At 50.3% G+C, this 72,089-nt stretch overlaps 1 pseudogene; it reads right to left on the reverse strand.

Moving 5' to 3' along the window:
* Positions 1 to 2,673: 2,673 nt before the first annotated feature.
* Positions 2,674 to 45,425, reverse strand: LOC116937720 (ephrin type-A receptor 5-like; annotated as a pseudogene).
* Positions 45,426 to 72,089: the final 26,664 nt, after the last annotated feature.

Below are 72,089 nucleotides of genomic sequence, written 5' to 3' on the forward strand. Positions count from 1 at the left end.
ATGTGGGTGGTGGTGATGTGGGTGGTGGTGATGGTTGATGTGGGTGGTGGTGATGATGGTTGATGTGGGTGGTGGTGGTGGTGGTGGTGATGGTTGATGTGGGTGGTGGTGATGATGGTTGATGTGGGTTGTGGTGATGATGGTTGATGTGGGTGGTGGTGTTGATGGTTGATGTGGGTGGTGGTGATGATGGTTGATGTGGGTTGTGGTGATGATGGTTGATGTGGGTGGTGGTGATGGTGGTTGATGTGGGTGGTGGTGATGATGGTTAATGTGGGTGGTGGTGATGATGGTTCATGTGGGTAGTGGTGATGATGGTTGATGTGGGTGGTGGTGATGGTTGATGTGGGTGGTGGTGATGATGGTTCATGTGGGTGGTGGTGATGATGGTTGATGTTGGTGGTGGTGGTGATGATGGTTCATGTGGGTGGTGGTGATGATGGTTGATGTGGGTGGTGGTGATGATGGTTGATGTGGGTGGTGGTGATGGTGTGATTGATGTGGGTGGTTGTGATGTGGGTGGTGGTGATGATGGTTGATGTGGGTCGTGGTGATGGTGGTTGATGTGGGTGGTGGTGATGATGGTTGATGTGGGTGGTGGTGATGATGGTTCATGTGGGTGGTGGTGATGATGGTTGATGTGGGTCGTGGTGATGGTGTGGTTGATGTGGGTGGTGGTGATGATGGTTGATGTGGGCGGTGGTGATGATGGTTCATGTGGGTGGTGGTGATGATGGTTGATGTGGGTCGTGGTGATGGTGTGGTTGATGTGGGTGGTTGTGATGTGGGTTGTGGTGATGATGGTTGATGTGGGTGGTTGTGATGTGGGTTGTGGTGATGTGGGTGGTGGTGATGATGGTTGATGTGGGTGGTTGTGATGTGTGTGGTGGTGATGATGGTTGATGTGGGTCGTGGTGATGATGGTTGATGTGGGTGGTTGTGATGTGGGTGGTGGTGATGGTGTGGTTGATGTGGGTGGTGGTGGTGATGGTTGATGTGGGTGGTGGTGGTGATGGTTGATGTGGGTGGTGATGATGATGGTTGATGTGGGTGGTGGTGATGTTGGTGGTGGTGGTGATGGTTGATGTGGGTGGTGGTGGTGATGGTTCATGTGGGTGGTGATGATGATGGTTGATGTGGGGGTTGGTGGTGACGGTTGATGTGGGTGTATAGATGTTGTGTGTGTAGTGTATAGTGTAGTGTATGTGTTGATAGCTATGTATATAGATGTTGTGTGTGTAGTGTAGTGTATGTGTTGATAGCTATGTATATAGATGTGTGTAGTTTATTATGTAGTGTATAGTGTAGTGTATGTGTTGATAGCTATGTATATAGATGGTGTGTATAGTTTATAGTGTAGTGTATGTGTTGATAGCTATGTATATAGATGTTGTGTGTAGTTTATAGTGTAGTGTATAATGTAGTTTATGTGTTGATAGCTATGTATATAGATGTTCTGTGTAGTTTATAGTGTAGTGTATAATGTAGTGTATGTGTTGATAGCTAAATAGAAGCATTGTTTCACTCTGTCCCATGTGTGTGTCTCTCTCTGTGTCTCTGTGCTGGCTCTCTCTGCTTGGATGTCAGTATATGTGTCTGTGATCTGTACTCTATCACTCTTAACCTATAATTTAGCAATCTTTGAAATAACTTAATCAGCCAGACCATGCGTTAATTGTGTTTTGACCGACCCTCTGTGCTGCATTATATTGTTTCCAAAATTTTACTAAATCTTGTTTCAATTTGATGTGCTTCTCCATCTCTCTGTGTTTCCTCTCTCCCTTAAATTTAGCTCTTTTATACCTGATGATGATTGCTTGCTTTGCAATCGAAACGTCGTATGCTATTATGTAATTTTATTTCATTATTATTTCTTATTTCTACGTGACTTTACCGAAAAAAACAAAGAGTATTTTCAACCGCAAGTCCAAAAGTTAAAGTTTCAACCGCAAGTTCAAAAAATTCAAGTTTCAACCGCAAGTTCAAAAGTTCAAGTTTCAACCGCAAGTTCAAAAGTTCAAGTTTCAACCGCAAGTCCAAAATTTCAAGTTTCAACCTCACGTTCAAAAAGTTCAAGTTTCAACCGCAAGTTCAAAAGTTCAAGTTTCAACCGCAAGTTCAAAAGTTCAAGTTTCAACCGCAAGTTCAAAAGTTCAAGTTTCAACCGCAAGTTCAAAAGTTCAAGTTTCAACCGCAAGTTCAAAAGTTCAAGTTTCAACCGCAAGTTCAAAAGTTCAAGTTTCAACCGCAAGTTCAAAAGTTCATGTTTCAACCGCAAGTTCAAAAGTTCAAGTTTCAACCGCAAGTTCAAAAGTTCAAGTTTCAACCGCAAGTTCAAAAGTTCATGTTTCAACCGCAAGTTCAAAAGTTCAAGTTTCAACCGCAAGTTCAAAAGTTCAAGTTTCAACCGCAAGTTCAAAAGTTCAAGTTTCAACCGCAAGTTCAAAAGTTCAAGTTTCAACCGCAAGTTCAAAAGTTTAAGTTTCAACCGCAAGTTCAAAAGTTCAAGTTTCAACCGCAATTTGAAAGGCACCACGGGCGTGAGGTGGCGGCTCTCCCTGCTGGTGGAGATGGCATGGTGGGCAGCTCTGCCAGTCGCCCCCCCACCCACCCAGTCAGTTGACCTCCCCACCACAATCCGAATTGTCTTGCAACCTCCTGCCGCGTGAGCTTCTGCCATTCCACTTTGGCTCCTCGCTCGTTCGTTCCGCCACAGGTTGCCATTGCGACGTCGCTCCGTGACATTGCCACTAGGCGGGGCTTCCCATGAAAGTGATAAAACTGTCTCATCTACCGGCGGCGGGCGCTTATAGACAATACGACTTTTTTTTTGAAACACGACAAAACAATTTGCGGGAAAAGTTAATTTTTTTATTAGAAAAGTAATTTGTCATCTCGAGCTGCTTTGTGGGGCGATGTCCCAACTCCCCCTTAGTGGATGAACCAACGCAGCAGCCCCCAGGTAGTGATTACATAAAGAGCCTCAACTCAGCGCACAACTCAAACGCCTGGAGACGTGGCAGCAGCAGCAGTCGAATCACGGCCGCACGCAGCAGCAGCAGCAGCAGTAACGGCGTCATCCAGCAGCGGAGAGAGGAGCTGACCAGGGATTGTGTAAGTCGTCGGCCCTGCCTCCACTATAGTCTGTGTGGTTAGTAAAGAACAGGAAGAGACGATGTGATGCAGCCACGACCGTCAATTACTCCTACAGGCCGGCAGGTGTCACCCTGTCATTACACAAGTTAAGGGATCAAAAAGGAGGCACGCGAACAACAAACGAGCACGGGGAAGACGCAGGTCGTCACGAGCGGGGGAAAAACAATAGAAAGTGTTAAAACCGACGGGGGAGCGCCGTGAGAAAAACCCAACGGGACACGAGAGGCAAACGCTGAGACCCCGAGTGGAGGACGCGCCAGCGAACACGACTACAACCGAGTGGGAGGAGACGGCGGCGGAATCGGCGTTGGCGTTGGCGGTGAGAAGGCGTCGCCGTGAATGGAGGCCACCGCCGCCGGAGACGACAAGCTGGGCAGGGGGAGAGAAGGGAGTGGAAAGTGACGAGGGTGGAACACCGACCACCGCGCAGACCCTCATTGGGACCGTGAGAAGGCCAAAGTGGTCGCGACGTTTGTGCCGCTCGCTTTCGTTTCCTGTTTTTGTTTTACCGGGAAGCGGTGCGCGTCATCATCACGTCGCCCCAGTGCTAGCGATGCTTACTACACAATGCACCAGGTACTCGTTTGAGGCCGAGTCGACCTAGTGGAGGCCCAGGACCAGTTCAGATAATCGTCATTGGTGTTGGCCGTGAGCGGGAATCAAATCCGGTGTCGCCGGGTTTGTAGGGCGGCGTGCTGACCACTACACCACCGCTCCCCACACGCACACACACACATACACACATACGCACACATATACACACACACACATACACACACATACAAACATACACACATACATACACACATACATACACACATACACACACACATACACACATACACACACATATACACACACATACACACATACAAACATACATACACTCATACACACACACATACACACATACACACACATACACACATACAAACACACACAAATACACGCATACACACACATACACACATACACACACATACATACACACATACACACACACATACATACACACATACACACACACATACACACATACACACACACATAGACACACACATACACACATACACACATACATACATACACACACACATACACACACATACACACATACAAACATACATACACACATACAAACATACATACACACATACACACACACATACACACATGCACACACACATACACACACACGAACACACATACGTACACACATACACACATACATACATACACACATACATACATACACACATACACACACACATACATACACACACATACAACAACAACCGCCATTCGCCACTAAGTGGCGGTGACGTCACCACGACGCTTGTGCCAGGCTATGTGCACCGTGAGGCCACGTGAAGTGTCGAACGCCCGCTGGCAGGAGGTCACGGGGCAGACCCAGGTGCCACGAGTCGACTGACTGAGATGACTGGCTGATGCACCACCTGTGCCCCCTACTGTGCCAACCTGCTGTGCTTTAGCCACCCGGCGCTCCGCTCGTTGTTCTGAGCGTCGCTCCTCCGCCCTCCGTTGTTGATGGAGGGCGACTGCCTCCAAATGCCCAGTAGCATCCTTCACGAGCCTCCTCCACAGAGGCCGATCTTGACACCGCTGGTACCAGTCATCGGCAAGTCCACTCAGGTCCACGTCTTCCTGTACCACATCACTCCATCTCTTCTCTAGCCCGTGCCGTGCCCGCTTAGCCCCCTCAATCCGGCCAAACAAAAGCTGTTTCGGCATGCGGTGGCTGGGCATGCGGGCTACATGACCCAGCCATCGCAGCCTTGCCTGCCGGAGGAGCTCACCGATGGGACCCTGCCCAGATCTTTCAAGGATTTGTGAGCTCCTCACACAATCCAGTCTGGTTAAACCCAGGATGGATCGTAGGCAGGCCAGCCTAAATGTTTCTAACCGGCGAAGATGTTCTATTAGGGGGGTCCACGTTTCGCAAGCGTAGAGAAGGGAGGGAATGACCGTGGCCGAGAAGACCTGAAGCTTAGTGCGGAGCGACAGACCAGGTAGCTTCCACACAGCGTTACGCAACCGATGAAAAGATATTGCCGCTCGACTGATTCGGAGTGAGACCTCTGCTGTTAAACTGGAGCCAGTCATAAGCACACTGCCCAGGTATGGGAAACTCTCCACTCTCTCCACAACTGCCCCATCACCGATTGGGAGTTGTGGGGGTGGAGTGTCCGATGGTACAAAATACCCAGGCAGGTGCTTAGTTTTGGTGGGGCTGATGGTAAGGCCCCACCTCTTAGTGGCACGCTCCAGTCTCAGCAGCAGCGTCTCCAACTCCTCCTCTGACTGAGCAGCTATTACCAAATCATCAGCATACATAACGTGGTTGAGCAATAGGGAGCCATCCCTTGACCGCACCCGGGCATCGATTAGCCTCCCATTATATCTGTACCATATGGAGATTCCCCCGGTACAGCTATTGAAGGCTTCACGAACTACGTGGTCAAAATAGATGTTAAATAATGTGGGAGCCAGAGGACATCCCTGTCGCACCCCAAGGTGTACAGGGAATGGCTCTGACTCCCGGCCACGTAGTTTTACCCGGGCCCGCTCACCATCATGAAGGTCCTTAATGATCGTGAGCAGAGGGTCAGGTACTCCAAAAGCACGAAGAACGACCCAGAGCCCAGGCCTACTGATGGTATCATAGGCCTTGACCAGGTCAATAAAGCAGAGATGTAGGTCTTGTTGGAATTCCCTACACCTCTGCTGTAGCAGACGGACAGAAAATATGGCATCTGTGCAGGACCGCCCTTTCCTGAAACCACATTGGGGCTCCGCAAGCCTCTCCTCAGCGTGCCTGGCAAGGCGATGCTGAATAATCCTTGCCAGGACCTTTCCCGGCACACTGAGGAGTGAGATGCCCCTGTAGTTGTTACAGTCTGTGCGGTCCCCCTTCTTAAAAAGGGGGACCACCAGGGCATCCTTCCAATCCTGCGGAACCCGTCCAGTGGTCCAGACTGTTGTTATGATGTCATATAGGGCAGTCTGTGCACAAACGCCACCCTCCCTCAGCATGATGTTTTCCTGGCTGAGGGATTTCCCCTCCTCCAGGACCTCACAGAAATGCTCAGCAAATCTGCAAACCGGTTCCTGGGGGTCGGAGATTGGATCACCGTTTTTTCCCCTAATGATGGTAATAGGTGTGGCGCTGCAGGTTACTTTTTTGATGGAGTTAAATAGAGATTTGTGATCACGGGCCACTGAGGCAGACTCCATCTCCTCAGCAACCCGCGACCACCACCCATCCTTGCAGCGCCTCACGGCTCTCCGAACCTCCGAGCGAAGGCTGCGGTAAGCCTCCTCATTCTCTGACGTGGGATTCTGTAGCCGATGACAGTGGGCCTGTCGCTTTTTCTCAACCATCCTGAACACCTCCTCTGTCAGCCAGGGTCTCTGGGGAGGTCTGGACCATGTACCCAAAGCAGCCATTGCAGCTGCATGAGTCACAGTCCTAAACCTCGCCCATTTACCCTCGACATCAGGAGGAGTCGGGGACGATGCCAATCCCAGCCGCAAGCGATGATGAAATTCTCGCTTGCAACTTTCATCAGATAACTGAGACCAGGCCACTTTATGTTGGAATGGGGTCCTGGGTGTACACCCACCACCGGAGTGGAAGAATGGCAGGCGCATCTTACAGATGACTAGTCGATGGTCAGAGGGCAGATCAGCTCCACGGTAGGTCCTGGTGTCAAGGACATGGGCTCGCATTCGCTGGTCCGTCACTATGTAGTCCAGCAGATGTTCTTGCTTGGACCCGGCATGCATCCATAATGTTGTGTGGATGCGCCGATGCCGGAACAGCGTGTTGGTAATTACAAGCCCATGGGCTGCACAAAAATCTGGCAGCCTCCTACCGTTGTTATTGAGCTGATCTGGCCCATGCCCTCCAATCACTCCAGACCAGGTGCCAGTATCATGACCAACTCGGGCATTGAAGTCACCCAACATGATGACTCTATCCCGAGGGGCCACTTTAGCCAGCACCTGTGACAGAAGGTCATAGAAGGCATCTGACTCATCGGCTTTGCCTGCATCCCTCCACGGATGTTCATCTTCGGTGGGGGCATAAGTAACCACGACCACCATTCCTCGCCTCCGGTTCATGGGAAGGCGAGCCCAAAGTAGCCTGGGGCTTACAGCTTCCCACACCTCACCGCCACGCTCCACCGCCCCCTTCATTATTTTGTTCAAAAGAAGACCCACATCCTGTTGTTTGGCAGTCTGCTGCCCCGAGTAGAGGACTGTCCACCCCTCATGGTGGCAGGAGCCAGAGCCGGTCCACCGGACCTCCTGAATGCCGCATAGATCCAGGCGGTACCGGTCCAGCTCCCGACAGAGGAGTGGCAGCCTCTCCTCTGCAGTGAGCGTTCGAACATTCCACGTGGCCACCCGTAGTGGCTTTTCGTTGTTTCTGGAGTAGCCCCGAGGGTAGGTATTCAATCTCCTGGCTCCGCCAAATGGGGTTTTGGCCAGGAGATGTCATAGACGCCTGTCCTCCGGCACAAGCTTATTAATTAAAAATTTCATTCATGATTTAGTCGTAATTAATTGAAGGTGGAGGGGTTACCAGCCCCTGGCACCCGTCCAGATCCCCCATTTGGTCGCTGTGGTGGTCACAAACACCATGAAGGGAAAGGCCAATTTAAATTGTCCCTCCTCCCACGGCACCGCCCACGACAGCGTTGCAGTCCGGCACCACGAGGAGGTAGGGGGTTGTTTTCTTGCTCCCCACACACACACACAGACACACGCACACACAGACAAACTCACACACACACAGACGCACACACACAGACGCACCTGGCCGTGTCGTGCAGCGCGTCAGTGACGGCGGTAACGAGGCGGCTGAACGAGGGCCGCCAGGAGCTCTCCTCCTGCCAGCAGCTCAGCATGAGGTGGCGGAGAAGCATGGGGCAGTCCATGGGGCACGGCAGACGCCAGCCGCCCTCTACTGCCTCCATCACCTGGGGGGTACGAGACCCATAGACTACTCACACAGAGACCCATACAGTACTACTCACACAGAGACCCATAGAGTACTACTCACACAGAGACCAATAGAGTACTACTCACACAGAGACCCATAGAGTACTCACACAGAGACCCATAGAGTACTACTCACACAGAGACCCATAGAGTACTACTCACACAGAGACCCATAGAGTACTACTCACACAGAGACCCATAGAGTACTACTCACACAGAGACCCATAGAGTACTCACACAGAGACCCATAGACTACTCACACAGAGACCCATAGAGTACTCACACAGAGACCCATAGACTACCCACACAGAGACCCATAGACTACTCACAGAGACCCATAGAGTACTACTCACACAGAGACCCGTAGACTACTCGCACAGAGACCCATAGAGTACTACTCACACAGAGACCCATAGACTACTCACACAGAGACCCATAGACTACACGCACAGAGACCCATAGACTACAGACAGAGACCCATAGAGTACTCACACAGAGACCCATAGAGTACTACTCACACAGAGACCCATAGACTACTCACAGAGAGACCCATAGAGTACTACTCACACAGAGACCCATAGAGTACTACTCACACAGAGACCCATAGAGTACTACTCACACAGAGACCCATAGAGTACTCACACAGAGACCCATAGACTACTACTCACACAGAGACCCATAGACTACTCACACAGAGACCCATAGACTACACACAGAGACCCATAGAGTACTCACACAGAGACCCATAGACTACTCACACAGAGACCCATAGACTACTCGCACAGAGACCCATAGAGTACTACTCACACAGAGACCCATAGACTACTCACACAGAGACCCATAGACTACTCACACAGAGACCCATAGACGACTCACACAGAGACCCATAGACTACTCACAGAGAGACCCATAGACTGCTCACACAGAGACCCACAGACTACACACAGAGACCCATAGAGTACTCACGCAGAGACCCATAGACTACACACAGAGACCCATAGAGTACTCACGCAGAGACCCATAGACTACTCACACAGAGACCCATAGACTACTCACACAGAGACCCATAGAGTACTCACACAAAGACCCATAGACTACTCACACAGAGACCCATAGACTACTCACACAGAGACCCATAGACTACTCACACAGAGACCCATAGACGACTCACACAGAGACCCATAGACTACTCACACAGAGACCCATAGACTACTCACACAGAGACCCATAAACTACTCACAGAGACCCACAGACTACTCGCATAGAGACCCATGGACTACTCGCACAGAGACCCATAGACTCACCACACAGAGACCCATAGACAACTCACACAGAGACCCATAGACTCATCACACAGAGACCCACAGCCGCACACAGAGATCACAGACTACTCACACAGAGACCGCAGACACACACACAGAGACCCATAGACTACTCACACAGAGACCCATAGACGACTCACACAGAGACCCATAGACTACTCACACAGAGACCCATAGACTACTCACACAGAGACCCATAGACTACTCACACAGAGACCCACAAACTACTCACAGAGACCCACAGACTACTCGCATAGAGACCCATGGACTACTCGCACAGAGACCCATAGACTCACCACACAGAGACCCATAGACTACTCACACAGAGACCCATAGACTCATCACACAGAGACCCACAGCCGCACACAGAGATCACAGACTACTCACACAGAGACCGCAGACACACACACAGAGACCCATAGACTACTCACACAGAGACCCATAGACTACTCACACAGAGACCCACAGCCGCACACAGAGACCACAGACTACTCACACAGAGACCCATGGACTACTCACACAGAGACCCACAGCCGCACACAGAGACCACAGACACACACACAGAGACCACAGACTACTCACACAGAGACCCATAGAGTACTCACACAGAGACCCATAGAGTACTCACACAGAGACCCATAGACTACTCACACAGAGACCCATAGACTACTCACAAAGAGACCCACAGCCGCACACAGAGACCACAGACACACACACAGAGACCACACACTACTCACACAGAGACCCATAGAGTACTCACACAGAGACCCATAGACTACTCACACAGAGACCCATAGAGTACTCACACAGAGACCCACAGCCGCACACAGAGACCACACACACACACACACAGGGGTGCCGGTGCTGAACTCACGTCCCGGTTGCTCATGTCCCAGTACGGCCGTTCGCCGTACGACGTCACCTCCCACACGACGATGCCGTAGCTCCACACGTCGCTCGCCGACGTGAACCTGAGCTGTGCGATGGCCTCCGGGGCGGTCCAGCGGATCGGGATCTTCCCCCCCTGGTGGGGAACATTCACAACGGGACCTCGCCCTCGGGTCCGGCACGCGGGGCTCTCGCGGCCCGACGTCGTCAGCACGCGGTGAAGGGTTTGCCGGGTCAAAGCCGGCGTCGCGAGTTCGCGCCGCCTCAACGCGCCGAGCGGCGCGCCGGACCGCCACCTCGCGAGCGACGGACGCCCCGACGGTGGCGTTGTCCTCGTGCCGTTCGCCCCTCGGCGTCGTTCCCCGGTGTGACGTCGGCGAGACGAGACCATCAAGAAACCCGTCTCCGGTGTGGACCCGTGAATCCCAAAGACAACGGCACCGTACGCTGCACGTTCGCACTTTCACCGCGCATGTGTGCGTGTGTGTGTGTGCGCGTGTGTGTGTGTGCGTGTGTGTGTGCATGTGTGCGTGTGTGTGTGCGTGCGTGTGTGTGCGTGTGCGCGTGTGCGCGTGTGTGTGTGTGCGTGTGTGTGTGCGTGTGTGTGCGTGCGTGTGTGTGTGTGCGCGTGTGTGTGTGCGCGTGTGTGTGTGCGCGTGTGCGTGTGTGTGTGCGTGTGTGCATGTGTGTGTGTGTGTGCGTGTGTGTGTGCGTGTGTGTGTGTGAGGTTAATGCATTTCGCTCGACGCACGGCGGCGGCAAGTACTTTCGGCGAAAAACGGAAGCCCCTTAGGGAGCGGTAACGCCGAGCCGACACACGCCGGGCCGGTGCGGCTTTGCCTTCTCCTCGACTCCGGCCGAACGTCGGCCGAACGTCGGCCGAACGTCGGCCGAACGTCGGCCGTTGACGACGCCGGCGGTTCTTTTTTCCTGCCCCGCCTTACCCGGGAGGTGTACGCTCCCTCGGGGTCGGCGTCCAGTAGAAGCGTCCGCGAGAGGCCAAAGTCGGACACCTTGCACGTCAGCTCGCCACTCACGAGCACGTTGCGGGCGGCCAGGTCGCGGTGCACATAGCCCCTGCGGGACAGGTACTCCATGCCCGATGCGACGTCACGCAGCATCCCGAGCAGCTGGGTCACCACAAGGTGCCCCTTCTTCATCTACGCCGTGCCCGGTCAGAGTGGGGAGGGAGGGAGGAAGGGAGGGAGGAGAGAGGAGGGAGGAGAGGAGGAGAGGGGGGAGAGGGGGGAGGAGAGGGGGGAGAAGGAAGAGGAAGGGAGGGAGAAGAGGAGGCGATGAGGAGCCGCCTGGGTGACGTTGTGCTGCTTGTGCGGCCGTCTGGAATGCTCTTCCGGGAGCTGCTATGTGCGTTTAAGTCATCGTTGTCTATACTAATTTGTTTAGAACTCTCGCTTGTTGTGTTTAGTTTGTCCCCCCCCCCGCGCCAGTTGGCTACGTAAGGTACAAAGGAAGTTTGACGCAGACGCGTGCAGTTGTCACCACAAGCGGAGCCCCGGTTAGTAGGAACTACGGCACACACACACACAACAACGCCACCGTGTGCTCTCCATTTGTGGACAGTTACACACACAACCGCTGAGGAGTGTGAGACTGCAACACACCGATGATCGCATCATTTGGCATTGCCACTTCTTACCCTGAGGAATAAATCCAAGGAATGGTTTTCCATGAATTCGGTGATGATCATGACAGGTTTACCTTCGTCGAGAGGACAAGAAAACCAAACGTTAGCAATCCACGCACAGCATTCACGACTTATACCGTAACATCATCACATGGTTACATACACACCTTGTATCTCTGCCAAAATGCGTCGCTGTGGGTTCATACACAGAGACTCCTCTACTTACGAATGTTCCTCTTACGAACTCTCAGAGGTACGAACAAACCTGTTCGTACGTCCGGTTGCCCGTTCTGAACCGAGAGTCAGAGGTTCAACCTCTGCGCAATAGATGGTGGTGGCATCTACATCTGCAGAACGTGAAGAACCAGTGACATCTACATCTGCAGAACGTGAAGAACCAGTGGCATCTACATCTGCAGAACGTGAAGAACCAGTGGCATCTACATCTGCAGAACACAAAGAACCAGTGGCATCTACATCTGCAGAACGTGAAGAACCAGTGGCATCTACATCTGCAGAACGTGAAGAACCAGTGGCTTCTACATCTGCAGAATGTGAAGAACCAGTGGCATCTACATTTGCAGAACGTGAAGAACCAGTGGCATCTACATCTGCAGAACGTGAAGAACCAGTGGCATCTACATCTGCAGAACGTGAAGAACCAGTGGCATCTACATCTGCAGAACGTGAAGAACCAGTGGCATCTACATCTGCAGAACGTGAAGAACCAGTGGCATCTACATCTGCAGAACGTGAAGAACCAGTGGCATCTACATCTGCAGAAAGTGAAGAACCAGTGGCATCTACATCTGCAGAACGTGAAGAACCAGTGGCATCTACATCTGCAGAACGTGAAGAACCAGTGGCATCTACATCTGCAGAACGTGAAGAACCAGTGGCATCTACATCTGCAGAATGTGAAGAACCAGTGGCATCTACATCTGCAGAACGTGAAGAACCAGTGGCATCTATATCTGCAGAACGTGAAGAACCAGTTGCATCTACATCTGCAGAACGTGAAGAACCAATTGCATATACATCTGCAGAACGTGAAGAACCAGTGGCATCTACATCTGCAGAACGTGAAGAAACAGTGGCATCTACATCTGCAGAATGTGAAGAACCAGTGGCATCTACAGCTGCAGAATATGAAGAACCAGTGGCATCTACATCTACAGAACGTGAAGAACCAGTGGTATCTACATCTGCAGAACGTGAAGAACCAGTGGCATCTACATCTGCAGCACGTGAGGAACCAGTGGCATCTACATCTGTAGAACGTAAAGAACCAGTGGCATGTAGTGTATAGTCGTGTATAGTGTAGTGTATAGTGTAATGTGCAGTGTGTATAGTGTAGTATACAAGTACACCACACCGGTGTGTTGGAGAGCAAATCCACAACATTTCCAATCTGAGTACAATCACCAGTGATTACAACAACGGGCATAATCAGCTGGACAGCCAGCTACATAACAGACTTGCCAGTTTTAAACTTGGTTCGAAGCTTTCGTGACTGCAGGAATTAATCTTTGTATTTTTTCGGTAAAGTCACGTATAAATAAGAAATAATAAAATAACATAATAGCGTACGACGTTTCGGTTGTATACATCTGGGGTTATGTATTTCCCCTCTCTCCTAAATTTTGCTCTTCTGTACCTGATGATGGCTGCTTGCGTTGCAACCGAAACGTCGTACGCAATTATGTTATTTTATTAGTTCTTATTTATACGTGACTTTACCGGAAAAAAAACGAACAAAGATTAATTGCCAGTTTTAGTTTGTTTAAAATGCGTGTGGCATCGATTGGACGTTCTCGAAGCTCACTCTTGGTGACGACGCCCTCCAGGCGGACGATGTTGTCATGCTCGAACTGGCCCATGACGCTCGCCTCGCACAGGAAGTCCTGCTGCTGCTGCTGCTGCTTGCTGGATCCACCCTTCAGCGTCTTGATGGCCACGCGCACTGTCGCCGCCCCTCCGCTGCTGCCCTGGCGCTTCAGGTATCCGACGTGCACCTTCCCAAACTCTCCTGCGGGCCGAGGGGTCGATGACAGTGAGCAGCACGTAGAGCAGGTGTGAGGACCCCCCCCCCCCCCGTCCAGCTGCTAAGTAAGGTTCGTCACGTGAATAAAACGTGCCGATTGGTTGCTGGTTGTGCACTGGCCGGTCGCTGCGTGGTGCATGCATTGGGGAGTGTGAACCCACGGCAATCGACGGGGTGCTTCAAAACAACGTTAACACTTTTCGATTTGAAGCTTTCGTGACTGCGAGGATTCATCTTCTTTGGTTCTTTCGGTAAAGTCACCACCACGTAGAATGAGAATAAAATAATAAATTGAAAAAATAAAATAACGCAATCAAATTCTCACGACGTTTCGGCCACAACACAAGCGGCCTTCATCAGGTGAAGGGGACGAGACTGTCTGGAGGACAGCGCTGGAGCAAGACAGTCTCGTCCCCTTCACCTGACGAAGGCCGCTTGTGTTGTGGCCGAAACGTCGTGAGAATATTATTGTGTTATTTTATTTTATCAATTTATTATTTTATTCTCATTCTACGTGACTTTACCGAAAGAACCAAAGAAAATGTTAACACTTATATTGGACTATTGGTTTTTCATGGAAAGAGAACGGATAATAATAATACTACGCTGTAACATGATAACAAATCCATAATGGAGATTTTTTTCTCTGGTTAGTGCACGTAAATGTATAAATGTATGGTTAAACTCGCCACCACCCGACACAGCCAACTAGTAAGGCTTGTCACGTATGGATGATCTGGGTTCGCGAAAGCCTACGTGTTAAACATAACAAATGTAACGTTAATAGCTTCCAAAAGTCAAAGAGTTTGTCCCACTCGTTCGCCGTCGTTGTCACCGTGCGCCTGGAACCTTCTCCAGGCGGTCTCCAGAGCCCCGGAGGCACAAACATTTCTTGCGGCATCGTTGCAAATTCTCAGCAGTGTCAACATTTGAAGTGGGCACCCTATGAGTAAGTTTTAGTTAACGGGTACCACGGTACAGACGTGCCCGCCCCCGTCCCCCCCCCCCCCCCCCCCGTTCACCTGCTCCGATGACGCGTCCAAGTTTGATTCGTGAGGCGTCGATTTCCGTCGCGAACTCGCGGAGAGCATCGCTGGGCTCGTCGTAGTCGTGTGGGTCAATGTACAGCCTGAAGCCCGGCATCTTCACTGTGGGTGGCAACGGCGAAATTAACCGTGCATAGGGTGTGTGTGTGTGTGAGAGTGTATGAGGGGTGGTGTTTGAGGGGTGGTGTGTGTGGGGTGGTGTGTGTGTGAGTGTCCGGCAAAACAACCCCCTACCTCCTCGCGGTGCCGGACGGGAAACTCTGTCGTGGACAGTGCTGTGGGGGGAGGGCCAATTCCGATTGGCCCCTCCTCTCATGGCGTCTGTGACCACCACAGTGGCTAAACGGGGGCTCTGGACGGGTACGAGGGGCCGGTAACCCCTCCACCTTCAACATTTTTACCACGAAACTACGAATAAAAAATTTAACTAATAAGCTTGTGCCGGAGGCCCCGGGGGGACAGGCGTCTATGACGTCTCCTGGCCAAACCCCAATTGGCAGAGCCAGGAGATTGAATCTCTACCCTCGGGTCTCCTCCAGAAACAACGAAAAGCCACTTCGTGTGGCCACGTGGAATGTTCGAACGCTCACTGCTATGGAGAGGCTGCCACTCCTCTGTCGGGAGCTGGACCGGTACCGCCTGGATCTCTGTGGCATTCAGGAGGTCCGGTGGACCGGTTCTGGCTCCTGCCACAATGAGGGGTGGACAGTCCTCTACTCGAGGCAGCAGACTGCCAAACAACAGGGTGTGGCTCTTCTTTTGAACACAAGAATGAAGGGGGCGTGGGAGCGTGGTGATGAGGTGTGGGAAGCTGTAAGCCCCAGGCTACTTTGGGCTCGCCTTCCCATCAACCGGAGACGAGGAGTGGTGGTCGTGGTTACTTATGCCCCACCGAAGACGAACATCCGTGGAGGGATGCAGGCAAAGCCGATGAGTCAGATGCCTTCTATGACCTGTCACAGGTGCTGGCTAAAGTGGCCCCTCCGGATAGAGTCATCTTGTTTGGTGACTTCAATGCCCGAGTTGGTCATGATGCTGGCACCTGGTCTGGAGTGATTGGAGGGCATGGGCCAGATCAGCTCAATAACAACGGTAGGAGGCTGCTTGATTTTTGTTCAGCCCATGGGCTTGTAATTACCAACACGCTGTTCCGGCATTGGCGCATCCACACAACATCATGGATGCATGCCGGGTCCAAGCAAGAACATCTGCTGGACTACATAGTGACGAATCAGCGGATGCGAGCCCATGTCCTTGACACCAGGACCTACCGTGGAGCTGATCTGCCCTCTGACCATCGACTAGTCATCTGTGAGATGCGCCTGCCATTCTTCCACTCCAGTGGTGGGTGTACACCCAGGACCCCATTCCAACCTAAAGTGGCCTAGTCTCAGTTATCTGATGAAAGTTGCAAGCGAGAATTTCATCATCGCTTGCGGCTGGGGTTGGCATCGTCCCCCACTCCTCCTGATGTCGAGGGTAACTGGGCGAGGTTTAGGACTGTGACTCATGCAGCTGCATTGGCTGCTTTGGTTACGCAGTCCAGACCTCCCCAGAGACCCTGGCTGACAGAGGAGGTGATCAGGATAGTTTAGAAAAAGCGACAGGCCCACTGTCATCGGCTACAGAATCCCACGTCAGAGAATGAGGAGGCTTACCGCAGCCTTCGCTCGGAGGTTCGGAGAGCTGTGAGGCGCTGCAAGGATGGGTGGTGGTCGTGGGTTGCTGAGGAGATGGAGTCTGCCTCAGTGGCCCGTGATCACAAATCTCTATTTAACTCCATCAAAAAAGCAACCTGCAGCGCCACACCTATTACCAACATTAGGGGAAAAAACGGTGATCCAATCTCCGACCCCCAGGAACCGGTTTGCAGATTTGCTGAGCATTTCTGTGAGGTCCTGGAGGAGGGGAAATCCCTCAGCCAGGAAAACATCATGGCACAAAGTGGGGATGACCCTGCTGAGGCTGCGGTGCCTCAAATATTGGAAGAAGTCACCCCCTGTGAGTGGCTGGCTGAGGTGCCATCTGTTGAGGAAGCACTGAAGGCGATCCAGAGTCTGAGACCAGGAAAGGCACCGGGCAGAGATGATCTCCCAAGCGAAATGCTGAGGGAGGGTGGCGTTTGTGCACAGACTGCCCTATATAACATCATAACAACAGTCTGGACCACTGGACAGGTTCCACAGGATTGGAAGGATGCCCTGGTGGTCCCCCTCTTTAAGAAGGGGGACCGCACAGACTGTAACAACTACAAGGGCATCTCACTCCTCAGTGTGCCGGGAAAGGTCCTGGCAAGGATTATTCAACATCGCCTTGCCAGGCACGCTGAGGAGAGGCTTGCGGAGCCCAAATGCGGTTTCAGGAAAGGGCGGTCCTGCACAGATGCGATATTTTCTGTCCGTCTGCTACAGCAGATGTGTAGGGAATTCCAGCAAGACCTACATCTCTGCTTTAGTGACCTGGTCAAGGCCAGGTCACACCACCCCCTCCAGCTGCGACATGATTCCCAGTCGCACGCTCGTTGTCACGCGCTTCGCTCCATCCCCGTTGCTCGAGGGTGAAGATGGCAATGGCGGTAACGGTGATTGTGGTTGGTGTGCTGGTGGCAGGTGGGGTTTTTGCCACCTCTTCGTGGGAAGAGGAAGAACACTGTCTCTCAATAGTGGAGGAGCGGAGAGCGACTTGTGCATGCATCAATGTCTTGAGTGGCGTACCACTACCACCAAAAACATCGGAGGGTGGAGGAGCGATGCTCACAACAACGAGCGGAGCGCCGGGTGGCTAAAGCACAGCGGGTTGGCACAGTAGGGGGCACAGGTGGTGCATCAGCCAGTCATCTCAGTCAGTCGACCCGTGGCACCTGGGTCTGCCCCGTGACCTCCTGCCAGCGGGCGTTCGACACTTCACGTGGCCTCAATGTGCACATGGCCTGGCACAAGCATCGTGGTGACTTCACCACCACTTAGTGGCGATTGTTGTTGTTGTTGTGAGTGTATGAGGGGTGGTGTGTGAGGGGTGGTGTGTGAGGGGTGGTGTGTGTGTATGTGTGTGAGAGGTGTGTGTGTATGAGTGGTGTGTGTGTGTATGAGGGGTGGTGTGTGTGTATGAGGAGTGGTCTGTGTGTGTATGAGTGGTGGTGTGTGTGTGTGAGTGGTGTGTGTGTGCATGAGGAGTGGTGTGTGTGTGTATGAGTGGTGTGTGTGTGTGTGTGAGAGGTGTGTGTGCGTGTATGAGGAGTGGTGTGTGTGTGTATGAGTGGTGTGTGTGTGAGGTGTGTGTGTGTGTGTATGAGGAGTGGTGTGTGTGTGTATGAGTGGTGGTGTGTGTGTGTGTGAGAGGTGTGTGTGTGTGTGAGAGGTGTGTGTTTATGAGGAGTGGTGTGTGTGTGTATGAGTGGTGTGTGTGTGTATGAGGAGTGGTGTGTATGATGTGTGTGTGTGTGTATGAGAGGTGGTGTGTGTGTGTGTATGAGGAGTGGTGTGTGTGTGTGAGAGGTGGTGTGTGTGTGTGTATTAGAGGTGTGTGTGTGTGTATGAGAGGTGTGTGTGTGTATTAGAGGTGTGTGTGTGTATGAGTGGTGTGTGTATGTGTGTGAGAGGTGTGTGTGTGTATGAGGTGTGTGTGTGAGAGGTGTGTGTGTGTATGAGATGTGTGTGTGTATGAGATGTGTGTGTGTGTATTAGAGGTGGTGTGTGTGTGAGTGGTGTGTGTGTATGAGAGATGTGTGTGTGTATGAGATGTGTGTGTGTATGAGATGTGTGTGTGTGTATGAGATGTGTGTGTGTGTGTATTAGAGGTGGTGTGTGTGTGTGTGCACGCGAGGTGGAGGAGCGTTTACCCCGCACGCTGTAGAAGCGAGGTCGTCTCTCTTCGCGAGGCTCCGACTCTGCTGCTTGCCAGTGACCACTCCTCCTCCTGCTCCTCCTCCTTCAAACGCAATGCGATGCACGCAGCCATCAAGGCGGCGGCGGCAGTGCTGAAGAAGCGAGTTCGCTCTGGAGGGTGCCGCCTCTTAGCCAACGTTCAGGGAGATTGCCTCTTGGTGGTGCAGCCAGATCACGTGGGCACACTCAGAACGCCAGTGGGACCCCACCAGTGTGACCCCCTCAGTGTGACCCCCCCCCCCAGTGTGACCCCCCCCAGTGTGACCCCCCCCCAGTGTGACCCCCCCCAGTGTGACCCCCCCAGTGTGACCCCCCCCAGTGTGACCCCCCAGTGTGACCCCCCTCCCCCAGTGTGACCCCCCCCACCTCTTCTTGATGATGATGCAGGCAGCAGCGATGAGCAGCATCAGCCCCACGAGGCCAGCGGACAGCGAGGAGGCCCAGAGGGCCACTTCCTGAGTCGCTTGTGCTGGGGGAGGGGGAGGGAAAGCGTCACAAACACATCCTTCACTTACTACAACAACCACAACAACCACAACAACAACAACCACAACAACACCACAATAACCACCAACACAATAACAAACAACAGGACAACACCTACAACAACAAACACAACAACTACAACAACACCACAATAACCACCAACACAACAACAAACAACAGGACAACACCTACAACAACAACCACAACAACTACAACAACACCACAATAACCACCAACACAACAACAAACAACAGGACAACACCTACAACAACAACCACAACAACTACAACAACACCACAATAACCACCAACACAACAACAAACAACAGGACAACACCTACAACAACAACCACAACAACTACAACAGACAGGAGGGGTGGGGTGGTGGTGCTGTTGGTGGGGTCGTGGTAGGTTGGTAGTGGGGTTGGTGGTGGCGTAGTGGTTGGGTGGGGATGGTGCTGGTGAGTGGTGGTGGTGGTCCTTGTGGCGTAGTGGTTGGGTGGGGATGGTGCTGGTGAGGGGTGGTGGATGGGTGGTGGTGGTGGTGGCGTAGTGGTTGGGATGGGATGGTGCTGGTGAGTGGTGGTGGTGGTGGGTGGTGGTGGTGGTGGTGGTCCTTGTGGCGTAGTGGTTGGGTGGGGATGGTGCTGGTGAGTGGTGGTGGATGGGTGGTGGTGGTGGTGGCGTAGTGGTTGGGTGGGGATGGTGCTGAGGTGATGGGGATGGTGCTGGTGAGTGGTGCTGGTGACTGGTGGTGGTGAGTGGTGGTGGTAGGGTGGTGGTGGTGGCGGCGTAGTGGTTGGGTGGGGATGGTGCTGGGGTGGTGGTTGGTGGTGGTGGGGTTGGTACTGGTTGGTGGTGGTGGGGTTGGTAGTGGTTGGTGGTGGGTGGGTGGTGATTGTTGGTGAGTGGTGGTGCTGGTTGGTGGTGGTGGGGTGGTGGTTGGGGGTTGGTGGTGGTGGGGTTGGTGGTGGTTGGTGGTGGTGGGGTTGGTGCTGGTTGGTGGTGGGTGGGTAGTGGTTGGGTAGTGGTTGGGTAGGGTTGATGCTGGTTGGTGGTGATTGGGTGGTGGTGGCTGGTGGTGGTGGGTGGTGGCTGGATTGGGTGGTGGTGATGATTGGGTGGTGGTGGTGATTGGGTGGTGGTGGTGATTGGGTGGTGGTGGTGATTGGGTGGTGGTGGTGGTGATTGGGTGGTGGTGATTGGATGGTGGTGTTGTTGCTCACGTGCGGGAGACGTCTGGAAGTGGAGTGTGGGGCTGTAGTCTCCGTAGCCGGCGGCGTTGCGAGCGCGGACCTGCAGTGAGTAAACCGCGGCATGCCGGAGCCCCGTCACGGTGACGCTCGGCACGCTGGAGAGCAGCCTCATTACCTCTCTCTCGTCGTCGTCATCCTGGTGGGGGGGGGGTACAGATGGGGGGGGGGTACAGATGGGGGGGGTACAGATGGGGGGGGGATGGGTTCAGACTCATCCCACAGAGACCCATTGAACCTGGGTCACGTGGTTCACAGCATATTGTTGTGTTAACTCTACTGCCCTCCACTTGCTAATGCAAAGACAAAGAACCCCCGTATAGTGTCAGCAGACTGTCGGGGCGAGTGCTGTTAGCGGCCACCTATGGAGGCACACGAGGGGGTGGGTGGTCAGCACCACGCCCGGCCGCCTTTGTATCCACAGTGGTGATGTTGTTGTATACGGCCCTTTTTCCACAATTAATATCCATAAGAATATTTACGGATGCATACACCTAGATTTCTTTTTCCTTTCTTTCGTGACAAACAATTTATATTTTTTAATGAATAAAACCCATAAGCCAGAAACACGAAAAACCAGATGTCGGTCATAAACAGGCCATATATATAAAGAAATAATAAAACTCTCAAGGCGAGGATGTAACAGCTATCGGCAAAAATCTCCAGGTGAACAAGAGTTTGATGGGCCCTTAGGAAAGGTCCCTCCGAGGTCAGAACACCAAGAGAGTAGACACAGAGACGCCAACAGGGTAAATCGTATACATATTCTTTTCCTTATTTGCCAGTAAAAAAAGGCAACAACAAGAATAAGATAGAATTAGCGATCCTAACGCTCACTCCAATTAAGAACAGGCCACCAGACACATCAGTGAATATTATCCAATGATTCATTCGCTATCAAATGATTTTCACCTTTAATACTTTACTGTTAAAACAAAGCTTGGAGCAGGAATACCGAGTCACATCAAAGGTTATCGAGAAGGAATGAGACAACGGGTAAACTTGCAAAAGAATTTAAACAATATCCCAAGCAACCCCGACCACCTTTGTCCCTCTCACAGCGCGGAGAAGCAGGAATTACACCTTATCACAAGGGGCCATCTGGAAAAGCCAGCCGGGTTTGATGAGGAGACACACCCCACCCCACACACGGCAACCAGGCAAAGACAGTTTTAAAGAAAATTGCAATATAATATTAATAATAACAACGTGTTAACCTTACACGACATTCCATTATAGAACCTTACAGAACCAAGGGATATGGATTCCAACAATCAAGAAACGGACCTCTTAAACTCAGGATGATAATTATTTTTCTTTTTAATAATTCTATCATAACAATTCGAACCTCGGTAAAACCGAGAGGTGTCGGGAGGACGTAGTTACAAACACGAGTCTTGGCGAACATGGGACCAAATGGTATTTGAGAAATATAAGTCGAAAGTATAAAGAGGTGCTCCCGACCACCTTTGTCTCTCCCAAAGAGCGCGAGAGAGGAATTTCACGCCAGGGCAAACAGATCGTTATCGCGGGGACCATCTGCCACACACGGGACTTAGTAGTGGCCCCCACCCCACCCTGCACACGGGCAGCAAAAGAGCGTATCTACTCGTTCACCAACTTCCGTCGAGTCCGAACCAACTACTGAAAGAAGAATCAACTGATACGTATGATACACTGCCCCCCACTACACGACAAACCAGACGTCTGCTTGACGCAAAGAATCGATTCCGAACATTGGCCTACTCTTTCACCACTCATACCATTCAACACACACACACACGGGTCATTAACAAAGCCTAAAACCTCAAGCCATTGAACCATCCCTGATTGTGGAAACATCGCAACGACCGAGTGAATAATCCATCGTTTTTAAGAGTGTTCATAATTTTCCTCTGTAATATTGTGCTGGGGCTGTACTTCTAACCGCATAAATTACCAACTGACCCATTAACAAGGATTAATTCTTGGCACCTCACCACGGAGCGCCGCTCGCGGGGGTGAAGAGCGTGCTCAACCGGTTCCCTGTCAGGGATCTGGCCACAATTAATTAAAAGATTGGCCCGAGATAAGGATCTAAAAAGGAAACATCGCCACCCATTGAGTCGCGTTGAGAAGTCGATTAGAAATACTTGAGTCGTTCGTTAATATTTTCTTTCTACATAATCTTGCTGGTATCCACGAATGAAATAACGAATTCAAACGCATATTTGTGCCTCCAAGAATAATACTGGTTGGAGTGCCCTTTCAACGAGTAGCGTTGCATAATAATTAGTCATCCTATTGTTAACAACGTGACAATAATTGCATTAAGGGCCGCGCATGATCAATGACCGAATGCTGTGTTGTGTGACAATTCAAGTAACGAAGCATTGCGGCCATCGAGTGTTGTTGATAAGGTAATTAGAAGTATTTCAGTCGAACGCTTTAAATTCATAATCGTTATGAATCAATGAACGAACATGAACGTGGTACTGTGCTGACGATTTCAAGCATAATAACTTCGCATATCAGAATGTATTAAGGATTGGATACAAATCAAAGACCAAGTGCCGTATTGTGTAACAATTCAAGTATACGAGTTTGCATATTATAAAGTTAAGGTTTGATAGAATAGTTCGCATATTTTTAATCTCTCTCTCAACAACCGATCGATTGCGTTACGCGTCGGGAATTAACCACAGGTGCCGCTATCGAGGTGAAACAACGCAATCGTGATGTTATCATGTTAACGCTGTGTTGAAATTCCAAATCCCGAGATTGAGTTTTCATATTATCCAAAAATTAAAGTTAGCTAGAAAAAAAATTGATAAAAACAGAACGTTTGTGTGTGATTCTTCCTGAAATCCTGCATAATATTGTTCTGCGTATGAGATCTGAATCCTGGGGACCTATCATAAGCACACTATCACCACACATAATCCATAACACACATAATTCATAATGTTCAATCGAGAGTAATCGTATCCTTCTTCTTTGGTTCTTTCGGTAAAGTCACGTAGAATGAGAATAAAATAATAAATTGATAAAATAAAATAACACAATAATATTCTCACGACGTTTCGGACACAACACAAGCGGCCTTCATCAGGTGAAGGGAGCGAGACTGTCTGGTAGGACAGCGCTGGAGTGAGAGAGCCACGTTCAGATCACGGCTTTTAAGCTGTGTGAGAGGAACAAAGAGCCTTGACGAAGGAATTAGCATAAAATTTAGCATTGAAATGGCTGAATGATTAGCTTGTGACTGGTCACAGAAATAGCTATGTTAAAAGTTAAAGCATACACATCCGCAGAGGCACCCATTGTTAAAAGGAATTAGCATAGAATTTAGCATTGAAATAGCTAAATTAAGGCATACACATCCGCAGAGGCACCCCTTGATAATGGGATTAGCATAGAATTTAGCATTGAAATGGCTGAGTGATTCGCTTGTAACTGCTACAGAAATAGTTACGTTGAAGTCAGAGCATACACATTCACCGAGGCACTTAGTACAAATCAAACAGGAGAATTTAGCATTGAAATAACTAGGCGAATTTAGCATTGAAATAACTGGGTGATTTGCTAGTGACTGGTCACAGAAATGACTACACATCTGAGCTATTCACAGTACTATATAGTGAACCAATAAAAACTAAAATATAAATTACCTTCATGTTATCAATAAACTCTATATTCTCCAATCAGCTAAGCTACCAACCATAAGTCGTTATATATCACAATGCTATATGGCGAAAAAATGGGTGGATTCTTACCCTCAAATTTCCGTACCACGGATAGCTACGGGCCCCGTTCAGACGGACGAGTTCGTCCATGGTCGGAACAGAGGAGGGGGAGAGAGACAGCTGCGAAGCCCTAGTATACTCCATGTTGTAAACCATACCATTAACCGTGGTGTGAGAGGTATTAAGAGGCAATGCTGGCGAAAGAGCTGCGGTCTGAAGGTCATCGTAAAATTACAATTAATTAAGAACAGAAATGATTTAACACATCTTTCCAGTGGTTACTAAGCCTGAATCCATCTTCTCGGTTGAAATTGTCTCTGTGCTTGTATATGTGAATGGCCTCATGAACGAATCTCTCATGGTAGCCAGTTGGTTTGCAAAGAACCTCCGTCTTGGAGAAGTCAATGTCATGTGAGCCCACTGAATTGTAACAGTGATCTGCCACGGCAGAGGAGTTCGTCTTACCGTGTTTCAAGTCTGCTTTATGTTCGCGGATGCGGTCCGAGATATGTCTTTTGGTTTCTCCAATGTAGCTACTACCACAGAGGCACTTTAGTTTGTAAACGCCCGGGTACTGTATGTCTGGAAGAGCATCTTTTACAGATGGAACTAAATCACGGATTTTGTGTACTGTGTTGAATCGGACCTGGATCTTGTGTTTATTCAGGATTCTGTGGTAGTAGCTACATTGGAGAAACCAAAAGACATATCTCGGACCGCATCCGCGAACATAAAGCAGACTTGAAACACGGTAAGACGAACTCCTCTGCCGTGGCAGATCACTGTTACAATTCAGTGGGCTCACATGACATTGACTTCTCCAAGACGGAGGTTCTTTGCAAACCAACTGGCTACGATGAGAGATTCGTTCATGAGGCCATTCACATATACAAGCACAGAGACAATTTCAACCGAGAAGATGGATTCAGGCTTAGTAAACACTGGAAAGATGTGTTAAATCATTTCTGTTCTTAATTAATTGTAATTTTACGATGACCTTCAGACCGCAGCTCTTTCGCCAGCATTGCCTCTTAATACCTCTCACACCACGGTTAATGGTATGGTTTACAACATGGAGTATACTAGGGCTTCGCAGCTGTCTCTCTCCCCCTCCTCTGTTCCGACCATGGACGAACTCGTCCGTCTGAACGGGGCCCGTAGCTATCCGTGGTACGGAAATTTGAGGGTAAGAATCCACCCATTTTTTCGCCATATAGCATTGTGATATATAACGACTTATGGTTGGTAGCTTAGCTGATTGGAGAATATAGAGTTTATTGATAACATGAAGGTAATTTATATTTTAGTTTTTATTGGTTCACTATATAGTACTGTGAATAGCTCAGATGTGTAGTCATTTCTGTGACCAGTCACTAGCAAATCACCCAGTTATTTCAATGCTAAATTCGCCTAGTTATTTCAATGCTAAATTCTCCTGTTTGATTTGTACTAAGTGCCTCGGTGAATGTGTATGCTCTGACTTCAACGTAACTATTTCTGTAGCAGTTACAAGCGAATCACTCAGCCATTTCAATGCTAAATTCTATGCTAATCCCATTATCAAGGGGTGCCTCTGCAGATGTGTATGCCTTAATTTAGCTATATCAATGCTAAATTCTATGCTAATTCCTTTTAACAATGGGTGCCTCTGCGGATGTGTATGCTTTAACTTTTAACATAGCTATTTCTGTGACCAGTCACAAGCTAATCATTCAGCCATTTCAATGCTAAATTTTATGCTAATTCCTTCGTCAAGGCTCTTTGTTCCTCTCACACAGCTTAAAAGCCGTGATCTGAACGTGGCTCTCTCACTCCAGCGCTGTCCTACCAGACAGTCTCGCTCCCTTCACCTGATGAAGGCCGCTTATGTTGTGGCCGAAACGTCGTGAGAATATTATTGTGTTATTTTATTTTATCAATTTATTATTTTATTCTCATTCTACGTGACTTTACCGAAAGAACCAAAGAAGATGAATCATTGCAGTCACGAAAGCTTTAAATCGAAATTTAATCGTATCCTTATCGATAATACGGAATTAAAGAGCAGAGTCGAATCGACTCTCTCTCATTCACGCTCACAACGCCTGCGTCACTGCATACGATTAATTGCGTTATTCCAATTCATAACACAATCCTCGTCACCGAGGCTCGACCTGATAATCCATAACGACCTGCATTATCATAACCACGCTCACTCGCATAAATTAATACGATTATCTCTCGAATCAGCATAATTTATGCGCATAATTACACTGATTAACATAATTTTGGATAAATTATGCGAATCTCAAATTTAATTTAATTTTCATTATTTTCATCAATTTTCATAACACCTATATATACAACAATGTTTACTACACACCGCACCAGGGTACTCAATTTGAGGCTGAGTCGACCTAGGGGAGACCCAGGACTCGTTCAGATTATCGTCACCGGTGCCGGTTGCCGTGAGCGGGAATCGAACTCGAGACGCCGGGTTCGTAGCGCAGCGTAGCGCGTACCGCTGCACCACCGCTCAGCACGCACGCACGTGCACATTCACACGCGCGCAAGTAAAATGGATAATCGCGAGCCGCTACGCACCTCGTCAAAGCATTTGACTTCATAGTCCATAACGATGCCATTGGGCTGCTCCGGCTCGGCCCAGGTCAACAGGACGGCGTCTTCAGAGACGATCTCCGTGTGGACACGCACCACGGGTGACGGTGCTGCGGGCAATCACAGCACGTGGTCACGCGCTAACTCGTTTGTTTACCCCCCTGGCCAACGTCTCGAGGTGCGGTGAGTGACAATCGGTGTGCGTTTCCCCTTGCTGCTGAATGAAATACGAGTTGCGGTGAGATGTTCAAACACCAAGCAGACGGACGCCGCTTTGCGAGCAATCAACTCAACTTGCAACAGCCACACACGCGGTGCTTTGTGGTGAACATGCGAACATGGCTATGATGATGATAATTATAACAGATGATGCATTGTCTTTAAGAATAATAATTAGAGTGGTATATGCATTAAGAATAATATAATTATAATGTTACATGTGTAGTGGAGTAACGCGCGCGCTGGGGGGGTTTGCAAGCGGTGTGCACGGATGTGTGAGGTCGCATCGGGGCGAACAGGAGCAGCGAGAGACGCCCAAATAAGATGCAGAGCGGTGATTGGCTGGCTGCAAATGCAGGCGGACAATTTAGATGCAGAGCGGTGATTGGCTGGCTGCAAATGCAGGCGGACAACTAAGATGAAGAGCGATGATTGGCTGGCTGCAAATGCAGGCGGACAATTTACATGCAGAGCGGTGATTGGCTGGCTGCAAATGCAGGCGGACAACTAAGATGCAGAGCGGTGATTGGCTGGCTGCAAATGCAGGCGGCCAATTTAGATGCAGAGCGGTGATTGGCTGGCTGCAAATGCAGGAGGACAATTTAGATGGAGAGCGGTGATTGGCTGGCTGCAAATGCAGGCAGACAACTAAGATGCAGAGCGGTGATTGGCTGGCTGCAAATGCAGGCGGCCAATTTAGATGCAGAGCGGTGATTGGCTGGCTGCAGATGCAGGCGGACAACTAAGATGCAGAGCGGTGATTGGCTGGCTGCAAATGCAGGCGGCCAATTTAGATGCAGAGCGGTGATTGGCTGGCTGCAAATGCAGGCGGACAATTTAGATGCAGAGTGGTGATTGGCTGGCTGCAAATGCAGGCGGACAACTAAGATGCAGAGCGGTGATTGACTGGCTGCAAATGCAGGCGGCCAATTTAGATGCAGAGCGGTGATTGGCTGGCTGCAAATGCAGGCGGCCAATTTAGATGCAGAGCAGTGATTGGCTGGCTGCAAATGCAGGCAGACAACTAAGATGCAGAGCGGTGATTGGCTGGCTGCAAATGCAGGCGGCCAATTTAGATGCAGAGCGGTGATTGGCTGGCTGCAAATGCAGGCGGACAACTAAGATGCAGAGCGGTGATTGGCTGGCTGCAAATGCAGGCGGCCAATTTAGATGCAGAGCGGTGATTGCCTGGCTGCAAATGCAGGTGGACAATTTAGATGCAGAGCGGTGATTGGCTGGCTGCAAATGCAGGCGGACAACTAAGATGCAGAGCGGTGATTGGCTGGCTGCAAATGCAGGCGGCCAATTTAGATGCAGAGCGGTGATTGCCTGGCTGCAAATGCAGGCGGACAATTTAGATGCAGAGCGGTGATTGGCTGGCTGCAAATGCAGGCGGACAACTAAGATGCAGAGCGGTGATTGGCTGGCTGCAAATGCAGGCGGCCAATTTAGATGCAGAGCGGTGATTGCCTGGCTGCAAATGCAGGCGGCCAATTTAGATGCAGAGCGGTGATTGGCTGGCTGCAGATGCAGGCGGACAACTAAGATGCAGAGCGGTGATTGGCTGGCTGCAAATGCAGGCGGCCAATTTAGATGCAGAGCGGTGATTGGCTGGCTGCAAATGCAGGTGGACAACTTAGATGCAGAGTGGTGATTGGCTGGCTGCAAATGCAGGCGGACAACTAAGATGCAGAGCGGTGATTGACTGGCTGCAAATGCAGGCGGCCAATTTAGATGCAGAGCGGTGATTGGCTGGCTGCAAATGCAGGCGGCCAATTTAGATGCAGAGCAGTGATTGGCTGGCTGCAAATGCAGGCGGACAACTAAGATGCAGAGCGGTGATTGGCTGGCTGCAAATGCAGGCGGCCAATTTAGATGCAGAGCGGTGATTGGCTGGCTGCAAATGCAGGCGGACAACTAAGATGCAGAGCGGTGATTGGCTGGCTGCAAATGCAGGCGGACAATTTAGATGCAGAGCGGTGATTGGCTGGCTGCAAATGCAGGCGGACAATTTAGATGCAGAGCGGTGATTGGCTGGCTGCAAATGCAGGCGGACAACTAAGATGCAGAGCGGTGATTGGCTGGCTGCAAATGCAGGCGGACAATTTAGATGCAGAGCGGTGATTGCCTGGCTGCAAATGCAGGCGGACAATTTAGATGCAGAGTGGTGATTGGCTGGCTGCAAATGCAGACGGACAACTAAGATGCAGAGCGGTGATTGGCTGGCTGCAAATGCAGGCGGCCAATTTAGATGCAGAGCCGTGATTGGCTGGCTGCAAATGCAGGCAGACAACTAAGATGCAGAACGGTGATTGGCTGGCTGCAAATGCAGGCGGCCAATTTAGATGCAGAGCGGTGATTGGCTGGCTGCAAATGCAGGCGGACAATTTAGATGCAGAGTGGTGATTGGCTGGCTGCAAATGCAGGCGGACAACTAAGATGCAGAGCGGTGATTGGCTGGCTGCAAATGCAGGCGGCCAATTTAGATGCAGAGCGGTGATTGGCTGGCTGCAAATGCAGGCGGCCAATTTAGATGCAGAGCGGTGATTGGCTGGCTGCAAATGCAGGCGGACAACTAAGATGCAGAGCGGTGATTGGCTGGCTGCAAATGCAGGCGGCCAATTTAGATGCAGAGCGTTGATTGGCTGGCTGCAAATGCAGGCAGACAATTTAGATGCAGAGCAGTGATTGGCTGGCTGCAAATGCAGGCAGATAACTAAGATGCAGAGCAGTGATTGGCTGGCTGCAAATGCAGGCGGCCAATTTAGATGCAGAGCGGTGATTGGCTGGCTGCAAATGCAGGCGGACAATTTAGATGCAGAGCGGTGATTGGCTGGCTGCAAATGCAGGCGGACAACTAAGATGCAGAGCGGTGATTGGCTGGCTGCCAATGCAGGCGGCCAATTTAGATGCAGAGCGGTGATTGGCTGGCTGCAAATGCAGGCGGACAATTTAGATGCAGAGTGGTGATTGGCTGGCTGCAAATGCAGGCGGACAACTAAGATGCAGAGCGGTGATTGGCTGGCTGCAAATGCAGGCGGCCAATTTAGATGCAGAGCGGTGATTGGCTGGCTGCAAATGCAGGCGGCCAATTTAGATGCAGAGCGGTGATTGGCTGGCTGCAAATGCAGGCGGACAATTTAGATGCAGAGTGGTGATTGGCTGGCTGCAAATGCAGGCGGCCAATTTAGATGCAGAGCGGTGATTGCCTGGCTGCAAATGCAGGCGGACAATTTAGATGCAGAGTGGTGATTGGCTGGCTGCAAATGCAGACGGACAACTAAGATGCAGAGCGGTGATTGGCTGGCTGCAAATGCAGGCGGCCAATTTAGATGCAGAGCGGTGATTGGCTGGCTGCAAATGCAGGCGGACAATTTAGATGCAGAGTGGTGATTGGCTGGCTGCAAATGCAGGCGGACAACTAAGATGCAGAGCGGTGATTGGCTGGCTGCAAATGCAGGCGGCCAATTTAGATGCAGAGCGGTGATTGGCTGGCTGCAAATGCAGGCGGCCAATTTAGATGCAGAGCGGTGATTGGCTGGCTGCAAATGCAGGCGGACAATTTAGATGCAGAATGGTGATTGGCTGGCTGCAAATGCAGGCGGACAACTAAGATGCAGAGCGGTGATTGGCTGGCTGCAAATGCAGGCGGCCAATTTAGATGCAGAGCGTTGATTGGCTGGCTGCAAATGCAGGCAGACAATTTAGATGCAGAGCAGTGATTGGCTGGCTGCAAATGCAGGCAGATAACTAAGATGCAGAGCGGTGATTGGCTGGCTGCAAATGCAGGCGGCCAATTTAGATGCAGAGCGGTGATTGGCTGGCTGCAAATGCAGGCGGACAATTTAGATGCAGAGCGGTGATTGGCTGGCTGCAAATGCAGGCGGACAACTAAGATGCAGAGCGGTGATTGGCTGGCTGCCAATGCAGGCGGCCAATTTAGATGCAGAGCGGTGATTGGCTGGCTGCAAATGCAGGCGGACAATTTAGATGCAGAGTGGTGATTGGCTGGCTGCAAATGCAGGCGGACAACTAAGATGCAGAGCGGTGATTGGCTGGCTGCAAATGCAGGCGGCCAATTTAGATGCAGAGCGGTGATTGGCTGGCTGCAAATGCAGGCGGCCAATTTAGATGCAGAGCGGTGATTGGCTGGCTGCAAATGCAGGCGGACAATTTAGATGCAGAGTGGTGATTGGCTGGCTGCAAATGCAGGCGGACAACTAAGATGCAGAGCGGTGATTGGCTGGCTGCAAATGCAGGCGGCCAATTTAGATGCAGAGCGTTGATTGGCTGGCTGCAAATGCAGGCAGACAATTTAGATGCAGAGCAGTGATTGGCTGGCTGCAAATGCAGGCAGATAACTAAGATGCAGAGCGGTGATTGGCTGGCTGCAAATGCAGGCGGCCAATTTAGATGCAGAGCGGTGATTGGCTGGCTGCAAATGCAGGCGGACAATTTAGATGCAGAGCGGTGATTGGCTGGCTGCAAATGCAGGCGGACAACTAAGATGCAGAGCGGTGATTGGCTGGCTGCCAATGCAGGCGGCCAACTAAGATGCAGAGCGGTGATTGGCTGGCTGCAAATGCAGGCGGACAACTAAGATGCAGAGCGGTGATTGGCTGGCTGCAAAGGCAGGCGGATAATTAAGATGCAGAGCTGGCTGCAAATGCAGACGGCCAACTAAGATGCAGAGTGGTGATTGGCTGGCTGCAAATGCAGGCGGCATTGTCTTTAATCATAATATAATTATCATGTTTTTGCATAGCATTTAAGAATAATATTATTATAATGTTATGTGCATGTTATAGCTTTTAAAAAAGGAGAATGTATTTTTTAAAAAATATTTTAAAAAACCATTTAAAAAAAGATAGAAAAAAAATATTTGACAAAAGCAACTAAATATCTAAAGATGAAAAAGAGATTTCAAAAAAAGAAAGACGATGGCCGTGAGCGAGAGGAGGGGGGGGGGACGACGACTCACGATCCCGTGACGTGGCGACGTGGACGGCCGCGAACGCCGAGGGGACGCCACTCAGGCGGGAGACGCCGTTGGTGGCGTGCACCTCCAGGGTGTAGGCGGCGTTCTCACGCAGGCCGCTCACCTCCACCGAGGCGTTCGTCAGCGGGAGCGGAGGCCGGAACCTCACGGCCGGGCCGCACAGCGGCGCCGGCTCCTGGCCCCTCTCCCCACCCCCCCCCCACCGGGGGGGCGGGTGGAGCCGGCACACGACGGAGTAGGCGAGGTCGGAGCGCCCGCCGGGATTCGCCGGCGGGCTCCACCGGAGCGTCACCGAGGCGGCGGCGGAGAGCGGCGAGGTGACGACGTCCCTGGGGGCCGACGGTGGCTCTGGCCGGGGGGGGGGCGGAACGGAGTTTATAGAGTAGTGTAGTAGGTAGTGTATAGTGTAGTGTATAGTGTAGTGTATAGCGTAGTAGTGTATAGTGTAGTGTAGTACTGTATAGTAGTAGTGTATAGTGTAGTGTATAGTGTAGTGTATAGTGTAGTGTAGTAGGTAGTGTATAGTGTAGTGTATAGTAGTGTAGAGTGTAGTGTATAGTGTAGGGTAGTAGTTTATAGTGTAGTGTATAGTGTAGTGTAGTAGGTAGTGTATAGTGTAGTGTATAGTGTAGTAGTGTATAGTGCATAGTAGTGTATAGTGTAGTGTATAGTATAGTGTATAGTGTAGTAGTGTATAGTGTAGTGTATAGTGTAGTAGTGTATAGTGTAGTGTATAGTGTAGTGTATAGTGTAGTGTAGTAGGTAGTGTATAGTGTAGTGTAGTAGTGTATAGTGTAGTAGTGTATAGTGTAGTGTAGTAGTGTAGAGTGTAGTGTAGTAGTGTATAGTGTAGTGTAGTAGTGTATAGTATAGTGTAGTAGTGTATAGTGCAGTGTAGTAGTGTATAGTGTAGTGTATAGTGTAGTGTAGTAGTGTAGTGTATAGTGTAGTGTAGTAGTGTATAGTGTAGTGTATAGTGTAGTGTATAGTGTAGTGTGTAGTGTAGTGTAGTAGATAGTGTATAGTGTAGTGTATAGTGTAGTGTAGTAGTGTATAGTGTAGTGTAGTAGTGTAGTGTATAGTGTAGTGTAGTACTGTATAGTGTAGTGTAGTAGTGTATAGTGTAGTAGTGTATAGTGTAGTGTATGGCGCATAGTGAACGAACTTGCACAGGCCACAGACTGGGGCTCGCCGCTGGGCCGGAAGTATCCATCGTGGCAGGTGCAGGACGTCGCTCCGATGACGCTGCCCGTGCTGTGTGGCGGACACCGGGAGCAGGAGCTGTCTTGGGCCGTCTCCTTATAAGAGCCCTGCTCACACACTGCACGCACAAAGGTCCCGCCCCCCGACCTGTAGCCTTTACAGACTCAGTTTAACACCTTTATTATGAACCTTTACAGACTGTTGGTGCTGTCACTAGCGAGAGATGGGGAGAGAGATGAGCAGATGGGGAGAGAGATGAGCAGATGGGGAGAGAGATGAGATGGGGTGGGTGAGAGAGTGCATGGGTGGGTAAGTGGTTGGGTGAGTGAGAAAGTGGGTGAGTGAGTGGATGAGTAGGTATGTGGGTGGGTGAGTGGGTGGGTGAGTGGGTGAGTGGGTGAGTGAGTGGGTGAGTGAGTGGTTGGGTGAATGGGTGAGTGAGTGAGTGGGTGGGTGGGTGAGTGAGTGAGTGGGTGGGCGAGTGAGTGAGTGGGTGGGTGAGTGGTTGAGTGAGTGAGTGGGTGAGTCAGTGGGTGAGTGAGTGAGTGGGTGGGAGGATAAGTGGTTGGGTGGGTGGGTGGGTGAGTGAGTGAGTAGGTGGGTGGGTGGGTGAGTGAGTGGGTGAGTGAGTGGGTGAGTGGGCGAGTGAGTGTGTGGGAGGTCCGCTGGGTCTTTCCACATCTCTCTCGAGGGTAAGCGATGATGAATCTACTAAAACAAATCCCAACGCGTCACCTTGGCAGGCGTTCCTCGCCTGCTGGTACCCGGCACGGCAGACGCAGCTCCCGGGGTGGCCCTCCCACTCGCCGTCGGCGTTGCAGAACATCGCCGGCTCCGGCTCCCCCTCGGGCCGGAGCGCGTGGCCCACGCACGCCCCCGTCACCTCCGACAGCGCCCACGGCCCGTCGCCGGCGGCCGGAGCATCGGGGAACTCGGCGAGGCGGGCAGCGCCTGCGGTAGATGCGCACGGACGCCAGCCACGCGCAGGCCCCCGTGTCGCGGAACGCCAGACGGAGGCCGCCCCGGGAGAGGGGCCCCACGTCGCCCGCCGCCTCGACCTCCGACCCGCCCGAGCCGACGACGTCGACCTTGGAGAAGAGCCGCCGCTCGTCGTCGGCGAAGACCCCGGCGGCGACGTCGCCGGGGTCGTCCGACTCCCGGTAGTAAACGTCCAACGTGTCGTCGTCGCAGACGGCGGCGGAGGCGGCGGCGGCCGGGAGGCGACGGGGGCACCGGCGCCGTAAGCTGAAGCGGAACTCGAGAAAGATGCGGCGAGCGTCGCCGCGCGGGATCCAGGCGGTGCGCAGGCACTTGTCCTGCCTGGGCACGGCGGGGCGGCACTGCGCCTGGTACAGCCTGGGCCTTGAGCGTTGGCCACTCGTAGGCTGCTGCCACTGCGGTCGTGGTGAGGGGAGAGGGAGTGGAGTGTGGGAGGGAGTGTGGGGGGGAGTGTAGATGTCACAGTGATTCTGTCGCTCATTTTGGTCGGAGTTTATTTGCCGCCGTGTCCTCAGGTTAAAGAGGCCCAACGCATGCTCGCCGATCAGATTCTGAGTGTGGAGCGAGCAAATCCAGATTCGTTGGTTATCGTACTTGGCGACTTTAACAAAGGTAATCTCAGCCACGAACTCCCCAAATACATACAATTCATTAAATGCCCAACCAGAGAAGGGAACACTCTGGATCACTGCTACACTACAGTCAGTAAAGCCTACCACGCCGTCCCCCGAGCAGCACTAGGACACTCTGACCATGCCATGGTCCACCTGATTCCTGCATACAGGCAGAAACTAAAACTCTGTAAACCTGCTGTGAGGACATCTAAACAGTGGACCAGTGAGGCTGTGGAAGATTTGCGGGCGTGCTTAGACTGTACTGACTGGGATATGTTCACGACTGCTACCAATAGTCTGGATGAACTCACAGAGGCTGTGACGTCCTACATCAGCTTCTGTGAGGACTGCTGTATCCCAACAAGTAACAGGGTGAACTTTAACAACAACAAGCCCTGGTTCTCAGCAAAGCTCAGAAGGTTGAGGTTGGAGAAGGAGGAAGCGTTTAGGAGTGGAGATAGAGACAGATTCAAGGAGTCGAAGAACAGGTTTAGCAAAGCGGTGAGAGAGGCTAAACGACTGTACTCAGAGAGACTAAAACACCAGTTCTCTACTAACGACTCTGCTTCTGTCTGGAGAGGGCTCAGGCAGATCACCAACTACAAGCCCAGAGCTCCCCACACCACTAACGACTCCCGCCTGGCCAACGACCTGAACGAGTTCTACTGCAGATTTGAAAGACAATTGGACTGTCCTGAACTACCCCTTCCAACTCAAGAGGCCCCATCCCCCACCCATACTACAGAGACGACTCTCTCCTTTCAGGAGGGAGACGTTAATAGACTTTTCAAGAGGCAGAATCCACGCAAAGCAGCCGGGCCGGACTCTGTCTCTCCAGCCACCCTCAGGCACTGCGCTGACCAGCTGTCTCCGGTGTTCACCTACCTCTTTAACACCTCCCTGGAGACATGCCATGTACCAGCCTGTCTCAAGTCCTCCACCATCATCCCTGTGCCCAAAAAGCTAAGGCCAACAGGACTAAATGATTACAGACCGGTCGCCCTTACATCTGTGGTAATGAAGTCTTTTGAGCGCCTGGTCCTGGCACACCTCAAAGCCATCACAGACCCTCTCCTGGACCCCCTTCAGTTTGCCTACAGAGCCAACAGGTCTGTGGACGACGCAGTTAACATGGCCCTCCACTTCATCCTACAGCATCTGGACGCCCCAGCATCCTACGCTAGGATCCTGTTTGTGGACTTCAGCTCTGCCTTCAACACCATCATCCCTGCCCTGCTTCAGGACAAGCTCTTCCAGCTGAACGTGCCCTACTGGATCACAGACTTCCTGTCTGACAGGAAGCAGTGCGTTAAGCTGGGAACACAAGTCTCTGACTCCAGCTCCATCAGCACCAGAACTCCTCAGGGCTGCGTCCTTTCCCCACTGCTCTTCTCTCTGTATACCAACAGCTGCACCTCCAATCATCTGTCCGTCAAACTCTTGAAGTTTGCGGACGACACCACCCTCATTGGGCTGATCTCTGGTGGGGATGAGTCTGACTATAGGTGGGAAGCTGACAACCTTGTGACCTGGTGTAGCCAGAACAACTTAGAGCTAAATGCTCTAAAGACAGTTGAGATGGTTGTGGACTTCAGGAAGAATACAGCCCCACTCACCCCCATCACCCTGTTAGACTCCCCAGTCAAAATTGTAGAGTCCTTCCGCTTCCTGGGCACTATTCTCTCCCGGGACCTCAAGTGGGAACTGAACATCAGCTCCCTCACCAAGAGAGCTCAACAGAGGATGTACTTTCTACGGCAGCTGAAGAAATTCAACCTGCCAAAGACAATGATGGTGCAATTCTATACAGCAATCATTGAATCCATCCTCACCTCCTCCATAACCGTCTGGTACGCTGCTGCCACTGCCAAGGACAAGAGCAGACTGCAGCGTATCATCCACACTGCTGAGAAGGTAATTGCCTGCAATCTACCAACCCTCGAGGACCTGCACACGACAAGGACCATGAGGCGAGCGAGGAAGATTGGGTTTCCTGCCGGTAAGGCATCACTCTCGACAGCCCAGGGGGGGAACAGGAGCGCGGCGGCCCTTCCCTGCCCGGTGAGGAGTGCAGCGGCGGCAGCTCCCACACTAGTGGAGAGTCTGGGGGCGTCGGTACTTCGCGGGCAGGGTCGCAGGCAGGAGAGATCCCGGGGGCCGACGACCCTAACATAATCATCATCAGGTGTGAAAACCACAGCAAGAAATTTTGAAAAAAGTGGCGTTTTTTTAACGATAGCACCACGGAGAGCGATTTGGCAGTTCAGAAGGACGAGTCCATCTATGTTCGGAAAAGAGGAGGGGGGGGACGAAAAATAATGGATGAGGTCTGAAGGCCACCGTAAGCGTGAACAATCAATTAAGACCCGAAATGGTTTATCAAATCCTTCCAATGATTGCTAAGCCAGAATCCATCTTCTCGGTTGAAATTGTCTCTGTGTTTGTATATGTGAATAGACTCATGAACGAATCTCTCATGGTAGCCAGATGGCTTGCAAAGAACCTCTGTCTTGGAGAAGTCAATGTCATGTGAGCCTACTGAATTATAACAGTGATCTGCCACGGCCGAGGTGTTGGTCCTACCGTGTTTCAGGTCTGCTTTGTGTTCACGAATGCGGTCCGAGACATGTCATTTGGTTTCTCCAATGTAACTACTCCCACCGAGGCAACTTAGCGTTGTCTGTATTTATTTAAAGTTGCGCATTTTGATGATGTGACGTCACATTTCTCAAACCTCCCTCTCTCGTCACGCATCGTCACAAATGTCTGACCCCGCCCCCTAAGTGCGTGACGTCATCTATGGACGCCCCTCCCCCCCCGAACATCCACGGAGGTCTCGTGGCCTCCACGCTCGACTCACCCCGTCGGGCGGGGAGGCGACCCAGCCGAGGTCGCCCTGCGCGGTCTCCGTGTCGAGCAGGTCCACTGCGGCGGGGTGGGTGGGTGGGGGGAGAGACACGCGCACGCGTGCACACAGAGAGAGACGAAGTTTCAAGTTTGTTAGGTACGAGCTGTACTACCCGGCTACGCCCGGGACGAGGATTCACCACGTCCCCCCAGTGGCGATGTTCACACAGCAGAGCAGGTACTCGTTTGATGCCGAGTCGACCTAGGGAAGGCCCAGGACTGGTAAAAAAATAATCGTCACCGGCGGTGGCCGTGAGCGGGAATCGAACTCGGGTCACTACACTACAACGCGTTACGCTTCCACGTGCGCGGGTCACGTGACAGATTTGACGTCACAGCTCACTTGACGTGCAAAAAAAATAGATGCATTATTGAGCTACCCCCCTAAAGAAAAAGCAAAAGTGTATTTTTATAATTTTAGGATGGTGTACAGTCTGGAAAGCACCCACGTGGCAAATTTCCAGTTTGTTGCATGTCGGGAAGTACGCTAAACATTTTGAACAGACACGCACAATCACAACTTTGCCTTTTATATCTATGGAGATAGCGTTGTGAGCCATGCGGCTCTCAAGTCGGGTGCAGCCGCAACAAACAAAATATGAACACAGAACATCTTAAAGCGACAACGCGTAACAGAAACATCCTGGAAAAAAAACAGCAAATATTTAATATAAAACGCCGCGTGCAAAAAATCCCCACCACCGTGTACACGACGGCTGTCACGGACTGCCGGGGCAAGTGCTGCTGCTGCTGCTCGCGAGTAGCAGCACCTACCAAGGCTACCGGCACTGTGGCACACGAGGACGTGGGTGGCCAGCACCACGCCCGGCCGCCTTTGTCTCCCCAGTGGCGATGTTTACTACACACCGCACCAGGTTACTCATTTGAGCTTGAGTCGACCTAGGGGAGGCCCAGGACCGGTTCAGAGAATCGTCACTGACGGTGTTGGCCGTGAGAGGGAATCGAACTTGGGTCGCCGGGTTCGTAGCGCAGCGCGCTAACAACAACAACAACCGCCATTCGCCACTAAGTGGCGGTGACGTCACCACGACGCTTGTGCCAGGCTATGTGCACCCTGAGGCCACGTGAAGTGTCGAACGCCCGCCGGCAGGAGGTCACGGGGCAGACCCAGGTGCCACGGGTCGACTGACTGAGATGACTGGCTGATGCACCACCTGTGCCCCCTACTGTGCCAACCTGCTGTGCTTTAGCCACCCGGCGCTCCGCTCGCTGTTGTGAGCGTCGCTCCTCCGCCCTCCGTTGTTGTTGGAGGGCGACTGCCTCCAACTGCCCAGTAGCATCCTTCACGAGCCTCCTCCACAGAGGCCGATCTTGACACCGCTGGTACTAGTCATCGGCAAGTCCACTCAGCTCCACGTCCTCCTGTACCACATCACTCCATCTCTTCTCTAGCCCGTGCCGCGCCTGCTTAGCCCCCTCAATCCGGCCAAACAAAAGCTGTTTCGGCATGCGGTGGCTGGGCATGCGGGCTACATGACCCAGCCATCGCAGCCTTGCCTGCCGGAGGAGCTCACCGATGGGACCCTGCCCAGATCTTTCAAGGATTTGTGAGCTCCTCACACAATCCAGTCTGGTTAAACCCAGGATGGATCGTAGGCAGGCCAGCCTAAATGTTTCTAACCGGCGAAGATGTTCCATTAGGGGGGTCCACGTTTCGCAATCGTAGAGAAGGGAGGGAATGACCGTGGCCGAGAAGACCTGAAGCTTAGTGCGGAGCGACAGACCAGGTAGCTTCCACACAGCGTTACGCAACCGATGAAAAGATATTGCCGCTCGACTGATTCGGAGTGAGACCTCTGCTGTTAAACTGGAGCCAGTCATAAGCACACTGCCCAGGTATGGGAAACTCTCCACTCTCTCCACAACTGCCCCATCACCGATTGGGAGTTGTGGGGGTGGAGTGTCCGATGGTACAAAATATCCAGGCAGGTGCTTAGTTTTAGTGTGGCTGAAGGTAAGGCCCCCATCTCTTAGTGGCACGCTCCAGTCTCAGCAGCAGCGTCTCCAACTCCTCCTCTGAATGAGCAGCTATTACCAAATCAGCATACATAACGTGGTTGAGCAATAGGGAGCCATCCCTTGACCGCACCCGGGCATCGATCAGCCTCCCATTATAGCTGTACCAAATGGAGATTCCCCCGGTACAGACACACACACTCACACACGTACACAGACACACACTCACACGTACTCAGACACACACTCACACGTACACAGACACACACTCACACGTACATACATGTACATACACTCACAGACACACACTCACACACGTACACAGACACACACTCACACGTACACTCACACGTACACAGACACACTCACGTACAAGACAAGACAAAGATCCCCATATAGCCTTAACAGACTGTAGGGGCAAGTGCTGTTAGCGAGCACCTATGAAGGCCGAAACGGTACACGAGGGGGTGGGTGGCCAGCACCACGCCCAACCGCCTTTGTCTCCCTAGTGGCAATGTACTCATTTGAGGCTGAGTCGACCTAAGGGAGGCCCGGGACCGGTTCGAATAATCGTCACTGGTGTTGGCCGTGAGCGGGAATCGAACCCGGGTTGCCAGGTTCATAGCGCAGCGCGCTAACCGCTACACCAGGGGTCGGGAACCTTTTTGACTAAGAGAGCCATGAAAGCAAAAAATTTGGAAATTTATTTCAGTGAGAGCCATATAATATATTTTAAAAGTGAATTCAACTAAATGTCAGTATAATAAGCCTCTGAATTTATTCTTTTAAATAATGTTGTTATAACACTCACCATTAATGCGACTTCTGGTGCTGCATGGATTTGCTGATGTCTTTGTAGTCGGGTTGGTACTTGGTGAGGTTAAGCTTCATGCAAGCGTTGAGGCTTTCATCCGTTAAACGTGATCGTAGGTTGGACTTGTTGTTTTTAAGATGTGAGAATGACTGCTCACATGCATACGTAGATCCAAACATGGTCAATACAGCAATACTCACACGCTGCAGTGTGTGGTATGTGACAGGAAGCGCGTTCCAAGTTTTGAGAATCAGCTGGTCTTCGGGTTGGAGTTTTTTCATTTCTGTCCACATGTGCTTGCTCGCCAACTCCGCTTTCTGTCGTGTGATTCTTTCCAAATCTTCATTCAGTGACTTGAACTTATTCACCCACATGTCTGAGGCCTTCAGGTCAGCCACTTCTGCTTCAAAATCTCTGACGGAGACACCAGGGATGTAATTCAGGTCGGCTGTGTTCAGTGAACACTCGTTTGGATGGGTGATGAACTTAAAAAGACGAGTGTGCTCACGAAATTCTCCAAAGCGTGCTTTGAAGGACTGTAGGAGACTGGATGTGCAGCCAGCTAGCTGGTGGAGATCAAGGTTTTGAATGGGCTCACTTGCTGTGCATGCATCTTTAAATTGGCTCAGTTTTTCAAAATGTAGTAAACGACCTGTTTCAAGATCCGTGATGAAAAGCTCCAGCTTGTTTTCAAAAGCAAATACAGCTTGTTGAAGGGATAACACTGTATTTCCAATGCCTTGCATTTTCACGTTGAGCTGGTTCAGATGTTCAGTCAGATCTACGAGATAGTAAAACTTGAGGAGCCACTCGGTGTCGGCTAGCTCAGGATGCCCGACGCCTTTCATTTCAAGGAAAGTCCGGATTTCGTTCAGGCAAGCCGCAAAACGGCTAAGCACCTTCCCTCTTGACAACCAACGCACATTGCTGTGCAAAAGCAGACCAGGATAGTTATTTACAACTTCATCCAGCAGTGTTTTAAACAGGCGATCATTTAAGGCTCGGGCAACAATAAAGTTGATCACACGAATGACCAGCGACATCACTTCGCCAAACTGCCTGTCACACATCTGAGCACAAAGTGCCTCCTGGTGTATAATGCAATGGAAACTTAGGATGGGTCTATTTTCATGTTCACGGAGAAGCGCCACAAATCCTTTGTTTTCCCCACCATACACGGAGCACCATCAGTACACACTGAGAGAAGTTTATCCATAGGTAGACTTTTTTCTTGAGCAAACTCCATGAAAGACTTGAATAAATCCTCACCTCTTGTGGACCCTTTTAATGGCAGAACAGCAAGACTTTCTTCGCGCAGTGTGTCACCAACAGCATATCTTGCAATCACGCTGAACTGCGACAAATGGCTCACGTCTGTTGACTCATCCAAAGCCAGAGAAAAGAACGGCGCTGCATTTATGTCCTTCACTTGCGTTTCCTCCACTTTGTTTGCCATCACGATGGTACGATCATGAACAGTTCTTGCCGACAGAGGCATGTCTTGTATCCGTTTGATTATCTTGTCTTTGTTCGGAAGATCATCAAAAAGTTCATTGGCTACATCCAGCATGAACGTTTTAGCATACTCGCCATCTGTGAATGGTTTTCCGTTCCTCACTATTGCTAAAGAACCAGCAAAGCTAGCTGAATTATAGTCACCTTGCCGGGTCCATACGCGGAGTTGCTGCTGGCTAGCTTGCACCCTGCTCAGAAGCTCTTGGCACGCTTTCTTTCTGCTGTCTCCCGCAGGGTATTTTGATGCAAAGGTAGCGTGGCGCGTGTCGAAGTGCCGCTTTACATTCGACCGTTTCAACGATGTAATTTTGTCATTGCAAATTAGACACACCGCAGAACCCGCTCTCTCCACAAAGGCGAATTCTTCGGTCCATTCGTCCTGAAATGTACGATACTCGTCGTCTTTTTTTCTTTTCGCCATCTTCTTCGTCGAAGGGTTAGCTTTGAGCTAATGACCGAGCAGACGCAGTCTCAGACTGATTCAAAAGGGGGCGTTTACCTGTTTTACCCAGCAACGGCAAACGTAGGCCAGTATCATCCAATTAAAATAATGGACAATTGCTCCTGCAGCCCTGAACAGGACATGCGCAGTGAAAAATCGATGGATGGATTAAAACAAGTGAGAATATTTTGTTTTATCTGCGAGCCATATGCAATCATCAAAAGAGCCACATCTGGCTCGCAAGCCATAGGTTCCCGACCCCTGCGCTACACTATCGCACATACATACACACGTACATACACGTACACACACTCACACAAACACACACACTCACACGTACACAGACACACACTCACACGTACACAGACACACTCACGTACACACACATACGTACACACACGTACACAAACACACACGTACACACACGTACACACTCTCTCTTCATGTGGTCGCGTGGATTTTTCCCTCCGTGTCCTCCGCTTCCCCCACCACCCCCACCCCCACATCAAGAATGGACGTGGCCGCCACGCGGGGCATCATCATCAGTTTGTGGTCACCGCTCGCTGTGCATCATCTCAGCACGCGGTCAGACGCTTCGAGCGGCGTCGGCGTCGTCTAAACAAGCGAGCAGCCTCGCCTGCTAGCGTCAAAGGCTCCGTCGGAGCGCTCCATCTCGGCGAACGAGTTGACTCCGCGGGGAACGAGAGAGACGCGGAGAGAGACGTGGAGCTTTCAAAGAGCCATCGTTGTGCGGAGCCACGAGCCGCTTTGTGTTTTTGTCACCTTCAGTTTATCAGATGTTTTTTTTCTACAGTTTCAGTTTATTTTGGTTATAGCCCCTGTGAGCCGTTCGGCTCTTGAATCGGGTCCAACCGCAACAAACACAAAAACACGAACGAGAAAACAGAGTGACTATGTGGTGACTGCGTAAACAGAAAATCCGTGAAAAAAACGCATGCAAAAATATTCCTGAAAAAAGCACCGTACACCACCAACGCTGTGTGTGTACCACCAACACTGTGTGTACACCACCAACACTGTGTGTACACCACCAACACTGTGTGTGTACCACCAACACTGTGTGTACACCACCAACACTGTGTGTACACCACCAACGCTGTGTGTACACCACCAACACTGTGTGTACACCACCAACGCTGCGTGTGCACCACCAACGCTGTGTACACCACCAATCCCTGGTGCACCACCAACGCTGTGTGTACACCACCAACACTGTGTGTACACCACCAACGCTGTGTGTACACCACCAACGCTGTGTGTACACCACCAACACTGTGTGTACACCACGAACGCTGTGTGTGTACCACCAACCCCTGGTGCACCACCAACGCTGCGCCCACCTTCGTAAGCAGCGGCCACCGCCAAGACGGCGACGATGCCAACGGCGACAGGAGATGGAGCCAGACTCCTGCAGCTGCGGAGGGGCGCGGAGACGGAGCCTGGGGACATTTCTGCTGGTGCTGGTGGTGCTGTTGGTGGTGGTGGTAGTGCTGGTGGTGGTGGTGCTGGTGGTGGTGGTGCTGCTACTGGTGGTGGTGCTGCTGCTGGTGGTGCTGCTGCTGGTGGTGGTGGTGCTGGTGGTGGTGGTGCTGGTGGTGGTGGTGCTGCTACTGGTGGTGGTGATGCATGGATCGGCTCGGTTCACCAACCCTCCTCTTTTCCTCCTGCGAGGGAGACGAGCAGGCGAGAGGATTTAAAATAATGGAATGAGTCAGAGTGAGTGGGGTGTGTACGATTAATGATTGACCCAGCTGGAGAAGACACCAATGAATTATTAACCCTGGCAGAAGTGAAGGTTTGTTGAGGCTTTCGGCTCCCCTCCCACCTCCCTCCATCCAAAACCACTCCACACATCTCTCTCCTTGTGTGTACGTGTGAGTGTGTGTACGTGTGAGTGTGTGTACGTGTGAGTGTGTGCACGTGTGAGTGTGTGTACGTGAGTGTGTGTACGTGTGTACGTGTGAGTGTGTACGTGTGTGTACGTGTGAGTGTGTGTACGTGTGAGTGTGTGTACGTGTGTACGTGTGAGTGTGTGTACGTGTGAGTGTGTACGTGTGTGCACGTGTGAGTGTGTGTACGTGTGAGTGTGTGTACGTGTGAGTGTGTGTACGTGTGTGCACGTGTGAGTGTGTGTACGTGTGAGTGTGTGTACGTGTGAGTGTGTGTACGTGTGAGTGTGTACGTGTGAGTGTGTGTTCGTGTGAGTGTGTGTACGTGTGAGTGTGTACGTGTGAGTGTGTGTACGTGTGAGTGTGTGTACGTGTGAGTGTGTGTACGTGTGTGCACGTGTGAGTGTGTGTACGTGTGAGTGTGTGTACGTGTGAGTGTGTGTACGTGTGAGTGTGTACGTGTGAGTGTGTGTTCGTGTGAGTGTGTGTACGTGTGAGTGTGTACGTGTGAGTGTGTGTACGTGTGAGTGTGTGTACGTGTGAGTGTGTGTACGTGTGTGCACGTGTGAGTGTGTGTACGTGTGAGTGTGTGTACGTGTGAGTGTGTGTACGTGTGAGTGTGTATGTGTGAGTGTGTGTACGTGTGAGTGTGTGTACGTGTGAGAGATACACGGGGAGAGATACACGGGGAGAAATACAGGGGGAGAGATACAGGGGGAGAGATACACGGGAGAGATACACGGGGGAGAGATACAGGGGGAGAGATACAGGGGGAGAGATACACGGGGAGAGATACACGGGGGAGAGATACAGGGGGAGAGATACACGGGGAGAGATACACGGGGAGAGATACAGGGGGAGAGATACAGGGGTAGAGATACACGGGGAGAGATACAAGGGGAGAGATACACGGGGAGAGATACACGGGGAGAGATACAGGGGGAGAGTTACACGGGGGAGAGATACACGGGGGAGAGATACACGAGGAGAGATACACGGGGGAGAGATACACGGGGAGAGATACACGGGGGAGAGATACACGGGGAGAAATACACGGGGAGAGATACACGGGGAGAGATACACAAGGAGAGATACACGGGGAGAGATACAGGGGGAGAGATACACGGGGAGAGATACAGGGGGAGAGATACACGGGGAGAGATACACGGGGGAGAGATACAGTGAGGGAAAAAAGTATTTGATCCCCTGTTGATTTTGTACGTTTGCCCACTGACAAAGAAATTATCAGTCTATAATTTTAATGGTAGGTTTATTTGAACAGTGAGAGACAGAATAACAACAACAAAAATCCAGAAAAACGCATGTCAAGAATGTTACACAGGGAGAGATAATGCAATCAATTTATAACATTCTTGACATGCGTTTTTCTGGATTTTTTGTTGTTGTTATTCTGTCTCTCACTGTTCAAATAAACCTACCATTAAAATTATAGACTGATCATTTCTTTGTCAGTGGGCAAACGTACAAAATCAACAGGGGATCAAATACTTTTTTCCCTCACTGTATAAAGCGCCTGCATGTTTGTTCGGGTGTGGTCTCAGGTCGAGTTGGGACTTGAGCTGTGTGTGTGTGTAACATAATCACATCCTGTATGTGTGTGTGTGTAACATAGTCACATCCTGTGTGTGTGTGTGTAACATAGTCACATCCTGTATGTGTGTGTGTGTAACATCACATCCTGTGTGTGTGTAACATAGTCACATCGTGTGTGTGTGTGTAACATAGTCACATCCTGTGTGTGTGTGTAACATAATCAGATCCTGTGTGTGTGTGTGTAACATAATCACATCCTGTATGTGTGTGTGTGTAACATAATCACATCCTGTAGCTGTGTGTGTGTGTAACAATCACATCCTGTGTGTGTGTAATATAATCACATCCTGTATGTGTGTGTGTAACATAATCACATCCTGTAGCTGTGTGTGTAACATAGTCACGTCCTGTTTGTGTGTGTGTGTAACATAGTCACATCCTGTTTGTGTGTGTGTAACATAGTCACATCCTGTATGTGTGTGTGTAACATAATCACATCCTGTGTGTGTGTAACATAGTCACATCCTGTGTGTGTAACATAGTCACATCCTGTATGTGTGTGTGTAACATAGTCACATCGTGTGTGTGTGTAACATAGTCACATCCTGTATATGTGTGTGTGTAACATAATCACATCCTGTGTGTATGTGTGTGTAACATAGTCACATCGTGTGTGTGATGTGTGTGTAACATAATCACATCCTGTATGTGTGTGTAACATAGTCACGTCCTGAAGCTGTGTGTGTAACATAGTCACATCCTGAAGCTGTGTGTGTGTAACATAGTCACGTCCTGAAGCTGTGTATGTGTGTCACATAGTCACGTCCTGAAGCTGTGTGTGTGTGTGTAACATAGTCACATCGTGTGTGTGATGTGTGTGTAACATAATCACATCCTGTGTGTGTGTGTAACATAGTCACATCCTGTGTGTGTGTAACATAGTCACATCCTGTATGTGTGTGTAACATAGTCACGTCCTGAAGCTGTGTGTGTGTGTGTAACATAGTCACATCCTGAAGTCAACACGGGGAATGGGTTTACAAGTTGTGTAATCTCCTGTAGATGTAGATGCCAACTTGGGAGGTTGAACTTACGAATCTCGGTCCGAACAGGCCGACTGGACATATGGACAGGGGTTTGTTCTTATCGCTGAAAGTTCGTAAGTCGAATGTTTGTAAGTAGAGGAGTCCCCGGATACCACGATGTTAATTACGTGCGTGAAATAGCGCTCAGCAAAGCCCCCCACACTGAGTCTGGAGACTTTTTCTGGAGCGTGCCGCTTTGCAATTCTTCTTTGCCGACACCAACAAGTGTTTGGGCTCCGTGTGGGGAAACAAAAATGACAGCACCCAGAGAAACCCCACAAATACAAAAGTGTCACACTAAACACCACCATATTCCGAACTGCTGAAGGTTTTAGAATTCAAGTACTAACCGCGTTCGACCCTGCTTAGCCTCTGAGATCCGATGAGATCAGGTACATTTAGTGTGATTTGGTAACAGGCAGAATTTTAATTTTTGTTTTTTTACGGAAAGGAAATGCACGCAAAGCCCTTCGTCAATCTACTGGATGGATGAGGCCCTGTCCACGCCACGGAGTTCGTGCGGGGTTATTTGACCATACTTCGCCAGAATGGTCAACGAGACTTTCTGAAGGCGAGGAGTGTGGACGTGGGATGCAGCAAGCAGCCCCGCCGTGAGTCCTTGGCACAATCCACACTCAACCCGCTTAGCTTCTTAGATATGACAAAATCGGGCGCATTATGGGCATATTCAGTCACATGTCATACTTAGACCATTCAGTTCCGTCAAAACACATCGGGCGAGGAGAGAGCAACGCGATAGATCAGGGGTCACCAAACTTTTTTCACAGCGGGCCGGATAACGGAGAGAATGACGAGCGCGGGCCGCAAAATCATTCTGTTCAATACTTGGGGGCGGGAAAGATGCGTGTTTGTGTTGCCATGGAAACCATGGTAACGTGTTGCCATGACGTTGCCATGGAAACCATGGTAACGTCAGAGCGTAGGCGGAGCTACCACGAGCCGGGGAAGGACTTGGGATGGCGCGAAATAAGCAAACATTACAATAAACAATAACATCTAGATACAATCATTTAACATTGTAAATAGTAAATTTAAGGCACATAGCAGTCAGGAGGTCTCCGCACGCGTGAAGATCTCCTAGTATTCTAAACATGATATTTAAATTTAAATTGTATCACAACGTCTCGTGTTCCATACGTTTTATCAACCAAATTCAAGTACCGTCGGCGGGCCTGATGGACTGACGTCGCGGGCCGGATCTGGCCCGTGGGCCGTAGTTTGGTGACCCCCGCGATAGATGACGTTACCGTGCTTCCTCTCACCTCCTGCAGGGCTCCAAGCGACTTCTCTAGCTGCTGCACCTGACGCTCGAGCCTCCGGCAGCGCTTCGCCCGCCCGTCCACCTCCTGCCGAGCGGCCAAACCCACCCTCAGATCGTTCTGCAGACGCTCGCAGCGAGCCCTCGGCTCGCCCCCGGCCGCTTCCGACGCGCTTGGCGCGGGCTTCGACCCGCGAACCTGCGCCGCGTCATCGTCGTCGTCCTTCCTCCTCCCTCCGCCGTCCCGCCTCAAGGCGGCCGCGTCCTCCTCGCCCCGCCAGCGCCTCGCCCCCGCGTCGCCAGCTCCTCGACGCCCACGCCGCCCGCGCGCCTCTCCGACTCGCGAGGGGACCCCGCGGAGTCGTCTCGCGCGGCACCGGCGGTGGCGGCTCCCTCGGGGTACTCGCGGCCGCCGGCGCTGGCGACGAAGCCGCCGACGCCGGCGCCGCGTTCCGGCCGGGCTCCACGCGCCGCCGCCGCCGCCTGTTCTCCGAACACGGTGCCGTCAACGTCCTCCGGGCGCCACGCTCGGCCCTGGCGAGCCTGTTCCCCCGCCGCCGGCAAAGTCGGCGGCTTGCCGCCGCCGAGGAGGCCGTCCGAGGTGCAGGCGTGCCCGGCGGGGAACAGGTCTCCTTCCGCCCGGTGGTCCGGGCGGCGTCTCGCGGTGCGAGGGCGATTCATGGTCACGGGACGTGATCTGGGAAGGGCAAATGGGACCTCGTCTGTCGGCTCGTTCGGCTCGAAGTTGACGGTGGGTCATGCCGTCCCTTAAAAGGCAACAACAACAAAAACGACCATTTCATCACAAAAAAAAAGACGACCATTTAATTCCGTTAAAAAAAAAGTAATAACAATAACCTCATATTCTTAGCTCTTTTTATTATTTTATTGTTTCCCTTCAACGTGACTTTACCGAAAGAGCTAAGAATATGAATTACTGCAGTCACGAAAGCTTTCAATCAAAATAACAACCTCGGCGCGTTTCGTATTAAAACTGGCGGCAACACTTTTGCGGTATTCGAGTCGCGACTTCCAGATGACGACGGCAAGCGACGCGCTCCGGACTGCGTCTCGCCTCGTTCGGCGGGGGGGGGCACGTCGGCAGGGAGAGGCTTCACTTACAGACGGCGGTCACCGCGTAGCAGAGCGGCGCTTTCGGATGCGCTTCTGCGGCCGTCTGGAACGCTCTTCCCTTGCGACGTCAGGAAGCCACCGGAGCTGTGCAACTTGTTAATTCGTCTCGATTGACAAACTCGTTTCTCTAGTTCTAGATTTGAAGCTTTCGTGACTGCAAGGATCCATACTCTTTGGTTCTATTCGGTAAAGTCACGTAGGTAAAAAATAAAACAACAAAAATCACGACGTTTCGGCCACAACACAAGCGGCCTTCATCAGGTGAAGGGTCCAGACTGTCTAGAAAACTTTCACTCCAGCGCTGTCTTCGAGACAGCCTGGTCCCTTCACCTGATGAAGGCCACTTGTGTTGTGGCCGAAACGTCGTGATTTTTGTTGTTTTATTTTTACCTACGTGACTTTACCGAATAGAACCAAAGAGTATCATTTCTTTAGAACTGTTTCTGCTGTGTCTAGCTTGTTTGTCCTTTCCCCCCCCCGCACCTCCGATTATCGCGGTTGGCTATGTACAGTGCAAGAGAAATTCAACGTAGACGTGGGGTCGATCATCGATAATGATAATCCGACGGCTTCGTGGGGCGTGTGGATACACCGGATTTTAAATACCGATGGATAATCACTAATCATCATTATTTAAATTGCTTATTTTTGCACGTACTTGCACAATTGCATGCAATGTTTGTAAGGTGTCGCCGCATGTCTGTTTAGTGTATCACGTTCGTTCACCATGTGAAATTGGCATAAATAAATGTCCTGCTTTAAAGGTTAGCGTACTCACTGTGCCGTATTTACCACTCCAATCTCGAAAGCTCCACGCGGGGCGATGATGCACGCGGGTGCAGTGTTGTCATTAATGTGTATGTAGTATACAAGGTACATAACACATCCGACACTGAAATCAAATGGTGACAATCTCCTGACCCGGTTGCGGCCCTTTGGAGCGGTTGCGTGCCGGATTGGCATGGGACCGCCGGACAACGTTGCAAGCAGCAGCCCGGATAATCGATTATCAACGTCGCTTACAGCACTGCAGGAGAGTGCATTGCGCTTGTACCGCTTGACTCCGGGCGTTGTTCTGTTGCTCTCGCACCGGTTGGTGAGACGAGGCCCCTCAAGCAGGCTGCTGCTGCTGCTGCCTCTGGCGTAGACCAATCACTTTGTAAAGACAACGCGTGGTAATATTATATTATTATCTGAGCAAGTTTCATTCACGTTCACCACAAGCAGCAGCACGTGTGGCCCGGACTGTACTCACTGTGCCTGTGATAGACTCACTGTGTCTGTGATGTACTCACTGTGCCTGTGATAGACTCACTGTGTCTGTGATGTACTCACTGTGTCTGTGATGGACTCACTGTGTCTGTGATGTACTCACTGTGTCTGTGATGGACTCACTGTGTCTGTGATGGACTCACTGTGTCTGTGATGGACTCACTGTGCCCCGACTGTACTCACTGTGTCTGTCATGGACTCACTGTGCCTGTGATGGACTCACTGTGTCTGTGATGGACTCACTGTGTCTGTGATGTACTCGCTGAGTCTGTGATGGACTCACTGTGTCTGTGATGGACTCACTGTGCCTGTGATGGACTCACTGTGTCTGTGATGGACTCACTGTGTCTGTGATGTACTCGCTGAGTCTGTGATGGACTCACTGTGTCTGTGATGGAATCACTGTGTCTGTGATGTACTCACTGTGTCTGTGATGTACTCACTGTGTCTGTCATGTACTCACTGTGTCTGTGATGTACTGTGCCTGTGATGGACTCACTGTGTCTGTGATGTACTCACTGTGTCTGTGATGTACTCGCTGTGTCTGTGATGGACTCACTGTGTCTGTGATGTACTCACTGTGTCTGTGATGGACTGACTGTGATGTACTCACTGTGTCTGTGATGGACTCGCTGTGTCTGTGATGGACTCACTGTGCCCGGACTGGACTCACTGTGTCTGTGATGTACTCACTGTGTCTGTGATGTACTCACTGTGTCTGTGATGGACTCACTGTGTCTGTGATGGACTCACTGTACCCGGACTGGACTCTCTGTACCCCGGACTGGACTTACTGTGCCTCGAACTGGACTCACTGTGCCCGGACTGGACTCACTGTGTCTGTGATGGACTCACTGTACCCGGACTGGACTCTCTGTACCCCGGACTGGACTTACTGTGCCTCGAACTGGACTCACTGTGCCCGGACTGGACTCACTGTGTCTGTGATGGACTCACTGTGCCCGGACTGGACTCATTGTACCCCGGACTGGACTCTCTGTAACCGGACTGGACTCACTGTGCCCCGGACTGGACTCTCTGTAACCGGACTGGACTCTCTGTGCCCCGGACTGGACTCACTGTGCCCGGACTGGACTCTCTGTAACCGGACTGGACTCACTGTGCCCCGGACTGGATTCACTGTGCTCGGACTGGACTCACTGTACCCAGACCACGTGGTTTCGTGGTTTTTGTTTTGCCAGGAAACGCGCTGAGCTGACGCTTGCCGTCGCAAGCCAATCGCCGCATCGATTCCTCGACATCTAAAGTCGGTGCGATTTCTCCCCGTCGAATCCTGCTTGATGAGAAATCGACCAACCGCCGAAGAGATTCTACGTCCCGCGCGCGGCGATTTTCGACGGTCGCTGAATCGACCGTCGCGATTCCATGAGGCGACTCCGACCTCCGCCGACTCCGTCTCGCGTTCCGCGCGGCCATGGAAGCAGCGTGGAGTGGCGAGGCGCTGCCTCCGGCTGGTGGTGGTGGTGCTGGTGGTGGTCATTGATTAGTGGTGGTGAGTGGAGATGTGTGACGTGGTTGTCATTCATTAGTGGTGGTGGTGTGTGACGTAGTTGTCATTGATTAGTGGTGGTGGTGGTGAGTGGTGTGTGACGTGGTGGTCATTGATTAGTGGTGGTGGTGAGTGGAGATGTGTGATCTGGTGGTTGTCATTGATTAGTGGTGGTGGTGTGTGGAGATGTGTGACCTGGTGGTTGTCATTGATTAGTGGTGGTGGTGGTGAGTGGAGATGTGTGACGTGGTTGTCATTCATTAGTGGTGGTGGTGTGTGACGTGGTTGTCATTGATTAGTGGTGGTGGTGAGTGGTGTGTGACGTGGTTGTCATTCATTAGTGGTGGTGGTGAGTGGAGATATGTGACCTGGTGGTTGTCATTGATTAGTGGTGGTGGTGAGTGGAGATGTGTGACGTAGTTGTCATTGATTAGTGGTGGTGGTGGTGAGTGGAGATGTGTGACCTGGTGGTTGTCATTGATTAGTGGTGGTGGTGAGTGGTGGTGTGTGACGTAGTTGTCATTGATTAGTGGTGGTGGTGGTGGTGATGAGTGGAGATGTGTGACCTGGTGGTGGTCATTGATTAGTGGTGGTGGTGGTGAGTGGAGATGTGTGATCTGGTGGTTGTCATTGATTAGTGGTGGTGGTGTGTGGAGATGTGTGACCTGGTGGTTGTCATTGATTAGTGATGGTGGTGAGTGGAGATGTACCACGTGGTTGTGATTGATTATTGGTGGTGGTGAGTGGAGATGTGTGACGTTGTCATTGATTAGTGGTGGTGGTGAGTGGAGATGTGTGACCTGGTGGTTGTCATTGATTAGTGGTGGTGGTGGTGAGTGGAGATGTGTGACGTGGTGGTCATTGATTAGTGGTGGTGGTGGTGATGGACACTGATCGTAGTGGTGGTGGTGATGAGTGGAGATGGTGGGAACTGTGATTTTGGTGGTGATTATGACGGTGGTGATGGGTTCAGACGGCATGAGGATTATTGAGAATTGGGGGTGGGGTGGGGGTTGTTGTTTTTGTTACCAGGCGAGACTGAAGAGAAATTTAATTAGTTTTTTTATTTGAGTTTTGCCAAGTTGCTGCGAGATGTCGTCGGCTTAGACAGCTTGGCGCTTCTGTGGAGAGTAGTGAGCGACTGGCAGGGGAGCGAGCGGCTTGTGTGTTTGTTAAATCGTGAGAGACGCCTAATCCCCTCTCTCGGACGGCAGAAATCGCCCCGTCGTTTATACCATCTGTATATGTTTCTCGCCATTGCCTGTGGGGTCTTCAGCGGGTCCATGTTTTAGGAGAAGCGTTTGTTCGAAGCGGTCAAATGTGTCCAAAAAAAATAACCCAATTCGTCAATCCAAGACCTGCATATTAAGTTTGCGAAAACGCCGTTGCAGAGCAAATGTGTCCCACTCTCCTCTTTTCGAACTTCGGCAGCTGGGCCTTCATCTGCCTCTTGAGCGCGCCAGTTGCACCGCCTGTACAATCGCTAGCCGTGCCACTGCCGTTTCCGGGACCGACGCCGTGCACACGCACGACCGTACTGACGGCGGACTGCGCTCGCGTTCCCCCGGGCGCAGGACGGGTGGTTCGTGCGGGAGTATGGGCGGGGGACTGCCCGGCAGCTCGCTCAGAAACACGCCGGTGGCCGTCGCGGGGTTCGGGGCCGTGGCGGGTCTGGCCGCGTTGGGCGTTCGCAAGATCATAAAGTATTAAAGCTTTTGTGACTGCATACAATTACTCATTGGTTGAACACGAAATGTAACACTCTTCTGAAATTCGTGGTCCGCCAGGAAGTGTCTAGCTGTGTTGTTGGCCTGACTGGATGTGCTTCACGTAATGTTTTTTCAGGTTTGTTGAATTCTCGTCTCTCATATTTTTGCTGTATTTACCGCCGTGATTTGTTCTTGACACCTGATGAAGATCGCTTGCGTTGTGATCGAAACGTCGTGATTGTTTTTTGTTTCAATATAATCTTATTGTATTTCTACATACATTGGCAAGATCCTCGGCGGTTTCTGCTGAACCTTCCAAGCGGGACTAGGCCCCAATCGTGTCCGGCTCCCGTGCACGGCGTGCCCCACGGCGTCGTCGCCTCCGGCCGAGCTAAACGGAGCACCGCTACCGCGACCGCGGGGAAAAACATCGAGACTCTGAATGGACGCGGCACTCGTCCCCCCCCCCTCCCCTGCAAAGTTAAATTGTGGTGCTCAACGTTACCGTGGCGGTGGAGTCTTTGCAAAGATGCAGCTTGCAAATGCAGCTTTTTTGTTTGGTTCTTTCGGTAAAGTCATGTAGAATGAGAATAAAATAATAAATTGATAAAATAAAATAACACAATAATATTCTCATTCTACGTGACTTTACCGAAAGAACCAAAAGAAGATGAATCCTTGCAGTCACGAAAGCTTTAAATCGAAATGCAGCTTTTTTGTTTTGCGTGCCGATCTTCGCTGTCCCGTTAAGTTTCCGTTTCGATAAAACCTGCCGCACGGGAGCGACGGGCCGCCGGGGTGCGTGGTGCCAAACCGTCGGTCGCGTTCCGTGGGGCCTGTCGGTGCTTTGTTAATGTGTTGAACCTCTCTGTGCGAGCGAGGCGTTTGCGTCTTTCCCAGCGAGAAAAACCCGACGGTTGAATGGAAATTGCTCCTGTTGGACGGCAACTGTTTTACTTTAATGGAGTCGTTAAATTCACGTTAGTCTGGCCTCAATGAGGCCGCATTGTAAGCGTTGGTAAAATTGAGCATTTCGGAAGCACTTATGTAATTTTTATTATTATTTTATTTAAATACAATTTCAGGACAGGGTGAAAGATTACAAACGTGTTAACGCGTGCGTTACATAGTTGCTACCGCGAACACGGCGAGGAATTGAATGACGCTTGCCATCACGGCAGCATTTTGGCCATAAACAGAGCAATCAGTTCTCGTTGTTTTGGTCTTCACGCAACTCGAGCAAGCGGGAGTTGAATTTGGCAGCGGGCAGCAACAGCCGCTGCAGCGCCTTGCGTGAAAGTTGCAGGGTAGCAAAGCCTCAACTTGCAAACATAAACGTTCTAGACTGTTCATATACGTTCTAGACTGTTCATATACGTTCTAGACTGTTCATATACGTTCTAGATTGTGCATATACGTTCTAGACTGTTCATATACGTTCTAGACTGTTCATATACGTTCTAGACTGTTTATATACGTTCTAGACTGTTCATATACGTTCTAGACTGTTCATATACGTTCTAGCCTGTTTATATACGTTCTAGACTGTTCATATACGTTATGCGGGTGTTTAACCCACACAGTACCCCAGCGTTGCTATGACGACGCACCACAGTAGCCACCATACACCCCCTGCACGCACACCACTCTAACGACTCGGAAGACCCTGGCCACTCCGAGGACAACCAGGATCTGGCCTGGCGGGTCGGCCCAACCCCCCGGGCCGAGATCGCTCCCTGCATGATGCATTACATGTGCCTTGGGCAGATTTACCTAAGGGGGAGGCCGATCAGCTGCGCGGGTTGTTACGGGAGTACACTGACGTGTTCAGCGAGCATGATTCAGATGTAGGCCGAACAGACCTTGTTAAGCACCAAATTGACACAGGTGCAGCCCGACCGATCAAACTCCCCGCATACCGGGTGGGCGTGCCCGAACGGACCCAGATCAAGGAGGCAGTTGTGGACATGCTACGTGATAACATAATTCAGCCCTAGACGAGCCCCTGGTCTGCCCCGGTGGTGCTAGTGACGAAAAAAGACGGGTCGACCCGATTCTGCGTTGATTACCGAAAATTGAACGCAGTCACCCTCGGCGACGCCTTCCCCATACCGCGCATCGACGACACCTTTGACAGCCTCGCAGGAGCACGGTATTTTTCCACCCTCGACCTGGCGTCCGGGTACTGGCAGGTGGAGATGGCGGAGGAGGATCGGCCGAAAACCGCGTTTACCACCCCGATGGGGCTGTTCGAGTTTCGAGTGCTTCCGTTGATGGAGTTGGTAATGCAGGGCTTACAGTGGGAACAGTGCCTGATTTACCTGAATGACGTGATAGTGTTCAGCAGATCTCTGTCCAAGCACTGGTCCAGGTTGCGAGAGGTGTTCCAGCGACTACGAGCAGCCCACCGAGTCAGCGGGGCGGGGGTGCGCACCGATCCGGAAAAGGTGCGCGCCGTAGTGGAATGGCCACGGCCCAGGAATCTAACGGAGATCAGGTCATTCTTGGGACTCGCCACCTATTATCGTCGATTTGTTAAGGGATTCAGCGAGATTGCACGCCCCCTCACCCAACTCACCTCCCCTAAGAACCCCTATCGATGGACGGAGGCCTGCCAAACGGCCTTCACCACCCTCAAAGACCACCTCACCCACACCCCTACCCTCGCCTTCCCCGATTTCACCACGGATTTTATCTTAGACACCGATGCCTGCAGCAGCGGGCTGGGCGCGGTGCTGTCACAGGTGCAGGGGAGGACGGAGCGGGTCATCGCATACGCCAGTCGAACCCTGAGTGGGGCTGAGCTGAATTATTGCGTGACCCGTCAAGAACTGTATGCCGTGGTCTTCGCGTGTAGACAGTTCCGACCGTATTTGTACGGCAGGAAATGTCGGGTACGCACTGACCATTATGCCCTGCAGTTTATCCTTACATTCAAGGAATCGCGGGGGCAGATGGCCCGGTGGTTGGCGCAGCTGCAGGAGTACAACCTGCAAATAGAGTACCGAGCTGGGCACACGCACGCAAATGCGGACGCCCTGTCGAGGCGGCCCGCGGTGGGCACCGAGACGGGGGCGGAGGAGGCTTGCCCGTGCTTCACGGGGGGCCGTTGCCGGCAGGTGGTGGACCCCCAGGGGCGCACCGAGACTAACCCTCCCCCGGTGAGAGACAGTGCGGTATGTGCCACAGAGACCCCGGTAGGAGGAACCAGGGGCCCGGAGGACCACTCGGCGGACACGGAGCCCTCACCAGGGGGCCCGACGGGTCGCTCAACCCCACCCGATCGGATCCAGGAGGACGTCGGCTGCGCCTTTCCGAGCCTGGACGACGAGCAGCTGAGGCGGATCCAGCTGCGGGATCCAGATCTAGCGGCGGTAGAGGCGGCCCTACGGGAGAAAGAGGACACCCTGCCAGGGCCCTGGAGTGGTTTGTATGCCCGATTGTGCGTGCAGAACGGGGTGGTACGGGAGCGAACCGAAGCCGGCCAGCCGGGGTGCATCTGCGTCCCCGCCCAGATGCGACCCCAGCTGCTGAGATTAGTGCACGACCACCCGTTCGGGGGCCATGACGGAGAACGGCGCACTCGTGAAACCCTGCGCCGCCAGTATCTCTGGCCCAAGTTGGCACAAGACGTGGCCGCCTGGGTGCAGGGCTGCCGCGCGTGTCAGCAATGCGGGCCGAAACCGGCGCGATACCAGGTACCCCTGAGGCCGTTCCGCGTCAGCCGGACGAACCAGTTGGTCGGGATCGACCTGCAGGGGCCATTCCCGCGATCCCACCGGGGCAACCGATATATTCTTGTAGCGGTGGAATACTTCACACGCTATCCCGTAGCGGTAGCCATCCCTGATAAGACAGCCCTCGTAGTGGCCCGAGCGTTCGTGGAACACTACGTACTGAAGCACGGGATCCCCGAACGAGTCATTACTGACCAGGGTAGTGAGTTCGAGGCAGAACTATTCCAGGCACTGTGCCGGGAGTTCGGGATCCAGAAGGACCGAACTACGGCGTATCACCCCCAGGCAAATGGGATGGTAGAGAATGAACCAGACCCTAGCGGGGAAGCTTAAACGCATGGCGGTCGCGAATCAACGGGACTGGGACGAACACCTCCCCTATGCGCTGTTCGCCTACGCCACCACAGTACACACCTCCACGGGACAGACCCCGTTCCTAATGATGTTTGGTCGCGAGTCTCGCCTGCCTACTGATCTGCTGTAAGCAGGCCCCGTGGAGCACCTGATGGGGACCCTGCGAGAAGCTAGGGTCCGTGCCTACCCGCAAGGCGAGACCGCACACCGGCGGCAGGAGCGGGGCGCCCAACCCCGGATGGAGCCCCCCTTCTACTCGGCGGGCTCTAAGGTATGGCTGCACACCCCTCGCGTCGGGGCCGGGCAGGTGGGGAAGCTAACCACCTACTGGCGGGGGCCCTGGACGGTGGGGCGACAGATCTCCCCCTGGACGGTACTGATTCAGGGGGGGGAGAGGGGCCGGGAGATGGTGGTTAATGTTCGGCGACTAAAACCATGGAGGGCAGCCCCAGCGAGGGAGAATCCCGCCGTTCAAAGACCCCAAAACTCCGGGGTCCCCACACCCCCGATACCCGGGGGCCTCGCAGAGTATATGGGCCCCACGGGGTCCCGGGCCCCAGGGGGTCCCGGCCCAAGCCAGGAGGGACGGGGGCGAGGACGGCGCCCCCTGAACCCTACCGCCCCCGAGTTTGTCTCCAAGCCTGCAGGTACCCAGGGCCGGAGGGAACCATTGGAGTGGAGAAGGAGACCGCCGCCGGAACCCCAAGAGACGGAGCCACCACCGTCGAGACCAGCCACGAGAGCCGGGCGAGTCCCGCGGACCCCGCGGCGCTTCCTTGTAGGGGCAACCCAGGCGAGGTGCTCCAGTCAACCCGGGACGGGGACTGGCACCTCGGGGGGCTGTGTGGTGCCGCCGCAGCGGAGCCGCTCCAGCGGAACCGCGCCCACTACCCCGGCGCCATCACCTATGCCGCGGATTTCCCGCCACTCTCACGGGGCCGGTGCCTTCTCAGACGTCCGCGTTTTGGCCGCTGCACAGTCGTGAGGCCCCTGCAGCAGGGCCACTCTGCCGAGGTCGTGCCCACCGCTGCAAAGCCGCCACCGGGGGATGTCGACGCCGACGCTGCGCACCCTCACCACCCCCCCCCCCCCCACACACGAACGTACACACGCCCCACGTAGAGCCAGGAGGGGGGGCGATCCTCCCCCCTGTAGCTGACATGCACTGCGGCGCCGCGACCTGATATTAAAGGTGCATGGTCGCGGCAAGGGCCATCGAACCACCGCGAGTGGAGCCTCACACATGCACGGGTCAGTGGACTGGTAGCGGGAAAACAGAGAGCGGACGTCGGTGAGATCACTGCGGCGACGTCATCTGAGCTGGGATCCGGACATCGAAAGGGCGGGAGAATCCGAGCCCCTGATTGGACAGGAGGCCAAGGGTCGGAAAGAGCAAAAATTCCTTTGTTGTAGGTAGGATAAAAAGGGGGGGAATCGGGGTAGCAAGGGGGTTCTTCTGGTTCAAGATCATCGCGGTCCCGGGAGCAGGAGAGTCAGCCATCCGAGACGTCCGTGAGACGTACTCCAGCATCGGCAAGCTCGTCGCCTCATTCCCTCACAGCGGTCAGTACATCGGGGAGAAGTAAGTACGAGTGAGGGAGGCGTAAGTTCAGCCGTTTTACATCCAGGATAGAGAGCGGGGCGAGCGGTAGGGGAAATCCACTCGTAGACCTCCGAGGGATAGGTTAGCGTCCACTGACCATACCATCACAGGTAAATAAAATTCGCTAGTGGGGGGAAAAACAACTGTGTTGCGTGGTCTTTTGGGAGCGTGAAGTGGAGGGCAGTGTGCGCTGGGTGTCTACGTGTATGCGCGGCTGTGCACCTCGAGACGAAGCGTGGGGTGTTTACGTGCCCGCACGATTGCCCACCATAGTGCTTAGCGATCGCGTACCTGGGTGGCGGTGCCGCGGTCACGCACCCGCACACGGGTCTGGTCGCGAGATAGCGAGTTAGAGCGCCGAGCGTGCGCGTATTCGCGCGACTGTTTGAGCGGGATCTTTAACTCAGAGCCAAGCGAGCGTCCCCAATCAGCGGCGCGCGCACGGCAGAAACCCCGCCCGCCCGTCCCCCGGCTCCAACCCCTTCGTGTGCGATTGGTCTGTTTACGGGCAGAGGGTAGGGGCGTGTTTGTTATTGTTGGCACACGTGGAGCGCGGGTGGGAGGGAAACACGCGCCTGTTTGTTTACGGGCGGGACGGAGATTTACTGGCGAGCGCGCTTACAGCCCCACCCCGCCTTTGCACAGTGTAACGCATCGCAAGCGCGGAGCGTACGAGCCGCTAATTAAACTATGCAAACGCGGTCTACATCCCAGGCAGAGGTACAGGGGGGCGAGACGTTAGGGGTCGTTAGTCTGGACCTGAAGGAGCCGCTGGGGGGTAGCGGTGTGAGTGGAACGGGGGAGTCGGTGGGCAGCGGCCCCGACAATTCAGTGATGGCGGGGGACGGTAGCCCCCACACATTGCATTAGATTTCGTAATTGTACTCAGTTTGTTTGATTAAGTGTGCTTTCTCTCTCTCTCTGTGTGTCCTCGTGTTATTATTATTTACTGCAGTTACCAAAGCTCCAAATCTCTCATTGACACAAGGCCGTAATTATAATATATTATAATAATTATTATATACATTGGGGGACACAACCCTCCCAATTATCAATATGCTCAAAATGTCCCCCCCCCCAATATATTGCTATATAATATTGCTATATATTGCTATATAATATTGCTATAAAAATGTTTTCTAAATAATAATTGCTATGCTATGTTAATAAAAAAAAAAATTTTCTAAACCTTGGCCACAAAATCTGGACTTGTCTTCATATAACAATGCATAGATTTCTGTTTATATGATTGCGCTGTACTTTATGAATCCCTAATCTCTGCCATTACATACTATGAAACAAGAAAAGTAATAAAACTGAGCAATGTAATACAATACAATATTAGAAATGATTGTATCAAATAAACACAATCCATCCCATGTGTTAGTGAAATTTGTTAATATTTTACGCAGGAAATGGCAGGAAATTAGTTTTCAAATTTACATTTTTTTCTGGGGGGGGTTCCCAGACCCCCTGGAAGATTTGGTCCCCCCCAATGTTGACTCCATGACTACGGCCTTGCATTGACTTGCTCATTTCTCTACCCCCCCTCTCTCTCTATTTAAGGCCTCGACACAGAGGCGTTGTATCTCTGTGTGCCTATGCGTGTATCTCTCTCTGTGTCTCTGTGTTATCTCTCTCTGTCTATGTGTCTCCGTGTCTGTGTTTTGTTTCTCTCTCAAATTGAGCAATCTTTGGAAGAACGTTATCAACCAGCTGGGGTGTTTTTGATTTAAAGCTTTCGTGACTGCAGTAATTCATATTCTTAGTTTTTTCGGTAAAGTCACGTTGAAGAGAAACAACAAAATAACAAAACATATATAAAACAATAAAAAAATTCTCACGACGTTTCGACCATAACTCAAACGGTCATCAAACCGACACACCTGATGATGACCGTTTGAGTTATGGTCGAAACGTCGTGAGAATTTTTTATTGTTTTATATATGTTTTGTTATTTTGTTGTTTCTCTTCAACGTGACTTTACCGAAAAAACTAAGAATATAGCTGGGGTGTTGTTGACTGTTACGTTAGCCGACTCTCTGTGTTGTATTGCATTACGTTTCTAAGTTTTCTAGGTTTGTTCTCTCTTTTTCACTTGTACCTGATGATGATTGCTTGTGTTGCAATCGAAACGTCGTATGCTATTTGCACACAGCGATGGTGTAGGGTGCTTATTGTGGAATATTTTGCTGTTTTTCCCTGGAATTCTGTTTGCACAGTCACATAGTCACTTCAAGTTGTTTTCTTGTTCACGTTTTATTTTTTTGTTTGTTGTGATTGCACCTGATTCAAGAGCCGAATGGCTCACAGGGCTATACCAAATAAAGTTAAACTGAAACTATTATTTAATTTATTTATTTTTTCTACGTGACTTTACCGAAATAACCGAAGAGTATCTTGCTTTAGTTTAAATTTCTCTTCACCTGGCTCGCTACTCTGTAACTTTGTTTTGTTTTAAATATTCACAGTTGTATTTTTTTCATTTTTTTACCAGGCCACGCCCACGTTGAGCTGCTCAAACCGCTCTTGTTTTCAGAAGCGACCTGCCCACAACAACAAGGTGGGGCTTGTCAACAGCGTGGCGGTGTTCACTCTAGACGCGTGGCGGTGTTCACTCTAGACGTGTGGCGGTGTTCACTCTAGACGTGTGGCGGTGTTCACTCTAGACGCGTGGCGGTGTTCACTCTAGATGCGTGGCGGTGTTCACTCTCTACATGTGGAGGGGAAACCCGGGGATCAGGAAGGAAATCCATGCGACCACGGGGAGAGTGAGAGAGACACGCAGCCTCGGCTGTGTTGATTTATCCTCAATGAATTACTTGGTGGAGTGAGGAAGCATTAATACTGAGCAGGTGAAGGTGGCCAGGCGTGGGTCTGGACACACCACCACCTGTGAACCATGCCAGTGCGTGACAGTGGTGGAGCCATTGGGGGTGGGGTGGCACGTTCCTCCCCAACGATCCGATCGAAATCTCTAATTTCGATCGGATCCTTGGGGTTTATTAGTAACTAGCTTCACTACCCGGCTTCACCCGGGACTTGGATTCTTGTCTTGGAAACATTTCATATTCCCTTATATTTCACTGAAAAACCCGTAAATGTTGATGCTCGCACGAAGGAAAAAATCCGAAACAAATTAAGTTACCTAAATCGGATGTTTTCACTCAAGGAAATTTAACCTTAATCCACTTCTACGCAAGGTCGATTTTGGCCACTCGGGAGGGGAATGACGTGGCGAGCTGAAAATAGTGGCGTTCACTTAGAAATTCCAGACAGCATAAGCTGTGAAAATTTCATGACGCCAGACCTCAGCGTTGGAGCGGTTTTTGCTGCTTCACACAAAAAAAACTGATGTAATTTCTGCTTCATATTTAACCCGTTCTTCGCATGGATATGTATTGAAACTCCGAGAAGCTAATGGCTTCATCGGCCAGGAGCGAAGCGCCACCTAAAATCTCCCGGCATGCTGTTAACAGCTCTAGAAGTACGGCGCGCGAAGAGCCATATGGAAGGGGTAAGCATTACGGAGCGCTTAACTCAGGTGTGTTGCGGGTTGACATCACACACTCTATGATTATATCCCTCACCCCCCCACCAAAATACAAAAGTCTATTTTTATTCTTTTTTCATTGTGTACCCTATGGAACCTACCCACATGCCAAATCTCAAGTGTGTAGCATGTTGGGAAGTATGCTATACAATTTCGAACAGACACACGTATCCACACATTTCTCTTTTATATATATAGATAAATCAGCATTTTGCGATTCCCGCTGCCACCGTGTGGCATATTATTACGTGCCAGGGACTCTATGATTGGACAACAGTCCGAGTCCATAATTGGCAATAAGTAACGGCAAAGCAGTTACAAACAACTCACAGAATTGTGCGCAGTTGCGTATACAGCACACGACTTCCCTGATGGCAAACGCCTTCAGCGAGCGCGATGCCTTTCACACGCGTCTAATAAAAAGCATAGGACAAGTCCTTACTTATTCTTAGTTATTTTCGGTAAAGTCACGCTGAAGAGAAACAACAAAATAACAAAATATATATAAAACAATAAAAAATTCTCACGACGTTTCGACCATAACTCAAACGGTCATCATCAGGTGTGTCGGTTTGCATAAATTTATTTTGAAAACGGCATATTTATTTATATATATATAAAAAAATAACGTTTGCGTCACGCGCAACGATTGGCAGTTTGCCCAGGACTAGTCCATCTATTTTTTGAAAAGAGGAGGGGGGAGACGAAATTTGTTTTTTATGTATGCTGTCTGAAAGCCACTGTAAGCGTGAACAATCAATCAAGAACTGAAATGATTTATCAAATCTTTCCAATGATTGCTAAGATAGAATCCATCTTCTCGGTTGAAATTGTCTCTGTGCTTGTATATGTGGATAGCCTCATGAACGAATCTCTCATGGAAGCCAGATGGCTTACAAAGAACCTCCGTCTTGGAAAAGTCAATGGCATGTGAGCCTACTGAATTAGAACAATGATCTGCTACGGCCGAGGTGTTGGTCCTACCGTGTTTAAGGTCTGCTTTATGTTCACGAATGCGGTCCGAGATATGGCGTTTGGTTTCTCCAATGTAACTACTACCACAGAGGCAACTTAGTTTGTAGACACCAGGGTATTGTATGTCCGGAATCACATCTTTTACAGATGGAACCAGATCACGGATTTTATGTAATGTGTTGAAACGGACCTGGATCTTGTGTTTATTCAAGATTTTGGAGATCTTTTTTGTGATCCCAGCAATGTAGGGTAAAGTGATGGTTTTGAAAGGCTCCTCAAGAGGGTTCTTCTTCATGGTTTGAGTGATAGCTTTGCGGATTGTATAGTCGGAGTAACCATTAGCCCTAAGAGCTTGGTGTACGTGCTTGAGTTCACTGCTTATGTGTTCCTGGTCGGATATGCATTGGGCTCTATGATACAGAGTCTTGATGAGAGAATTCTTCTGTGATGGATGGTGGTGGGAATCCGGTTTCAGATAAGCATCCGTATGGGTAGCTTTCCTGTAGACAGAGTGGCTCATTGAACCATCAGGTCTCTTTTTAATTAGGACATCCAAAAAAGGTATCTTGCCATCTATTTCGACTTCCATGGTAAATCTGATGGCTGGGTGTATGGAATTGATGTTGGCGAAGAATTGGTCTAGAGCAGGCCGGCCATGTGGCCAGATGACAAAAGTGTCATCCACGTACCTCTTCCATAAGGTTGGGCGCAGAGTGGCAGTCTGGATGGCGTCAGTCTCAAATTTCTCCATGAAAATGTTAGCTATAACTGGAGAAAGGGGGGAGCCCATTGGGGTGCCCTCAGTTTGTTTGTAGAAAGTTCCATTCCAAGTGAAGTATGTATTGGTTAAACAGTGTCTCACCAGGGGGGGTACCTCAGTGTTTAGTCCTTGATGAACCAAGTCTTCAATGATTGCAATGGTGTCAGGTACAGGAACCTTGGTGAATAAGGAAACTACATCAAAACTGACAAGCAGGTCGTCTGGGGACAGGGAAAAACCCTTGATTGTTGATACCAGGTGAGTAGAATTTTGTACCGCAGAGGTGGTCTTTCCAGTGAAAGGACGCAGGATTTCAGACAAAAAACGAGCTAGTTTGTAGGTGGGGGAGCTGATAGTAGAGACTATGGGACGAAGAGGTGTATCAACTTTATGTATTTTTGGTAAGCCGTATAATCTTGGTGGCCTGGCAGCAGAAGGTTTCAACGAAAACTGTTTAGATTGATCAATTAATGCGGTTGAATCAGAAATTATTTTGTTGGTTTGTGTGACGAGGCTGTTGGTGGGATCTCTTTTTATTTTTGTATAACTACCATCGTCGAGTAATTCTTTAATTTTGTGGTTGTATTCTATTTTATCCATGATGACAGTAGCATTGCCTTTGTCAGCTGAGAGAACTACAATATCATTCCTCTTTTTTAATTTATATAATTCAAAACGCTCATCTTTGCTGAGGTTGCTAGCTGGCATCTTAGCGTTTTTGAGGGTTGCAGCGATTTCAGATCTTGCTACGTCTGCAGCGATGTGACCCAGGCCCCTGAGAGCAACGTCTACTTGGGCAATTATATCATTAACTGGTATGTGTTTAGGTGTGACTGCAAAGTTTAGACCTTTAGCTAAAACGGATTTCAGACCATCAGAAATAGAACTGTTACTGCGATTAATTACGACTTTATTAACGTCTAACTTTTTGGTGTGTGGGTCCGGTCTTTTGTTGAAGAGGAGGTTAAATTTGGAAATCAGGTTTTCCTTACATTTGGTCGACATAGTAGCAGCTGAAGAGGCAGTCATATTGTCTACATGTTCCCAATCCGATGTGGACATTATTGCCGTCAATGATAAGTATGATTTGTAGAGTGTCTTGTCTAACTGATCTAGTTCTGTGCGTATAAGTCTGATTTTTTCTGAGATAAGAGCTAAGCTAGTTTTGAAAAGAATTCGTTTCGCATTAGAAGAAGTTACAGTAGCAGAGGTGAGTGTAAATGCGATTGGTATTACCCCAGAGTCGCGGCATCTCTTCAGGAAGGTGAGAGACTCGATCAGCTGAGCTTTCTTATCCCGGAGTTTGTTGAAGGATCTTAAAGTTATGTGAAAACCCTCCCCGTAGAGGCGATTAAATTTTGATTTAAAGCTTTCGTGACTGCAGTAATTCATATTCTTAGTTATTTTCGGTAAAGTCACGCTGAAGAGAAACAACAAAATAACAAAATATATATAAAACAATAAAAAATTCTCACGACGTTTCGACCATAACTCAAACGGTCATCATCAGGTGTGTCGGTTTGTATAAATGTATTTTGAAAACGGCATATTTATTTATATATATAAAAAAAATAACGTTTGCGTCACGCGCAACGATTGGCAGTTTGCCCAGGACTAGTCCATCTATTTTTTGAAAAGAGGAGGGGGGAGACGAAATTTGTTTTTATGTATGCTGTCTGAAAGCCACTGTAAGCGTGAACAATCAATCAAGAACTGAAATGATTTATCAAATCTTTCCAATGATTGCTAAGATAGAATCCATCTTCTCGGTTGAAATTGTCTCTGTGCTTGTATATGTGGATAGCCTCATGAACGAATCTCTCATGGAAGCCAGATGGCTTACAAAGAACCTCCGTCTTGGAAAAGTCAATGGCATGTGAGCCTACTGAATTAGAACAATGATCTGCTACGGCCGAGGTGTTGGTCCTACCGTGTTTAAGGTCTGCTTTATGTTCACGAATGCGGTCCGAGATATGGCGTTTGGTTTCTCCAATGTAACTACTACCACAGAGGCAACTTAGTTTGTAGACACCAGGGTATTGTATGTCCGGAATCACATCTTTTACAGACGGAACCAGATCACGGATTTTATGTAATGTGTTGAAACGGACCTGGATCTTGTGTTTATTCAAGATTTTGGAGATCTTTTTTGTGATCCCAGCAATGTAGGGTAAAGTGATGGTTTTGAAAGGCTCCTCAAGAGGGTTCTTCTTCATGGTTTGAGTGATAGCTTTGCGGATTGTATAGTCGGAGTAACCATTAGCCCTAAGAGCTTGGTGTACGTGCTTGAGTTCACTGCTTATGTGTTCCTGGTCGGATATGCATTGGGCTCTATGATACAGAGTCTTGATGAGAGAATTCTTCTGTGATGGATGGTGGTGGGAATCCGGTTTCAGATAAGCATCCGTATGGGTAGCTTTCCTGTAGACAGAGTGGCTCATTGAACCATCAGGTCTCTTTTTAATTAGGACATCCAAAAAAGGTATCTTGCCATCTATTTCGACTTCCATGGTAAATCTGATGGCTGGGTGTATGGAATTGATGTGGTCGAAGAATTGGTCTAGAGCAGGCCGGCCATGTGGCCAGATGACAAAAGTGTCATCCACGTACCTCTTCCATAAGGTTGGGCGCAGAGTGGCAGTCTGGATGGCGTCAGTCTCAAATTTCTCCATGAAAATGTTAGCTATAACTGGAGAAAGGGGGGAGCCCATTGGGGTGCCCTCAGTTTGTTTGTAGAAAGTTCCATTCCAAGTGAAGTATGTATTGGTTAAACAGTGTCTCACCAGGGGGGGTACCTCAGTGTTTAGTCCTTGATGAACCAAGTCTTCAATGATTGCAATGGTGTCAGGTACAGGAACCTTGGTGAATAAGGAAACTACATCAAAACTGACAAGCAGGTCGTCTGGGGACAGGGAAATACCCTTGATTGTTGATACCAGGTGAGTAGAATTTTGTACCGCAGAGGTGGTCTTTCCAGTGAAAGGACGCAGGATTTCAGACAAAAAACGAGCTAGTTTGTAGGTGGGGGAGCTGATAGTAGAGACTATGGGACAAAGAGGTGTATCAACTTTATGTATTTTTGGTAAGCCGTATAATCTTGGTGGCCTGGCAGCAGAAGGTTTCAACGAAAACTGTTTAGATTGATCAATTAATGCGGTTGAATCAGAAATTATTTTGTTGGTTTGTGTGACGAGGCTGTTGGTGGGATCTCTTTTTATTTTTGTATAACTACCATCGTCGAGTAATTCTTTAATTTTGTTGTTGTATTCTATTTTATCCATGATGACAGTAGCATTGCCTTTGTCAGCTGAGAGAACTACAATATCATTCCTCTTTTTTAATTTATATAATTCAAAACGCTCATCTTTGCTGAGGTTGCTAGCTGGCATCTTAGCGTTTTTGAGGGTTGCAGCGATTTCAGATCTTGCTACGTCTGCAGCGATGTGACCCAGGCCCCTGAGAGCAACGTCTACTTGGGCAATTATATCATTAACTGGTATGTGTTTAGGTGTGACTGCAAAGTTTAGACCTTTAGCTAAAACGGATTTCAGACCATCGGAAATAGAACTGTTACTGCGATTAATTACGACTTTATTAACGTCTAACTTTTTGGTGTGTGGGTCCGGTCTTTTGTTGAAGAGGAGGTTAAATTTGGAAATCAGGTTTTCCTTACATTTGGTCGACATAGTAGCAGCTGAAGAGGCAGTCATATTGTCTACATGTTCCCAATCCGATGTGGACATTATTGCCGTCAATGATAAGTGTGATTTGTAGAGTGTCTTGTCTAACTGATCTAGTTCTGTGCGTATAAGTCTGATTTTTTCTGAGATAAGAGCTAAGCTAGTTTTGAAAAGAATTCGTTTCGCATTAGAAGAAGTTACAGTAGCAGAGGTGAGTGTAAATGCGATTGGTATTACCCCAGAGTCGCGGCATCTCTTCAGGAAGGTGAGAGACTCGATCAGCTGAGCTTTCTTATCCCGGAGTTTGTTGAAGGATCTTAAAGTTATGTGAAAACCCTCCCCGTAGAGGCGATTAAATTTTGATTTAAAGCTTTCGTGACTGCAGTAATTCATATTCTTAGTTATTTTCGGTAAAGTCACGCTGAAGAGAAACAACAAAATAACAAAAAATATATATAAAACAATAAAAAATTCTCACGACGTTTCGACCATAACTCAAACGGTCATCATCAGGTGTGTCGGTTTGCATAAATTTATTTTGAAAACGTCATATTTATTTATTTATATAAAAATATAACGTTTGCGTCACGCGCAACGATTGGCAGTTTGCCCAGGACTAGTCCATCTATTTTTTGAAAAGAGGAGGGGGGAGACGAAATTTGTTTTTATGTATGCTGTCTGAAAGCCACTGTAAGCGTGAACAATCAATCAAGAACTGAAATGATTTATCAAATCTTTCCAATGATTGCTAAGATAGAATCCATCTTCTCGGTTGAAATTGTCTCTGTGCTTGTATATGTGGATAGCCTCATGAACGAATCTCTCATGGAAGCCAGATGGCTTACAAAGAACCTCCGTCTTGGAAAAGTCAATGGCATGTGAGCCTACTGAATTAGAACAATGATCTGCTACGGCCGAGGTGTTGGTCCTACCGTGTTTAAGGTCTGCTTTATGTTCACGAATGCGGTCCGAGACATGGCGTTTGGTTTCTCCAATGTAACTACTACCACAGAGGCAACTTAGTTTGTAGACACCAGGGTATTGTATGTCCGGAATCACATCTTTTACAGACGGAACCAGATCACGGATTTTATGTAATGTGTTGAAACGGACCTGGATCTTGTGTTTATTCAAGATTTTGGAGATCTTTTTTGTGATCCCAGCAATGTAGGGTAAAGTGATGGTTTTGAAAGGCTCCTCAAGAGGGTTCTTCTTCATGGTTTGAGTGATAGCTTTGCGGATTGTATAGTCGGAGTAACCATTAGCCCTAAGAGCTTGGTGTACGTGCTTGAGTTCACTGCTTATGTGTTCCTGGTCGGATATGCATTGGGCTCTATGATACAGAGTCTTGATGAGAGAATTCTTCTGTGATGGATGGTGGTGGGAATCCGGTTTCAGATAAGCATCCGTATGGGTAGCTTTCCTGTAGACAGAGTGGCTCATTGAACCATCAGGTCTCTTTTTAATTAGGACATCCAAAAAAGGTATCTTGCCATCTATTTCGACTTCCATGGTAAATCTGATGGCTGGGTGTATGGAATTGATGTGGTCGAAGAATTGGTCTAGAGCAGGCCGGCCATGTGGCCAGATGACAAAAGTGTCATCCACGTACCTCTTCCATAAGGTTGGGCGCAGAGTGGCAGTCTGGATGGCGTCAGTCTCAAATTTCTCCATGAAAATGTTAGCTATAACTGGAGAAAGGGGGGAGCCCATTGGGGTGCCCTCAGTTTGTTTGTAGAAAGTTCCATTCCAAGTGAAGTATGTATTGGTTAAACAGTGTCTCACCAGGGGGGGTACCTCAGTGTTTAGTCCTTGATGAACCAAGTCTTCAATGATTGCAATGGTGTCAGGTACAGGAACCTTGGTGAATAAGGAAACTACATCAAAACTGACAAGCAGGTCGTCTGGGGACAGGGAAATACCCTTGATTGTTGATACCAGGTGAGTATAATTTTGTACCGCAGAGGTGGTCTTTCCAGTGAAAGGACGCAGGATTTCAGACAAAAAACGAGCTAGTTTGTAGGTGGGGGAGCTGATAGTAGAGACTATGGGACGAAGAGGTGTATCAACTTTATGTATTTTTGGTAAGCCGTATAATCTTGGTGGCCTGGCAGCAGAAGGTTTCAACGAAAACTGTTTAGATTGATCAATTATTGCGGTTGAATCAGAAATTATTTTGTTGGTTTGTGTGACGAGGCTGTTGGTGGGATCTCTTTATTTTTGTATAACTACCATCGTCGAGTAATTCTTTAATTTTGTTGTTGTATTCTATTTTATCCATGATGACAGTAGCATTGCCTTTGTCAGCTGAGAGAACTACAATATCATTCCTCTTTTTTAATTTATATAATTCAAAACGCTCATCTTTGCTGAGGTTGCTAGCTGGCATCTTAGCGTTTTTGAGGGTTGCAGCGATTTCAGATCTTGCTACGTCTGCAGTGATGTGACCCAGGCCCCTGAGAGCAACGTCTACTTGGGCAATTATATCATTAACTGGTATGTGTTTAGGTGTGACTGCAAAGTTTAGACCTTTAGCTAAAACGGATTTCAGACCATCGGAAATAGAACTGTTACTGCGATTAATTACGACTTTATTAACGTCTAACTTTTTGGTGTGTGGGTCCGGTCTTTTGTTGAAGAGGAGGTTAAATTTGGAAATCAGGTTTTCCTTACATTTGGTCGACATAGTAGCAGCTGAAGAGGCAGTCATATTGTCTACATGTTCCCAATCCGATGTGGACATTATTGCCATCAATGATAAGTGTGATTTGTAGAGTGTCTTGTCTAACTGATCTAGTTCTGTGCGTATAAGTCTGATTTTTTCTGAGATAAGAGCTAAGCTAGTTTTGAAAAGAATTCGTTTCGCATTAGAAGAAGTTACAGTAGCAGAGGTGAGTGTAAATGCGATTGGTATTACCCCAGAGTCGCGGCATCTCTTCAGGAAGGTGAGAGACTCGATCAGCTGAGCTTTCTTATCCCGGAGTTTGTTGAAGGATCTTAAAGTTATGTGAAAACCCTCCCCGTAGAGGCGATTAAATTTTGATTTAAAGCTTTCGTGACTGCAGTAATTCATATTCTTAGTTATTTTCGGTAAAGTCACGCTGAAGAGAAACAACAAAATAACAAAAAATATATATAAAACAATAAAAAATTATCACGACGTTTCGACCATAACTCAAACGGTCATCATCAGGTGTGTCGGTTTGCATAA

This window comes from Petromyzon marinus, unplaced genomic scaffold, assembly GCF_048934315.1.
Source record: "Petromyzon marinus isolate PM22_M1 ecotype Great Lakes invasive population unplaced genomic scaffold, UKy_Petmar_22M1.pri1.0 PM_G_Scaffold_32, whole genome shotgun sequence".
NCBI classification, from domain to species: Eukaryota; Metazoa; Chordata; class Hyperoartia; order Petromyzontiformes; family Petromyzontidae; genus Petromyzon; species Petromyzon marinus.